This window comes from Heterocephalus glaber, unplaced genomic scaffold (genome assembly GCF_053883595.1).
Source record: "Heterocephalus glaber isolate CG9 unplaced genomic scaffold, H.glaber_assembly_v1.0 deba00000594, whole genome shotgun sequence".
NCBI classification, from domain to species: domain Eukaryota; kingdom Metazoa; phylum Chordata; class Mammalia; order Rodentia; family Bathyergidae; genus Heterocephalus; species Heterocephalus glaber.
This window is the reverse complement of record NW_028258151.1, coordinates 26,030,782-26,102,870: the sequence shown is the minus strand read 5'-3', so window position 1 is coordinate 26,102,870 and position 72,089 is coordinate 26,030,782. Positions and strand designations below refer to the sequence as shown.

The 72,089-nt window shown below is 34.7% G+C and overlaps 1 pseudogene; it reads right to left on the bottom strand.

Moving 5' to 3' along the window:
* Positions 1 to 36,897: 36,897 nt before the first annotated feature.
* On the bottom strand, positions 36,898 to 68,093 carry LOC101701515 (zinc transporter ZIP6-like; annotated as a pseudogene).
* Positions 68,094 to 72,089: the final 3,996 nt, after the last annotated feature.

The following is a 72,089-nucleotide window of genomic DNA, read 5'->3' as shown; positions in this document are numbered from 1 at the left end:
ATGACAGTAATTTCACATTTACTATCATGTGAAAGAAATATAGTGCTAAATTTATTTTATGGTGATTATTTGAATATTTAACAAGTATATCAAAATACATTGTTTTTTTAAATTTTGAGATTTGCACTTCTCGATCTCTTCCTATGAAATATGTTTTCACCTGATATAACTTCCTTGTTTGGCTTGAATTTAAGCTACTTCTCTGTTTTCACAGGGTTTTAAATACATGAAATTTTTAATCTTTTAAGATGCTAGTATAGTAGAACACAATATTATTTATGAAATTCTAGGTTAACTATTTAGTTCACAACACATTTTAATGTTGACTTTATCATATTCCCTAGATTACTCTCAGAATTTTTTATAGAAAAATCTGGATGAGTTTTCCTTGATATAAAATTGCATCATAATATAGACAGTTATGATAATCATAGACCTAAAAAGTTTCCAGTGTTTTTGTAAAGAATCTTTCATAATATTTAATCAAGTAGAGAATTTAGCATAAAGTTATATTTTAAAATAATATGAAATCTTTAAGCAGTTATGATATATTTCTAATTTGAAAATCACAGAAGGAATCTCTCAGTTGACATGGTAATTTTTGTTACTTGAGTTTTAAGTAGATAGTCTCAACTCACTTTAGATGGAATTAAGGTATTTAGTATTGACATATTTTTAAATTTAAGATAAGACTATTACTATCACTGTTGCTTTGAGAAGAAAATTTCTGTAAACTGCAGCTTATCTATAAAACTGGATAAGACATTTACCTTGTATCATTGTTATAAGAATGAAATTAAAATCCATGTCTATAATATACATAATCTTTCTTAGGTTCCATCCTATCACAGCATGAGTTTCATTTTTTCCTTTCAAAAGTGATGCATTATTGTTCATCCTGACGTGATCTTAAAGCCTGTCTGGAGCAAGCTTGGGTATTGTCTGGCACATAGAAAGCACACCAGATATATTTGCTAATTTTCCTTTTTTAGGGTTCGTAAATATATACTTTGGAATGACTTCTCATAGGTGATATCTTGAGGTGACACCTACATATTTAGCAGGTGATGTGGAAAGGGTGCTGATCGGGCTGCAAAGGCTCTGTGCCCTGACTGATGAGGTGTAAAGCAGCCGAGTGTGCATTCTAGCTGATCCCAAAGATGCTGGATACTTTTATTCAAATTCTTTTCAGGTCTGAGGCAAAGCCAGTATCAATACAGTTAGCTGTTGATATATTAAAATCATCAGGATCAAACTCAGGATTTAAAAAGCAGAGCCTGTTTAAAGATAATTGACTTACCTGGGCTTTGAAGAGAACACTCCTGCCTATAGTAGTTCATCAATCTTTACTAAACCCATCTAACCTTGGAAAAACTATTTAAAAGAACAAAATAATGGAAGACCCAACTTAAATATTTTGTCTTGGGCATAAGACCAAATAAATTGTGTTGTTGGTTTTTCCTATGACCTTAGTGTTGAAGTAGATATCACCAACAACTATTACTTTTAGAATAGCCTGTGGCCAAAATAATACATTGCTTTTCCCGTTTTCATCTGTTAAAACATTGACCATTGTTAAATAGTAATTTGATAAAACATTTTAGTACAATTTTATCCATTTTAATAAATTATTTCTTCTTAATAATAAACTACCTGTGGTAGTAAATTCACTTTTCTGAAAAATATTCTAAATGTAGATCTACTAATCTAATTTCTAAAACATTAGGTAATTGTGTCCAAGTCATCTATATGACATGGAGTATGCCCGATGTAGACATTTTCAATGGATTTACTTTTTCAAAATATCTGTTTAACAGTTTGAAGAAACACATAATTGTATTATTAAAACCAATTTATTGACAAAAAAAAAAGAAATCAACCAATAACAAATGTTGGTGGGGGTGTGGGGAGAAAGGAACCTTTCTCCATTTTGGCTGGGAGTTCAGACTGGTGGAACCACTGTGGAAATCAGTATGGAGATACCTCAAAGAACTAGGACTGGAAGTCCTATTTGACCCAGCTATTTCCCTGCTGGGTGTCTTCCCCAAAGAATTAAAAGAGTCATACCACAGTGATATATGTGCACCCATGTTCATAGCAGTGCAGTTTGTAATAGCTAAAACTTGGAAGCAGCCCAAGCGCCCTTCAAAAGGAGACTGGATGAAGAAAATGTGGGATTTTTTATAAATGGAGCACTACTCAGGCATAAAAAATGAGAAATTAGAGACATTTATTGCTAAATGGATGGACATTGAGGCAATATTCTTAAGTGAAATAAATAGGACACACGTTTGTAAATACTGAATAGTTTCTCTAGTGTGAGAAACTGAAATCTTAAATAAGGACTAAAAGGTATAATAGATAATATGAAATATGAAGAAACCTGGGAAAAGGGAAGGGGAAGTGGGAGGGATAGGGGAAAGGAAAGAAGGGAATGGGATTAATATGAGAAAATGAAAAAATGGAAACAAAGTGTTTTTAAATAGGGAGGGATGGAGGGGTTGAAGGGAGGGCAGGAGAAGGGGGAAAATGGATAGTTAAAAATAACTTTATGTTTCAAACAATTTCAAAAATGACTACTGTAGCTGGCACATTGAAAGACATATCACTGTTGTACGCTTTCTGTGGTGTGAGCTTGTCAATCAAACACAAACTGCCTCTTAAGCTAACGATTAAATGGAAGATAGCTAGTATTTCCCCACTTTACAGATGAGTAAAATAAGAGCCAGCAAGTATAAGTAATTTAGCTAAAGCTCTTCATTTATTCAATTATTGAACTTAGAGTTTGATCCCAAGTTTTCTTTGTTTGTAAGCTCTAATTTTCAATGCTGGTTTATTTCCTGCAGCTGTTGTGACAAAATACAGCAAAATGAATGCCTTAACACAATTTATTGTCTCACAGTTATGTGAGTCTGATTTTGGCAGAGCCATACTGTCCTTGCAGACTTGAGGGTGGTTGTCATGTGATGGTGGTAATCTTTGTTTCTTCAAGCTTCTGGTTTTATTTGGCATTCCTTGGCTGAGGATCACACTTCTCTGCTCCACATGCACATTATCTTCTCCTTAGTGTTAACCCCACCACTACCACTTTCTCTTTTATATGGGTGCATGAGACTGAGGTTAGGGTCCACTGGACAATGTGGGGAAACAGCTACTCAAGAGCTTTAATTTAATCGTGTTTTTGTGATGTAAAGTAATATTTATTCTTCTGCCATATAGAGAAACACTTGGAGGTTCTAGAGACTACCATCTTGGCACATCTGTGAATCTACCTTTCAGCTCACTAGTCACAGTACCCTGAAAACCTGATAAAACTTGACAAATTGGGGATATAACTCAGTGGTAGAATCCTTGTCTAGGAAGCACAATACAGAGCAATGAGAGGGAAAGGACATTTCTTTGCAATGAAATTCTTTTATTTCATCTCGTATATGAAAAGCAATTCCCAGTAAATTACACATTGAAATGTGAAAGACAAAATTCTTTCAGAAGACAAGGAAATATTTTAATTCCACTAAATAGGAAAACATCTTTAAAATAAGAATGACAGAAGGCACAGGTATCTCTGAATTTAATAACACTGTTCACCAAAAGTTACTGTAAAGAAAACCAAAGGAGGTCCTAAATATGACAAAAGATTAGTATTCTTCATATATAAAAAATTCCAACACTTCAGTAGAAAACTACCAAACTATATGGAAAGTGGACATTTTACAGAAAAAAAGGTTTTGTCAATAGTCATAAAAAAATTGATTGACTTTGTTAGTAATCCAGGAAAATTATTTAAAAATCAAAATTTCTTGTTATTCTACTTTTTATCCAACAGGTTGACGTAAAGTTTTAAAAACATACAGAAGTACCAATCATTGATGCATAGGAACTTGTACACATTCTTCTGACTGAAAAATCCTAGTACTACAAGAAACAGCAATACCATTCCTAAGTAATAGAATCTAGAAAAACTCATACAACTGCCCACAGTAGGCATATGTAAAAATGTTAATAGTAGCAGTCTTTGTAGTAACAAAACCATAGATCCAATATCTACTTGAAATAGAAAAGGCCTATACTATAGCTCATGGTCTATTCAAATGATAGATTAGCTGTGTAGCATGGCAGGATGAATTACAAGGCACAATACTGAGTGGAAAAAATAAGTATCAGAAATTCCCTGTGTAAATGCATACACTGTATTTCTATTTTCTTCTTCTTCTTTTTTTTTTTTTTGGTACTGGGGGATCAAATTCGGGACCTTGTGCTTGCGAAGCAGGTGAAGGAACCACTGAGCTAAATCCCCGGCCCCTATACACTCTATTTCTAAGAGGCCAAAAGCAGTCAGCTACATGTCCTTTTAAGGGTACACATGTAGGTATTTTGAAGGCAGTAAAGAAAACCATGGGAACAATGAGTGAAGCTTTTTGAATACTGACTACCTCTGACAGGGACACAAGGAGATATGATAAGGTATTTGATTTGACAGGTATCAGCACAAGGTATTTGATTTTTTTATGTTTTATTTAAAGATATTTAACATACAAAGAAGGTACACAAATGCAGATTGCATTATGGTGACCAAGGCAGTATTCTACATGACAAAAATCAAAACAATTTATAAAGCAAATGTACCACCACTGAACTAGTATAGTACTTGATATTTAATTGAGGCTGCATATACATAAAATGATCTAACCACAGGTTTATGCAAAATAAATTATTTCCCCAAACACCAAAATGACAGCCATTCTGACTATAAACTACTTTATTCCTCTGGTAAATATTTTGAGAGAACATCTATATCATATGAAAGGAACTAGCATGACACCGAAAGACTGCAAAAAATGTAACAATATTAAAAACTTATTTGTAATGTAATTCTGTATAAAATATACAAGTAAATCTCACTACTTAAAAAATTAAAAACAAAAGACCACCCTGAATAAAGGTTAAAACTTCATGAAAGACAAATGCTCACCATTTTTACATCATTGGTAGAAAACTGCTAAGACTTTGTTGAGAACAGGGACTATATCTAATGAAGTCATTCATTTGAATGAATGTTCATAAATGAATGTTCAAAAATGTTCATAAGGTTGTAACTGGCTGCTTACACCATCTTAAAACATTTTACCATGAACATAGATCTTACTGGTTTTGAAAATGAGATCCAAATGCCCAAGAGACTTCTAATGTGGGCCCAGCAATATACATCATAAATAACTCCCTATGTGATTCTGAAATGTCATATGGGAAAGAGCAACACTTGAAAGAAACATCATGGATATAAACATATTTCTGACATGTCAGGATTCTCTGTAAGTTTATGATGTCAATACTGCTTTTTGTTTTAAAGCAAGTTCCAGGCATTAAGAGAAACATAAATAACTTTCAAATAAACATCTGAATGTACATAAACATTTTCTTTTGAGGTTTTCATTATTTTCAAATTTAGTTATTTAAAGAAAAGACAATATATGACTACAAAATTTGGAAAAGTTACATTTCTAATGAAATGGGGCTTCCAAAAAAAGATAGAGATAATTTATTAAATGTCTACAAAATTTTAAATCATTCTAAATTTCAAACTTAGATAGCTTACCTAAAATTAAAATTTACTAAGACTGTAACATTGTAACTTATTTAGATGATCACAGTTATTTTAGAAGTCCTTTGCAAAAACTGGTGCTAAAATAAACAGAAGAATGCTTCATCTTGAAACTGTTTAAATAAATTGCTAACTACTAATTATAATAAAAATAGTCAGTAGCACTATGTTCCTAAAATGAATTCTACTGTTTCATGTGTTACCCTACTAAAGAAAAGACTTAAGGATTTAGAACTATAATTTATGTGTTTTCTACAGACGTATTCAAAATTGTTATTATTTTTTGGATTTCCTTAATAACTACAAAAACTGGGGCCTAAAAGTACAGGTAATGTGGTTTGGAGAAAAGCAAGGATAGTTAAGACATTCTATTTAAAAGACAAATTATTTTTCTGTATGGTAAAAAGCAAGAAAAAATGTTAGGCATTCTGTCTCCAATCAACAAATGGAATGTGTTTACATGGTTGGCTAACAAGCAATTGCCTCATTTTATTTAAGTCAAATGACAAAAAGCAACTCTATCTCAATATTCTCTATTTTAAAAAAATCTCAATATTCTCTATTATAGATTATAAGAATCAAGAATTACATCTAAATATAACTTTAAAACAACAAAGTAAAATTAGCCTCCAGGCAATTATGAAACGGTTAATTCTATCCAGGCTGGTAACAAGTTTTTCCAAGCATTAAATGGCAATGGAAGGAGAATGCACACTTGAAAAATGAGGATCAGACCTATTCTTCATACATGGATAGGCGATTGATATACTCAAAACCTGCAAATTCATATCCATCAATCTTCCTCACGGTGTCATTATCAACTGGGATGAGCCAAACAGGCTCATTAATAAATTTAGGATCAAAGTTGTCCAAGCCGAATCCCCCCGAAATATTTGGTTTAAAGGGTGGTATGCCCTGCTTTTGCTCCATCATATCTCAGTCCACATTTCAAAAGAATGGATGCTTCTGAACATCAGCAAAACCCCTTTGAGGATGACACTCCAAACTTTCCTTTGGGTCTTTGTTTAGAAAACTCTCCAGGACACTTCCAGCTTTTGCAGACAGACAATGAGGTATGAAAATATCTCTTTCCAAAATTACTTGCAAGAGACAATCAACTGAGTTTTCATAAGGCCTCTCATCAAGATGGAATGGAGACTCTCCAATCATCATCTCATACATCAGTACTCAGAGACTCCACCAGTCCACACTGAAACCATAATCTTCTCCTCTTATAACTTCTGGAGCCAGGTAATTAGGAGTGCCACAGAAAGTGCTGGTCATATCTCCTGGCTGTGAGCCTTCCTTACACACGCAGTAATTGGTGAGTTTAATGTGCCCTTCTCAGTTCAGTAATAAGTTGTCTAATTTCAAATTTCTGTAAAGTATCCCTCACTGATGAAGACAGTTGAATGCTAAACTGATTTCTGCAGAGTAAAACCTGGCATGTTCTTCAGGAAAGACTCTCTGTTATCGCATATGAAACATCAGATCTCTGCCATTTACATAGTCTAGAACAAAGAAGAATCTGCTTTCTGTCTGGAAGCAAGAATGCAGTCCAACGAGAAAAGGACAATTGGATGCCTGCTCCAAAACGTGCTTCTCTGTCTGTAACCAATCAATGTTGACATGCTCTTTTTTCACTGCTTTCATTGCATACATACGATCTGATTTTTTCAGCTGGACTAACAATACTTTCCCATAACTTCCTCTGGCAATCACACGGAGCAAATCAAAGTCCTGAAGACCTACACCAGATGAAGCTTTGCTACTTTCCCTGTTGTTCACTATCTCATTCTCTTCGTCAACTTGTTCTAAAGCCTCAAGAGTTGAAAGGTTATGTCGGATTGCAGGGTCTGAAGCCACGGATGATGGATCCACTGGCACAAGGGTCTCTGATGGTAAGGAATGCTGCTCACATTCAATTGTGACAAGTTTGTGGCACTTCTTCTGAACCAAGAGTTTACAGTTGGTGCACTTATATACCTGGAGGCCCAGTCCCCCTACACAGTCTGTGCAGACAGCACAGTGAGCTCGCCTGATGAAGCGTTTGGCCTGAAAAGCATGGCCATTCATGTAATACAGCTTTCTCCAGCAGCCTGCAGCTCTGTAGTGGATGGATTTCTCTTCTCCTGGACAAGGCACTTTAGGATGTTCTGATATAGGAGGCGATGAATGAATTAAGAGCTCAGAATCTTTCTTTATCTCAGAAAGCCTAATGGCTTCTTCTAAGTACAGCTGAGGTGACACAGAATGTGGGTCTCCTTCCTCCTCTACCCAGGGTGTGGTGAAAAGCTGTTTATTGTCCAAACACCACACATCTGGATCTTTATCACACAGGCCCTCAGAGGGAATGGAATTCTCAAGAGGCCTTGTCATGATGTCTCTTTCCAAAGTCAGGGAAGATCAGGTAGAGGTGTGGGTGGTGGAGGTGCCTTGGAAGAAGGGACCGTAGATGGGTTGGCTGCCCAAGGAAACAGGCAGGCAGGGCTCAGAAAATGAGAGCTGCCTAACTGACTGCAGGGACCACACTGACTGGAATTCTGCAAGGCTCTCTGTGAAGATGTCTCCAGTAGTGGTGGCCAGGCCTGGATGGATGTACACCAGGCTTCTCAGTGTCTCTTGGGGGCCAGTGGATGTGTCTTTGGTCTCCCTCCCTGGACTTTGACTCTCTAGGTTTTTTTGTGCCCGGGTCTGGGAGACCTGCCCAGAGCTGGGTGTTTCTGGGCATGGTGATACTTGCCCTGGGCTTTCCCAGTTTCTGTGCCATTGGTGTTTGGGCTTAGGGAGACTTCCCTGGGGTACCTTGATTTCGGTAGGTCACTGATGGTCACTCCCGGGGCGATGGTCCCTGGGGTGTCTGTGACAATCGTGTGGCTGCTGCAGTGTGGCCTGTGGTGTCAGGATGGAGTCAGCTGTCTTCTTAATCTTTCACAGATACTTTCTCTGCCTGGGGTCCTGAGGCTGTGGCCTCTCAAAGAGGAGAAGCAGCTCAGCATGTTCGCTGTTGACTATCTCTGGCCAGGTGAACTCGGGAGATGGCTGTTAGTAGATTGTGATGCCCATTCATGAAGGTTCCAAGTTCTGTTTGGAGATGTTGCCAAGGAAGTGAGGTCATGTCGCCAAGGAAGTGAGGTCGTGTCTTGGGGTTCCACAACTGGAGTCTCCTCTTCGTTAGGAAGACTCTATGGCCCATCTTTTTCTTTATACTTAAATAAATCAGTGGCCACTTATTTTTATCTCTCTAAATATCTATGTATCTTTTTTATCTAATGTATCATCTATCTGTCTACTGAGTTTTTTACTATTGCAATATTTGGCCTTGATCCTTGGGTCTTCACGTGGAACTATATTCTCCCATAATTTTTTCAGATACCCCTTAGTTCATGGTGATTATAATGATTGATAATATATTTGGGAAAATTGCTGAATGAGAAAATTTTATGTTCCTACCATGAAAAAATGAGAAGTAATGAGGTTATATACATTTTAATTAAGTTGATTGAACCAATCCACAATGTATACATATTCTAAAATATGTTGTATATGGTAAACATATATATATAATTTGTATTTTTCAAATAAATAAATAAATAACAGGAAATAAAAGAATCAAAATTAGAAGATGTTATTCCACACCAGATGTGCAACAGGTGCTGTTTCTTTATCTGTATTAGCATTATCCAAGAGTATCATCAAATTTTTTACATTAAATTTCTAAGACTATCACTGTAAATTTGGAGGAAATTTCAAGCTTTCTAACACACAAATTAGAAGTTTATAAAGACAGGAGTTGGGCTGGTTCATTTCCAAATTATCTATTTATTAGCTGTTAAACATCAGGTAATTTATTTAACTTCTCGGTTCCTCAGTTTCTTTACCTTCAAACTACAGATGGAAAAAATACCTTTCTCATAGTTATACTACAAAATACTGATCAGTACAGCAATGCCTCAGTTCATGAATGCTTCTGTTCATGAACAATTCAGTTTGCAAACAGCAGGATTCATTCTGCAAAATTTTGCTTCCATCCACAAACTCTGCCTCGATTGAGGAACATGACTGTTACCATCTTCCCTGCACTAACATGAATGTGGCCATCTTCTCCAGAATCATGGAACAAATTAAGTTTGTGAACCGAGGTACCACTCATTATTATCATTTAATAATTAAAGGTATCTTAAAGATCCTAATTTTACTCTTGAAATATTTGCTCAAATACTCCATCCTACCAAGCATCACACAAATCATGTTCAAGTTTTATAAACATCTAAGAGGCCACTGAGATCTTCTGCCTGTTGCCCATGAGTCCATAATTTATTTCTAGCTTCATGCTTTTCTTTTTCACAGCTCTTATCTAGATCAGAAGCTAGCAAATTATAATCAGTGGTCAAAAACTAACCCAATGGCTGTTTGAGGAAATAAACTTTTGTTAAAATATAAAATAAAATTTATAAAAATATTGGGAATTATTCTTAATTTTTTAAAATTTGTCAACCATATCTTTAGTAACATAATTGTATTTCTTCTTTACTTCTCTTGATATGGTGAAAATAAGTACTGATTTCAAATTTTAATTCCCTTCCCCTAAGTCACTAATTTAGGCGTTATAATCTGAATCAAGACAATATTCTGCTAACTGGTCTGTCAGTTTCCAAGCTATTTCTAAACTCTGTAAAATGTTGCAGAGTGATCTTTTGGAAATAAAAATGTATCTCATTGATCCTCTGTTTAAAATTCCTCATTACCTTTTTATCTCTTTAGTAAAGATTTAGTCTTTATAGCCCAGAGTTGAAGATCCCAAATTATATGACTTTCACTTTTTGTTTCCCCCATTATCCAAACCCAAATTCCTTAAATGCTCTTAGTGGTAGATTGCTAGACTGATATACCCAGTTTTCCCTACTTTTGTCTGCTAATATGGTTATTAATGCAGTCCCACACTGACTTTGTATTTAGTCATCTGACTTTCTTCAGCCCATGGACCATATCAATTTTTATGCAAACAGTACACAAAGAAAAGTGTTTGCACATTTCTTTTCTCAGTTTTAGAACTTTGTGAATATGTTCAGGTCTAACAACTGTAGGATGAAAAGACATAGATTGAGATGTTTGCTCTAGAAACAGTTTATCAGCCAACAGCAAGAGAAATCACCACATATATGATTGCATCCTAAGGAAAGATCCAACGAAATTACCAGATAGCAATACCAACATCATTTATGTACACATGAGCATTGGAAAAATCATTATCGTTTAAGGATCTGAGTTGGACAGGAAGAATTATTGTATAGGAGGTAACTGACACTGAAATTGGCACTGGATATAGTGTTTCCACAGCAACAAATGAAAATAGGTTGCATTAGATTTGAGAATGGGCATTGCACAGTGACTAGCAAAGCAGTGAAGATTTGCTAAAACTTACATTCTGGCTAAACAAATGGTGTAATTTTCAACTGCTGCACACTGGAAGGGGTACTATTTAACTAATAAAATTTTAGAATTTCCAGTCAGAAAGAGAAAAGGATCATATGGCTTTTATATATTTTATGTGGGACAGGCAAGCCAGTAGTTTCTAAGATGTATCATACAACTGCCTCTCATCTCCAAATTTCCAGTAAGATAATAACTCTCAAAGTAAAATACATTATAGGAAATAACAAACCAAACCAACAAGGATTTCCTAATAAGTCAAAAGGATTGCCCAGATTATATATTCTTGAGTTAGTCTACAGAAAAAAATCATGTCTCAAAACCAAATTTTTCCCTTAACCATAGAATGAACTCATGTTTAATTAATAGGGAACACAACAAATTTTGAGGACAGTATTGGTGAAAGTTATATAAATGTCATAAAAGAAATATATATATATATATTTCAAATGAATTAAGACTTTACAACCCTCCCTTTATATGCATAGGAAAAAGGTTAAGAAAGTCCAAAAAAGGAATATTTTCTAATGACATTTTATAAGTGAAAATACAATGAAGACATTGGACCAGGGAGTATATCCTAGAATACAGAGGCGTGAACTGTAAAAAAAATTGGAATATGTACTCTACTTTTATGCAACATTGAAAAACAATGGTCTAGAGGGACCCAATATAAAAGAGCAGAAACTTGACATTATGATATAGATAAAAAATGACCACCAAAATTTTCATCTTCTCAGAGTGGGACTTCTGGAAAATGATTGGATCATGGGTACTCTAAAGCTAAATGTGATGTCAGGACATGGACCTGCTTGCAAGAGTTAGTCAGTGGGGTGTAACATGAAAAGATAAATCTTTCTTCAGCTCCTCCTTTCTCTATCTGCTTCTGGTTGGCATGGTCCAAGCAGCTTTCCTCAGCCCAGGAAAGCTGTTTCTGCCCATGCTATTTCTGCTTTCGAGCTGGCTAACCATGGACTGAAACTTCTGAAATTGTAAGCCAAAATAGACCTTTCCTCTTTTAAAATGTAGGTGTTGAGTATTTTGTGTTAGAGATAAAAAAGTGACGAAGATAGATTTTAGTAGTAAGAGAGGGGTTGTTGTCACAACTGTACCTTGCCATGTTGTTTAAAAGTTTTTAGAATGGGTTGAAAAGTGGAGTTTGATAAGGTTTTGGTATGGTGGCTAGAGAAATTCTAGAGTGATGTATGTCAAACTGGATGGCAGATTTTGCTCAGGGCTCAGAAGACCAAATGCTCATAGAAATGCAGATAGTAAAGACTGAGCTCAAAAAATTTCAGTTGAGATCAAGGACTCCATTGGCAGTCAAACTCAAATCCATGTGTTTTACATTCTGGTAGAAAGTCTGTCTTCATTTTGCTCACGTCCTGAGACTTTCCAGGAAATTGACATTAAGGGTGAACAAGCCCAGACTATCAGTCATGAGTAGGGCCAATGCAAAAGGTTATTTTTCATGGAATGGTGAGGTGTTTACCCTCACCATTAAGAAATATCTGACAACCAATTACCTGAAAGATGCCTTCTTATGATGAACAATGCCCCAGCATGGCCTCCAGCCTTGTTGGATGATATTTATCCTGAGTGTGATTTCATACAGGTGAAGTTCCTCCCTTCTAACAAGACATCTCTTCTGCAACTTCAAGAGGCTACACACAAAGCCACTCTTCCCGGGTGTTTTATTGTCACTGAAGAGACGTTCTTGACTCTGAAAGAGTTCTGGAAGAAACACTTCAATGTCCTCCACTGTCTCAATGTCATTAACAAAGCCTGGGAAGAGGTCTAGTACCAGACCTTAAACTCAGCCTGGAGGAAGCTGTGGCCAGAATGTCACTGAATGTGACTTTGAAGGGTCTGATAACAGGTAGTGGAGAAGATTGTGTCCATGGACAAGAGTATGGGTCTGGACATCGATGGTGCAGACATGGAGGAGCTTGTTGGGGACCATAAGGAGGAGCTGATGACAGAAGAACTTGCTGAACTCCAGAGTGACAGCAGAAGGTGCTTGTTGAGGAGCATTCCACTGAGGAAGAGAAAGACAGGGAAGAGGTTAGCAGTGATGTCATAAAATCCACTATGGAAAAATTAAATGAGTGCCAGGATTTCTTTGAGAAGCACCACCCCAACATACCTGTAATGAATAGAGTGTTGAATCTGATGAACAATAATGTGGTCTCTCATTTCCAGAAGGTTATGCAACACAGGAAAAAGCAAATAACATTACAAAGATCTTTCATGAAAATTGACCCTGCAGCTAAGAGACAAAGAAGGGAAGAAACCCTGAAGGAGATTTCTCCATGTCCTTATGGATGGGACTCTCCCTACAAACAATAACTTCCTCCCCACCCACTTTCCTGTCCTCCATGCCAGAAGTCACTCAAACAAGGTTAGTATTCTCCATATTCTACTGTACTGTGCTTTGTTTCATATTTTTTTTGGTTAAAAAATACATATGGTTCATAACAGATTAACTTTATTTGCACTGAACCTTATGGGAAAATTTGACTCCATTCATGCCCCAAATCAGTTCGAAATCACATCCATAGGGATCAGAACAAATTAACCTTATTTGCATCGAACCTTATGGGGAAATTTGATTCAGTTCTGACCAATTCAGTTCTCAACCAGAATCATGGACCAAATTAAGTTTGTGAACTGAGGTGCTACTGTATAAGTTTTCAAAAAGAGTTTGCAACTCTGAATGAAGTTGATTTTATTTGAGATGCTCTTGTCATAACCCAGTATGATGTGCAGCACCTGATATAAGAGATCTCAATGCTGACTTTGCCTTTGCTTTATTTTTATACTTACTCAACACAAGTCTCAAAACATACAAAACAAGAATTTCCTGTAAAGGAAATCTCCAACTGTATGTAATGGAATTTGCTTTACTTCATTAAGTATGCTATAGAAGCATTCATCCATCACTTGCTAAAGAAAAGACATCCATATTCAGGTATTCTTAAATAAATGTAATTAATACAGTTGGTAATGAGCTTAGCAATTAGGTGGCAATGTACTAGGAGGAAAATGAAGTAATGTCTTTATCAACGACAAAACATAAGGCAAGTTTTACCAATAAGAGATTTGCGTTGCTGAAAAACAAAAGTAAAAATACAAGTACAGGGACTTTAATACACATTGTTTCTAGGTATTTCTTTTAGATTACAGCCTTTAACTGAACATATACCTAGTGGTATTAGCTCTCACATCTGAAATCTCACTCTTCATTTTCTTTGTCTTGCATTTGGCATTGAGATTAGAGTTATATTTGGACACGTCTTGCATTTGGCATTGAGATTAGAGTTATATTTGGACACGTCTCATGTCTCAGACAATAGTCTGTGTTCTTTGAAGGACAGGTACATGTCTAAACAATTGTATTCTTTGTTATTCTAGTATCTCACACCTCTGCGACACTCAGTGAATGTCAGTTCATACAGTTATATGTATATAATTAGTTTTTCTCTGTTACTATAATTCAGATTTTCTTCAGGAAAAATAGTATAGGGCAATGATTTAGAATAATCATTGGTTTCAGACTTCACTTAATGTTATTTTCTTTAGGTTTTAGTTTAGGCTAAGCTGTTAACTTCTCTAAGCTTTACTTTTTTGTCATTAAAATGAACTTAATAAAGGAATTATTTTACAGGTATGGAAAAATCAAATGGGAAAATGCATGTAAAATATTTAAAACTAAGGAAATTTTAACTACAGTAAGTCCTTGACTTACAAACATTTGAGTTTTGAACTTTCACAGATACAAATGGACCTTATTTTATGAACATTCACAGATGAGCACAAGTTGTGGAAGTAGCTCACATGTCTCCTGGACATTGTCACAGTTGTGCTGCTGGGTGCTCACTGTGTAGTGCAGTAGTGTACAGTGGGAAGCAAGAAGAAAAGCAGCGGTGAAGTGGAAGGGACTGCTAGGAAGTGCAAAGCAAAAGTGAAAGTAATTGAGAGGTTGGAGTGAGTTGAAAAAATAGTACATTTTTTATCCTTATAACATGAATTGTTCAACCATTGGCACAATTCTAAGGAACAAGGACAAGATAGTGGAACATGTGAAGTTTTTTATGCTTTACATTGTATATTTGTGTCAAATGTTTATAAGACTTACTTTGTCAGATTTATGAACGAATCTAACTTACGAACGTTCTCTGAATGTAACTCCCTTGTAAGTTGGGGACTCACTGTATTATGTATAATTTAGTTTAGGTTAGATTTATTTTTAGCAACTTCCACCTAAAGGTAAAATAGTATTGGAGACCACAGTGATTAAGGATATTAATCATAATTGGCAATTCTTTGTCTTAATTTAAAAATTTATGATACAGAATATGGCAATACTTGATTCATAATATGTTAAAGCACTCTGTGATGGAAAAGATTTACTGTCAAATTGATGGAGTTAGGATCCACCTAAGATATTTGTAAAGAGGACTTCTGGGTGTGTCTGGTGGGTATGGAGGTATGATATCCAGGTCTCTATCTGATCTGTTCTCAAGCTCTACTTCCTAGAAGACATGAAGAAGTTTCCACCATGATATTTCTGCCAGCTAATCACAGACTTAATCCTTTGAAATCATAAGCCAAATAAAACTCTCTTCCTTAAGTTTGTGTGAAGGGTGTTGTTAACTAAAGCTGATGTGAGAGAGAGAGAGAGAGGAAGGAAAAAAGAAGAGGCCTAATGAATCATCATTAACAACTTGTTAAAGAAGACAGTACCTTGGATAACACAGCAGTTCTTCTTTGCAACTAGTTAAATATTCCAACAGCTGGCTTAGATGAGTTATTAATTCTGTTTCAATTATGGGTGATTATTTATAACTGGCAAAACATGTCTTCCACAGTTGCAGCATCAGCTTCACCAACCTGATGCTTATCACAAAGAAGCCAAATGAGTAATTGATAAACTGAGTTTTCCAAATTTCTTGCGATGAGCTCTGTAATTTGCTTACAGGTGAAACCTGCTGCCAATAATTAGCCTGGTTTGAATTTTGCAGCCCAGCATCTGCTGATAACATTCCTTCCTCCTAATTAGAACTATTAGAACTCTTTTTATGTAGTCAGTTTCTAATTCCAATCTGTTGGTTGTTCAAAGCTGTTTGTGTAATTATGATTGTTGTTCTCCCATCATGGATCAATTCTCTCAGGAATGAATTGGACAAAAATTGAATGATGCTATTAGGTCACCATAAAACTTGACAGAAGTTTAAAACATGAAATGAGTTTATATGTATTTTAAGGAGTATGCATAACCATACCTATATCAGAACATATATTAAATGTAAAAAGTAAATATGGTTGGGGTTGGGGATTTAGCTCAGTAGTTCTGGTGCCTGCCTCGCAAATGCAAGGTCCCAACTTTGATCCTCGGTACCAAGAAAAAAAAATTTTTTTAAATAAATAAATGTGGCATGTATACATTCATATATACATGCATTTAGTTGAATAAAGATTTATTCACAATCGTTATGTAATACACCAACTTCCTCCTGTAAAACAGAAAATATTCATGTACATGCTTTAATTTAAATTTGTTTTCCAAAATATTTTACTATTCTATTGCTTATATTTAAATGCTGGTTTGTGTTGTTATGCTTTTGTTTGGGGGAGGTTACTTTAAGTTTGTTTTCTTTCTTTTTTCCATTAAGTTTATTGGTACATTTTAGGTATACAATACAGTTACATTCGTCATTGGGGTCTTGTACCTTTACATGACGTACCTTGGTGCTTATTTTTTTCCCCATTCCCTTGCCCTTCCTTCACCCCTGCCACCCTTCCCTGTTTACAAAGACTTTGTTTCCATTTTTTTTTCCTTTTCTCATATTTTTTCTTTTTCCTTCTTTCCTTTCCCCTACCCCTCCCACTACCCCTACTCCTTTAGACCTTTTCTTCCTGTTTCACAGTATCAATTATACATTTTGATCCTTATTTACACTTTTAGTTTTTCACACCAGAGAAACTATTTGGTATTTATACATGTGTGTCCTATTTATTTCACTTAAGAGTATGGCCTCAATGTGCATCCACTTAGCTATAAATGTCTCTAGTTTCTCATTATTTATGGCTGAGCAGTACTCCATTTTATTTTAAAAAACCCCACTATTTTCTTTTAATTTAGTGAACACTTATTAAAGCAAAAGATTTCATTATCTTGGGTCCAATCCTATCTCTTGCACAGCCACAATCTGGCCTCAAGCACATGAGTCAAATTCCTCCAATGTGTTGTGATAGATTCATATCAATCATGACACTAATTACTTCTAATGAGAATGTGATAGAATCAATATGTTGGACTTTAGATAAACTAACTGGCTTCAAAATTGTTTCTCATAATGATCATCTATGTATCAGTTTTATTAATGAACAACTACCTCTGTAGAACTGTCTCATTGGAAGAGTTCTAGTTTTACATTGTGTAGTGTAGTAAATCTAAGGATTTGAGTCAAAATAAATCTATCAGAAATTCTTTTTCAATGATGTGATATTGACCTTCATAAATTAGACACTTGGTCCTCTTATGTGTAGTGTGGAATTACTAGAACAATCTTTGCACCATAATAAGAAATAGAGCTGGCACGTATAGGTACCTGCCAGGGAGGGCTCAGGAAAGGAAGAGTAGCTTTTCAAATGCTGAGTTGAAATCTAAGAAATAGTACAAGAAACTTCAGAAAATGTGTGGTTTTAAGACCTAGAAAATGGTTTGACTGACTTTTTTCATAAAATAACCCCAACGTTGAATACGCAAAAATCCTGTATAAAGTAAGCTGTACTATGTACAATGGAAGTCATCCTCCTATGATCTTAAAATTAGGTGCACTTCAGTGACTTGTCTTGTGCATTTAATTAACTCACTAATAATCACAACATTAATGCATGCTTGAAATCTGGTAAATGTATTATGTGCATAATATCAGTTATCCTTTGTAGCAATTCTGAGTTTAAAAAAATTATTATAGCTGTTTTTAAACTAATGTAATAGATACACAGGTAAGTTAAATAACTGGAATACTTTAATTATAAGCAGAGGTATGATTAAAATTCTAAAAATCCAACTCTGGAGTTATAAGATAGCAAAGGCAAAACAAAAAAGAGCAGAGATTCTACATACCCAAAAGAAGCATAATTCTGGGGCCTGGGATTTAACTCAGTGGTACTGTGCCTGCCTCACAAGTGTAAGGTCCTGAGTTGGATCCCTGGTCCTGGAAGAAAAAAAAAAGAAGAAGAAGAAGCATAATTTATAGAAACAGCATGAATGACATGGAACTGTCTTAGGGATTAGACCATAGAAGTTTCTAAAAATAAATAAATAAACAAATAAACATGTTCTGAAAACAGCAAATTGGATTTGTTTAATACTTAGGATTTGTGCAAGAAATAAAAAATTTAAGCTGGACCTGTAGGTTGGGTTTGAAACATGGAAGGTTTTATACCAGGAATATGAAATGTTTTGCACTGATTAACATTGATCTTCATCGAGTACTAAATGATTGCTCTGCTGTTGACTATAACAGTAGTGACATTGTTTTTTCTCAGTGTAGATGAATTAGTCATCTCAAAATTCTCCTGTTGATGCTATAACTAATGACTCAATGAACACATATGGATTGATGTTAGGGAGACAGAAGAACTAGAGAAGCTAATGCCTATGACTAAATCAGTGTGCTAGAAAGAAGAAGGAATTCCACACTAAACATTGGTAACAATCTGCTTAGCCTAGCAAAATACAATGCTGACCAATCAAATTCTAGATCATGTGCTACTGCAACCTCATCCCCTTCCATTTCCACAGTAATTATCACTGATCAGTCTTGACCCTTGTTTCCCGCCTAGTGCTTATAGTGATTTGGTTCCTTGGAGGCCAATGAAATGAGAAGCCATTACCAACAGATATAGTCTGATGTGGGTAAAATTTTATGATTGGCGTGAGTAGATAATATTTAATTTAATAAGTGTTTTTCAAAAACTACCATAATAATAACAATCCAATTTTGTATTAAAACTCACAAAATATGTTCTTTTTCAGATTACAGAGAATCCAAGAAAGGATAAAAATCAAATGTTAATTATCACAGAAAAGCACAATATTACTCTATTTTTTTAGAAAAGTTAATTTTATATTATGCTTGTAAACTATACAAACCACTCTTGGAAATAGAGGTGTTATAAAAATATGAAAATATAAAGAGATTGAGGGAAATTTATAAGCATAAATCTATGCACTTAAAGTTAATCATATTTAATATAAAATAGTAAAAGGAATAAGATTGTTTTGGACTATATCTGCTCACCCAATATTTTCTCCCATTGAGTATAAACAAGAAATCTCTAAAACTTTAGTACTCAATGATATGGTCAAATAACAGAAATCCATGGTACCACAGAATGCTATGACTGAAAGGAAATAGTAGTCCAGGTTAGTTATTGGAACTGTGGAGGGCCAGCAAGAGCTCATTTGGTGTCCTGGCAATAAAGACAAGACTGGATACTGTCTAGAGATCTATACCATTGAGTACACAACACACCTCTCAGAATGTCCATCAGAAAGAAAAATTCTAGAACAAAAGCAAGCCTTTAGAACTCTGGGCAATGTCACTGTCAAAAGAGCATGAGTGTTTGCTTTACCACTTGAAATATTTTGGTTTCGTACCATGAATGAAGCAGATGCCCAAATTAAAAAGCCAGAACCAAAATCAGAACTGGACCAGCAGCCAAACTGCTTTGATACTAAATCTTCTCAGTGTGGACATCGAGATATGAAAGAGCTAGAAACCTAAGCCCAAATTCTGGCTGTGATTACTATAACATTGAAAAATTATTTGACCTTTTGAATTCAATTTTTCTGTCTACAAACTATTGTTAACATACTGATTCAGAATAGCTATGTTAAAGATTAAATAAGAAAACATATTTAAATTGTCTCATATTATTCCTAGCATATAAGTGAATGTCAGTGCACATTCAAATTTCCCATGGAATTGTACCTCTTTCTTCACAAAATGGTAGCAGAACTGGAACTAGAATTTAACATTAACTGGAGAGATAACTGCACTTCAAGTGGCTCCTAGACTGAGGGGAGATGTGTATCAAAGGGAAATGACAAAGGATAGAATTCTGATACAGAAACCTAGTGGAATTTATTCCTCAAAGAACTTTTAGTTTTATATTTAAATCAGCTCACTTCAATAAGAGAAAGGATAAAAACAAAATATGATTCGTAATAAGTTTTTCAGAGGAAAAAGCAATGTGATAACTTTTCTCTCCATGAGAAATACCCAATTTAAAATAAAGGAGATGTTTAGCTTCATTTCTGCACAGAAAAATCCAGCATTGTGCAGCTACCAGAACTAACTTCCCTCTCACCCATATTTGCTAACTAAAGCTCAGTGTTGTCACGTGAAAATGCTGTTAGAAGGAGGAGTCCTTTACATATGGTCAGCTTCACTACTGTCATATCTTCTTGTAGCCATTTCCACAAGGCTCAAACTGGAAAATATGGAAATGTTGGAAAATATGAAGGTCTGAGCTCAACTATGGAAAAGGAGAAGCGACATAAGGAATTGGCATGCTATATGTCCTTTCATATGCACTTAATGTTTGATATACTGTATGCTAGTAAAGAACTTCTTCACTGTTGTGAAGAATTTATAAAAAAAATTCATCAGCCTCTTGAAATAGGTAATAGTGTTTTATTCCCTTCCTGGAAAGCTGGGTAGGAAGATTTTAAATACATGGTTTCTACAGAATATTATATTTGTGTCCATGTGTGTTATATGGTCCATGTACATAGTGTAGCATTCTAAATATTACATGATATAAAGGAGATACTTAATTGTATTGGGCACTAGTGAAAGACATAAGAAACAAACAAGTCTTCTACCAGATAGTCCTTCATTATTGCAATAAGCCAAGTGTCCACTTTGTAGTACAAGATATCAATGTAAAAAACACTAACTTTGAACCTTTTGGACAAAACTACTGCACATTAAATCCATATAATTACTGGATTTATTCCAGATCATAGTTCTTTCTGCTTACCCAAACATATGTAGAGGAAAGCACAGACAAGCAAACCTATTGGATGGTTTTAAGACTTATGAAATTCTTTATTTTTAACTGCAATAACCACAATAATCACTCACACAAATCATACATTGTTGATTTATAATTAAGGACTCAAAAACTGATAAATATGATTTATCTTCTAAATGACCCCCCTCAATACAAAGTATACTGAATTTCCTATATGGATGTAACACATATTTTCCTAGAAAGATTTGTAGCTTATAAAGTATTCTTGGATATTTCATTCCCAATCAATATGAAACAAAGTACTGTGTATTCCCTGAGTGTATCTTAATATAAAATGTACGTCTTTAAAAAATGTGAACAATCAGAAGCACAACCGAATGTAGACTGGAGTTTAAGGTCTTCATTTTCTAGTTTTAGTAATGGTGATAACAAAAAATATATACTTGAGTATAAAAATATATTTTTTCCTGGTATTAATTTTGAACAAAACCCAGAAAATATTAATTCAAACAAAGAAATATAAAGAGTTATTGTACATGCATATTATATGCTAATTAATAATGCAAAAGTATTAACATATGGCTCAAAAATATATACAGTTACTCCAAACATCAGTACTCTACATTATGGATTTTACTTTTAGAAACAATCAACCTTCGTTTTAAGTGATGCTTCTCAAACTAAACTTTATTTTTTGTTATGTTGAATTTGATACATAATCTTGATTATATATATTGGAAAGATTCCATATAGCAAAAGACTTCCCTAAAAATTTGGGATATGTCTAATTATCTCCCATAGTGTATTTAGTACTGAGATGAAAAGTCTCAACCTTTGCATTTGTTCCACTTTCTCACTTTTCCTCCTGAGAACAAGAATAATTAAGTTCAGTAGCTTCATGATCCAAGTTGATAACATGTGGTTAGGGTCACACTTCATGAGCAATCTGGTTGTTGTCTCTGGCCCTCCTAGATTTGTCCATCCCTGGGCACACTGGGTTCATTCACATCCATTCTTCAAGTGTGTAATGAGTGGTCTGACTCAATAAATCCAGACCTACCCAGCTCGTACAAAATTTCTCCCTGCAATGGATTGAATAAATCAATAAAATGTTGTGTTTCAACATTGGAATTTGAGAAAGAGATACAAACCTTCCCATGTTCTCTAATCCAGTATAGCCAGCGATCTTATTGGCCCCATTAGAAACATTTTTTTTTTGAAATATACCCTTATCAACTACCACTATGCCATAGAAAAAGAATAATTGCTGGTCCTAACCAAATTTCCAACAAAAGCTTGAATCACTTGTTTACAGACTATTCATTCTGATATTTTGAAGGAAAAAAAACCAGCCTACTTAGCATGATCTTGACAGCCTAAATACTAGATCCTGGGTGCAAACCATGGTGGAATAATTGCAAATATATTTCCCCTACATTTCTAGAAAGTTTAGATATGGATCAAGCACTGAATTAGAACCACATCATTAATAAAAGGTCAGGACATATGGGCCATCAATATATCAGCAAGGCAACAGACCAACAGCTTCAGACAATGAAGTGGTGTTGAAAACAGTAAACAAAATTACCTGCAGTCCACAATCCTCATGTGGGGCTGGCCAGCCAGCTCTTTCAAATGATCTTAGAATTTAAATTAGTTACTACCCCACAGGACAAAGGTTTGAGCCACAGATAAGTCAATTTCTATACAATGTAGACTTAATGCTCAAGAAAAAATGTTGAACTCAAATATTCCTTGATTCAGGAAGGCTAGAAAGAATCGTTGAATTAGGAAAAAAAAGTGAATGAAAGATAAAATCGGTAAACCAGAAGAAAATTTTACCTCTTAAGTGAAATATAACTATAAAATCCATCTATTTTGAAGAAATTAATGACTCTGCTCATAAAAATTTGTTAAATAACTGATGCATATGAATGTTTCACAGCCCAATCACTAGCATCTATTATGTGGTGTTTAACATGAAACGTAAAGGAATATGACTAACAAGAGCCCCACAAACTGATATTTTGAAACAATTGAGTTGATTTCAAAAGATCAAACATTTATAGTACTGTAGGCCACAATACAAGCACAAAGCACATAATAGAGTTATTTTTGTTTATAGCATCAAAAATAACAAGCTCTAAATTTTAAAAAGGAAGAAAACCATATTCATATACTATTGAATTAAATTTTTGAGATATTGCAGGTAATTAATATATTTGAATCAAAGCAAATCAAATTGGTTAAAGTGGTTATGGTGAATCAGAACAAAACTTATCAGTTTCTGAACTGGATACCTTCTTTGAGGATGGTTAAGTGGGGTAAAAGGTACAGGAGAAAATTTTAAGGAAAATAATGAAGTCATGAATGGATATCAAGTGTCAGTGGAGGCCACTGGAATGGGGCATTGGATGTGGCTTTAGCAGACATCTAAAAGTATAATCAACTGAATCAAACCCATCAAGTAACTAATATGTTTATTGAGACATTGAGGAGGTGAAGTTTAGAAAAAAATATTTGCCTGAGTTTATCTGATAAAGATAACTACCTAAAGATTGTCTCAGGCCAATATATTGAAAGGAAATAGATGTCTGATTCAGTTTCCTCTCAGGTGATAGAGCTTGAATTGTAATTTGTAAAAGACAAATCAGAACGTGTCAGAGTAATTTAGGAGAGTCTACTCAATATCAAACTAACCTTGTAATTTCTTTTCTATTGTGGAGTCTTGCTTTTCTGATTTTACCTTAAATTTTATCATGGATACTCATATCTCTGGGTCATCTGGGTAGGAATTTGTATTCAAGGTTTAGCTGTTGAGGGAAAACTGCTCTATTTTTTGCTCAATTTTCACATTATTGTCCTCAAGAGCACTTACTGTGGCTACCAAAACTAATTATACAGCACCTAGTGTAGTGTTCAGATCTTTATTCCTTGGATTAGAATAAAATCCCCCTTTTGTTACTGACCTACTACACAGGATACAGTATTGACTTTCAATTTTTATTGCTGATCTTTCTCAGAGCCTACAATTTTTTTAGCAGGTAAAGCAAAATAGTTTTTAGATGAAGGGGAAAAATTAATCATTTTGCATAAGGACAGACTTCTCCACAAAAATAGACTCTCAAATCATATCAAAGCTCAATGAGATAGATTCTAACATCACACCCAAGTTCAATGAGAAATAGTATATTTGTAGAATAATACCAGCTAGCCATATGGTTGCAAAATATTTTGTCTACCAATGGGTGTGAACCAGCAGTGTACATGTAGCCCATTTTCTGCCCACCTTCCTTGGACTTGGAGGATCACCTCTATATGATTTATTATTTGGGTGAAGCTTCAGTCTTCATGCTATTAAACATAATACCCAATTTCCCCTCTAGCCTCATGTATGTCAACATGTTGTAAGCTTTCCAATGCTATTACCTAGCCGTCACTTTCATAATTCTTGCAATTGGTGAGCAAAGGAACCAGGCACAATCCTTTCCAAAAAAAGCTGTGAGATACTTAGGCGGGGGGAAGTATTCTGTTTTCCTTGTTATGTTGCTACGGCATGATCTATTTTTGGAGCTCCCTTTCCTACTCCATGAACTAAGACATTTTCAGTTGGGGAAAAAAGACCAACACACACACACACACATGCACACACACACACAGAAACATGCATGCACACGATTAAGGAGAGCAATTCTATAAAGTACAATTCCTTCCACTGAGGTATTTATTTATTTACACTCATTCATCTGATTAGCTTAACTAACTGCACCTAGTATTATCTCTAGTAAAATATTTAATAATTCACCTTTTGCTCATGCCATTTACTCAGTTATATTTTCAATAACATTGTTTTCTATAATTTATAAAGTCACAGCAACGATTTACAAAGTGAAATAAATAGGACACACATGTGTAAATATCGAATAGCTTTTATGTTATGGAAATATAGCTACAAACCAAGCAGGCCAGCCCCTTTGTATAACCCATGTTCTTGTAGAAAGATAGTAAATGAGCAAGATACATAAGGAATCATTTAAAATGTGCTACATAGTGAAATATGCCAGATACAGCAGGAATATGGGTGCTGTTAGTGTAGAGTTTAAATTCTAAGAAATGTAGCCAGGGAAAGAGCTTTGGGTTGTTTTTCTCATGTTACCACAAATAATTTATTGAAATCCTTGATGTAAGTAATATGATCTCATCATCCTCTTAATTTTATCAATCACCTTTTGAATTTAAACTTCAACATTCCTCTCATAGTGCCATTGAAAAGTACATCCTATAAGACAATAAACACAAGCACTTATTCCATTATTACATTGTTTAGGACTTATTACATTGTTTAGGACTTATTCCATTATTTTCATTTTATTTAATTTTTTAATTGTTTCAATTTTCCTGATTATTATTTTTATTAGGACACTTTAATCTTTTTAGTTTAGGTTCCTTCAAATGCTCAGATGCACATTCTTCATTTGAAGCCACAGTGACTATTTTACAGATGTTTAACAATGTCCACGATTGCTTATTAAATATTCATGCAGTAATCCCATGTAAAACAAATTTGAACTCAGAATCTAGAGGGCCTACAACAGACATTTAATTTTGTACTCTGAGGTTAGCAGGTTTTGAAAATATAATGGATCACAAGAGTTTGAGAGAGATAAATGACACCCTATCATTTCTTTCCAAATCCCACTGGCCAATGCAAGGGAACAAGGTCAAGCTCAACACAGTGGAGACTTATGTTACACTTATCATGAAATTTTTTTATTAAATGAAAAATTCTCCCACAGTCATTAGGAATAATTCTGCAAGCTGAGAACTATAATTTTAGGGAGAGGTCTCAATGTGTCTATACAGTGCACTTGTAGAAACACAGTTCTTTTCAAGTCATATAAAAGAAGTGCTAGAAGACAGACTTTTAAAAAATTTTGTAAAGGTGATGTGCCCACACACAAAATAGCTTCATACGGTTACCTGCACAGCATGAGGTTTTCCTCTTTGTCTTCTGCCTGAAATTCTTTCTTTTTCACCATTAAGATTCTCCTCATTAAGCACTATTTATTATTCCTTCCTCTCTGCATTTCGCATTGTTTCCTATATAATATTTTATCCTGTGTAACAGAAAATGCATATGATTATTTTACATTTATTGGTATTTATTAGAAATTTGCCATAATTCAGTGGTTTATCAATATCATTGATCCTCTGAAAGCTAGTGGTATATATTCACCTCTCCATACTGATATTTAGTTTAGTGCCTTGCTGTAGGGATATAAAAACATTAGACAACCCATTTATTCTAAATGACCTTGAACATATCTTCTGACTCTAATATTATTCAAAAAGCATAAGAAGTATGTTATCGTAAAGGTTTGGAATATTATTTTAATGACATAGCTGTGATTCTCTAGTCCCAGTGATGTTTTAAAATCTGTAATAACAACAATTGAGAAAGTTATTTGCTTGCTGTATTTAAATATTATTTGTTCCAATCTAAATCCCACTTTTGGATTTCTTATCCTTGAGATCTTTTCATTTAGTGCTCAGTGGTGCTCAGTCTTTGGATTGCTGTTCATTGTGCTGCCTCATTTTGTAGCAATGATTTTGGCAGACAATACAACTTCTATGCACACCCAGGTGTTCGGCTTGGCATCCTAACCCCTGGAAGGGTGGACTCTGATGTTTCCCACACCTGTGAATTGGCTGTCCAATCTTAGCAAGCTTCTCCAAACTTAATTATCATGCTCTATTTCAAAATTGAAATACAAAATAGTTGAAGAGAACATGCGTGTAAAACCAGATCCTCCAGTTACCTGTTAGCCAGCCCCTGCCATGTTCTCCTCAACAGAACACTATCATAAACAAAGTAGTGTTTCTCCACTATTATTTTATTTTGATCTGTGGGATATGAAAATGGAATACAACCTATTATGTCTGAAGAGCTGATTAATTCTAATGGCAAAACAGCTCTGTGTTTGTCCATCAGCTTGAGACTAACATGTTTAACCTATGATTCATAGGCAAATTGAGGATACATGAATAATTCTGAGATTTGATACATCTATTTTTGAAGCATATTATGTTTAGACATCAAGAGGTGGACTTTTATAAGAAAATAAAATTGTAAATAAAACAAAACTTTAAATATTTTCTCATAACTTTCCCTTTTCTAACATCTGGCCAGAGTTGCTTTATTTCCTCAAGGCAGAATGTATTTGACTACTCCAAAAGCCATTTGTTTACTTAACACCTTTCCTGAATTTTCATCAGTTCTATCTATTATACCAATTACTTGATCATAACTGCACAATTAAGCTCCATGATAATGATATGGGGACCTGGGGATTCATGCATAAGATCTAGGTGATCAAAAAATACTTATTCAACACCGTGCTGTTTACAGAAGAGACATTATAACACATTTCTATACTAATAATTGTAGTCAAATATTCATAAAAACTTTATTTGGACTAGCCCAAATTAAAAACACCTCACATGTCCTTGGAGAGATAAATGAGTCAAAGAATTATGGATTACCCATACAAAGGAAACTACCTATCAATAAAAAGGAATGATCCCTCAAGTTAACCAAACAATTTTTAAAAAGAGGGACATAGGTGGAAGACTCACACTTCTTAACTTATAATTCATTACAGAGATACAGCAGCCAAGACTTTGAAACTGGGCTAATTATAGGCAAATATATAGATCAATGGAATAGAATGGAGATTCCAGAAATGAATCCATATGTTCACAGTCAGATGAGTTTTGTTTGATAAAGACGGCAAGACAGTTTAAAGGAGAAACAATATCTTTTCAAAACATAGTGCCGAGACCCCTGGATATCTACGTGCAAACAAATTACGTTGGGCCTCTATTTGTCACCGTGTATATAATTAGCTCAACATAGAACAAAATATAATTATAAGGGAAAGGAAAAATTATGAGAAAAGAAAAAAATGGAAACAAAGTCTATGTAAATAGGGAAGGGTGGAGCGGGTAAGGGTGCATAGGTAATGGGGAAAAAATAAGAACCAAGATACATCATGTACAGGTACAAGCACCCAATGATAAATGTAAATGTACTGTATGCCTAAAATGTACCAATAAAAGAATTTAAGCAAAAAAAAGAAAAAACTTTAAAACTTTTAGAAGAAAAGAAAGGCAAATATTTGTGATCAAAAGTAGGCAATAGTGTCTTAAATATGAAAATTAAATCACCAGCAACTACAAAAGAATAAATAAGTTGAACTTCACCAAATTTAAAAATACTTTTCCTTCAGTGATAACTGTGAAGAAAGAAAAATGGTGACCCACAAAATAAGAAGACACTTAAGTAATTGATAAGCACCTACTGTCTAGAAAATGTAAAGAAAATTTATAGCTCTAAAAAAAAAGTTAACACCATTTAAAAATTGTTAAAAAGATTTGAATATACACACATACAAATGACCAATAAGCACATAAAAAAGGTTTTACATCAATAGTCATTAAAAAAATGCTAGTGCACACAATGAGATACCATCCATATCATTATAATGGTAATAATAAAAATGACAAATTTTAGAAAGGGTGTGAAAAATTTGAATCTTAATGCAGATGAGAATATGAATTAGCAAAAGAAATTGAAGCACAGATTGGAAGTTTATAGAAAAGTTCAACATAGAATTACTGTAAGACCCCATAATTTAATTCCTGATATAAACCCCCAAAGATAAAAATATATTGTCATGAAAATTCTTGTACAGGAATGTTCGCAGATAGATTATTCATAATAGCCTAAAAGTAGAAACAATTCTAGTGTTCATTAACTAATTAACAGGTGAACAAAATGCAATACAGTAAAACCTTGGATCTCAAGTAACTTGTTCCACAAGTATTCTGCTTTCAAGCAAATATTTCTATTAAATTTTAAGTTGATAAACAAGTGATGTCTTGCAATACAAGTAGTACATGATGCCAATGTCACATGATTAGAGCTGAGCCAATGGTGGCTCTCTCTACCCCCTCCCCACCAAGGACTGTAGGTGATTGTCTCTCAACAGCAAGAGATTATGGAGGACTACTCACCTGCAGAGGAGGAGGAGAAAAAGGCAGAGGAATCCCTCACTTCAAATGAGATTAGAAAGATGTGTAAAATGTGGGAAACAAGTGCAAAATTTTGGAGAAAACACCACCCAAATAAGGCTATAGCAGTGCAAGGGATGAATCTGTTTAACAACATTGCAATATCACATTTCTGTGAAATACTAAAAGGGAGGCAAAACCAAGTATCATTGGAGAAATTCCTTGTTAAAAATACAAGGAGTCCATGGAGCCAATAGATAGCAATGATTCCATTAGTGATAGTGAAAGTCATCCCACACAATATCCCTTCTTTCTCTTGTTTCCCTCACGACAGCCATGAAGGTTTTCAAAAGAAAATGCAGATTAATTTATTTTTCTTTATATTTTTATTGTATTACACTATTATAATTATTTATATATGAATATTTTTGTTTTGTGGAATGAATCATCTGAATTTACATTATTTCTTATGGGGAAATTCACTTTGAAGTACAAGTGCTTTGGAATACAAGTACGTTTCCAGGATGAACTATGCTTGCAAACCATGGTTTTATTGTACTTCATGATTCCACTTACATGTTCAAGAAAGCACAAAGTAATCTGTAGTGAGAGAGGCATATAGGTCAGTGATTAACTGAAAGGAGGAATAACAGGATGGAGGGATTACCAAGGGTCATGAGGAAACTTGTATGGTATAGTTGTTGGGTTATTTGTGGTGATGGTTACACAGATGTACACATATGCCAAAACTTTTCAAACTATGTGCCATATATATTTGATTTATTATGTGTCAGTTATATTATATAATAAGATGACTAAATAAAAAAATGAAATCCTCAATACTATACCTACAAATGTCTAGTAAATTATGAATTTGGAGGAGACAATCTCAAATAAAAGATCTTGACCTTTTATTGTATAAGCTGAGAGGAGGAAGCAGCCCATAGGAAACTGCAATTAATATTGGTGTTAATACAGTATTCATAAGGTGATTAATTGGACTTGAGTACTAGCAATCAGTTTGAGAAACTTGTCTGTATTACATCACTTCAAAATCAGATTTTCAATCTTAGAAAAATCTAGGAGGTTCCGTCCCTTCTCCCACACCTCTTCTGTTTTCATACAGATGGAATAGAGAAAGAAGCCGAGTAAAAATTGTATCTTATGGAAACCATTCAGGAGTCACAAGAAGTCATTCTGGACCTGTTTTCACTCAGGGTGATGAATCAACAAAATAAAGAGAGGGTGTAACTCAGCTTTCTTCATGTGATGGTACCCCTTAGAAAAATCAACATGCTAATATTGCAAAGTTAGAAGAACTTTGATTTATTTCCTCCTCCTCAGCAGTAACCATTCAGGTTCTGCAAATGGGCAATTACAAGAATGCTTGATCTAAAAAGCAGTGACAAGAAAACAAAGTCACAGGCACTTGTAAAGCCACCTAAAAATTATGCACTAGACAGCTCCAGGAGAAGCAACCCCTTATCTAGGTATTTCGCCAGTACATAGAACGGTGCGGGATATAAAGTGGCATTAAATTGCCTGAATTAAAAAATGACCGAATAAAGTAGTCTAGGCTTCCAATGACAAAATGACATGTTCTTATTCCAAGTTTTAAACTACTTTAAAAAATGATAGAGTGCTGTGTGCACATGCTCTCCTGTGTGTGTGTGCATGAGTGTGTGCGCTTTACATATATGCATTGCAAAGTGAACCAAAGGATAATGCATTTAAATAGAATCTTAGATGGGTGTCTGAACAAAATGTGGTGAAGAATTATGTTTTAAGATCCAGAAAGTAACTTTTTAAATGTTTCATTTGAGTCTGAGGAAAGAATGACTCTTGTCTCTCAGCTGGCCCCAATTTGAAGTTGTGATGTAAGAATTGGGATTTTAAAAGAACTCAGTTAAATTATCTAACATTTACTTACCAGATTCAAAAATCCTTTCTCCTCTTAGGTTCTTTTTTATCTGAAACGTTTTTCCTCTGCACTTCTGCATAGCAAAATTTATCTCAACTTTCAGCAAAGAGAAAGTTCTGATCATCTTATGTTAGTGTCTCTTCCAACCCGAATTACATTTTATGGCATGGCTATATGTTTTCTTCATAGCACTTAGCATATTCCAATAATAAATATATTGGATGTATGTAGGTTTATAAGTTGTGATCAAAATATACAGTGAATGCTTAAACTAAAAGTATTATTACAGTAAAAGACACACTGCCACTTATCTCCCTCAAAATACTCCCCTTGCTTCAAAGACACCTACCCCATTGTTATGCAAGTTCTTTTCCATGAGTGTTTTTATAAGATATGATCAAAAATACAGTGAATGCTGCTACTGAGTGTCATCCAATGGAAAAGCAAGTTCATAAAGAAATATGGTGTGTCATCATCCAGGCTATTCACCTGATATGGCAATGTATGATCTCATGAAAGGTAAATAATTTGAATCAATTCAAAATATCAAGACACCCATGGCAGTGCAACTGAAGCCCTGAAAGAAGAAAAGAGGAAGGCTTTTGATTATTGTCACTGTTTGGAAGACAAGGAATACGAAAAGAGATAAAAGTTGCATTAGAAAGTATCATTGCTAGGTGGTGCTTCCAATGAGCTTAGTGCAAGAGGAGACTGATGTAATGATTAAACTCAAATTTGGGAACAGTCTTGAATTTTAATTATCTCTCCCATCCCAGTTTCCTACTGCTATGGGTAATTGAGAGTTGACCATATTGCTAGGTAACGCTTCATTCCCTACATAACTTGTCACTTAGAAGACGTTTTGCAAGAGAAGCAATTACCCCAGTTGTCTTACCCTGGGGCTGGTGAAGGGTGGATGCAAACTGGATCGCCATGAAAATTTTGCCCTGTCAACATATTTGTAAGACAGAAACCTTCAAATTTGCTATACATTTTGCCTTTCATATCTGCAGCCTCTGCATTCACAGATTCAGCCAACCACAGATTGAAAATATTTGGGAAAAAATTGCTTCTGTACTAAATATGAAGACATTTAAAATTTCATTATTTTTTTAAAAATATGGTATAAGACCAATTTGCTTAGAATTTACACTGTATTAAGTATTATATGTAATATGCAATTAAGTAAAATGCAGTCATCTCTAAGTATTAGCAGGTGATTGATTTTTAGGCCTTCAGATATTAAATCCTCAGCTGCTCAAGTCTCTTATAAAAGATGGCATAGTATTTGCTTATGATCTATGCATATCTTTCCATACTCTTCAAATCATTTCTAGATGACTTATATTTTATATTCTATGCAGTTGTTATATTAGAGAAAAATGGTAATAAAAATGCCTGTATATATTCAGTGCACATGGCTTTTCAAAGATATTTTCATTTTTTCCCCTTTGCATTTTTTCCCTTTGTAGACTGAACCCAGATCTTTATGTATGCAAGTGCTCTACCACTGAGCTGCACCCTCAGCTCTCAAATATTCCAATTTTCAATTGGTTGAATCAGTAGATGTAGAAACTGGAGATATGAGGAACTGAGAGCACCCAGAAGGATGTGCAGTAGGTTACTCGCAAATTCTTCACATGTTACACTTGAGCATCTACACACTTAGATATAGAGGAGGATCCTGGAAACCAACCTCAGTGACTACCGAAGGATGATTACAGAACCGTAAGAAAAGAGAAGCCCATTGCCACAGGCATATATCATTTCCTGTAATGTCACTGTATGTGAATGTTCTGAGGAGTGACCCCCTACTGTCCCTTCACACCTCTACAGGGGAAGTTATGTTCCAATTAGCATCAATCATAGGTCTGAAGATGAAAATAAAGCAAATGATAGTGTTGGGAGAGTGTTAGAGGACCTGCTGGAATTTTTCTGTTTCCCCTGCAGAATTAGTGATTCAGTGGTGAAGACTTGTAGATTGAATTGTCCAAGCACCATTTTCTTCCTTTGTTCATTTCACTGATTTTCACCTACTGTGTCATTTCCTAAGTCAATGCTTTTATACTTTGACATCGTTGGTCAAAGCCTGGAGCGTGAGATATCCTCAGGTTTGACCCTGGATGGGACTGCCTGCCATGTTCATGGTTTCATTTCAGCCGCCATTGCCGCAGGCCCTGCAGGAAAGTAGCTACACAACTTCAGAAGCCCCCTGAGGCAGGCAGACAGAGGGCCAAGCAGGCAGCATCATCCTGGCCTAAGCAGAATCCATTTGTTGTTATCAGTACAATTGACAGTATCTCCTGAGTTGCCATTAGATGGAAAGGTTTCTGCTTTATATGAGTTATGATTCAGAAAGTATATATAACACAGGTGTCCAGAGCAAAACAGGCAATTCACTAACACCTGGAAAGACATCAGGGTTAACAGTGAAAAATTTCATTACCTCCAGCTAGGTTTTGTGCTGTTTTCAGTATTTTCCTTTGCTTTTTTCTGAGAATCCTTTCCTTGTGGTATTGGATTTCAGCGTATACTTTCATTCCTTTTCAAATTCCTTCACTTTCTATTGTTTTGTTAAAATTTAAAAAATACAATACTTTTTAAACATAAAATTCTTAAAACTTATGGTATTGGCATGATTTCTTGGTATTACCTCATGAGCTACTTTGAGACAAATGATTTCTATGAATTCATGTGATATTCTCAGGAAATTTCATAGAAACAAAAAACATTTCTAATGTAATTATTAAAATCATTTTTTCTCACCAGGAGTTTAGCTAAGTGCTGGGGATTTAGCTCAGTGGTTCCACCGCCTACCTTGAAACCCCAAGGACCCAAGTTCGATCCCCGGTACCAAAAAAAAAAAATGTAAAAAAAAAATCATTTTTTCTCACGATCATCAGAGATTTACAAATGTCTCCTAGTACACAAGATGATTGGTTGCAGTGCTGGTGTTGATGTTCCCCAGAACACTGGGGATCTTGCTGACCCTCCTGATTAGGGTCAGGCCTCATGTAACGTGCTTCCATTTCCATAGTGTCCTGTGCATTCCTTTGCAGGACTTTTGACAATGGCAGTTGGATGTTTATGTGTCTTTTGCTAACTAGGCCCTGTGCTAAGGCTTTGTAAAGTGTTATTTAATGCAATCTGAACAATAACCCTGTGAACGGACACATAAGCTTAAATATTATGTAGTTTATCTTATATTACAAACATACAAGATAAAGAGTGAAACAAAGACAGATAATGGGAAATAGGGAGATCTTTTATATAAGGGAAGGGAACAAAGAAATGCAGGGATAGGGGGCATAAAAAAGAATTCAGATATGTTAAGTACATAAAACAACTCATCATAAGGAAAGTTATTATTATGTACTTCAAACATATACCAATAAAAATAAAAAATTTAATAAAGTATAATAACTTCTGGATTTACATACTTTAAGTCAATGTAATAGAAATAAAATTGTGTCATAAATGTTATGTAATTTGCCCCATGTTCCATACTTTGTAATTGGCAGTATGATGATCAATAAAGGGTTACAATGGTCTCAATGAACATCATATTAACTACTATGCAAAACTGACTTTCCAGTTAATAACGCAGTAGGAGATTATTTCTTTTCAGTGCATTTCCAATTCCTCTTGAAAAATACTTAATTGAAGAATGTAAAGCAGCTGTTCACATCTTGGTATAGAGTATCCAAGGCTGATTAAGAAATAACTATAATACACAGCTATGGATCAGAGTATAAGATCCTCAAGATAGGAGTAATAGCAAAATGCTTAATGATGGCAGTGAGCCATCACAAGAGGGAGAAGATCTGGTTGAGCAAGAACTAAGACACAAAAGCTGTTTTTCAGAGATATCTTGAGTCCAGAGCCATTTATGGGATCACTGTTCAACTCTGATACTACTCTGGCTCTAATAATTGCCACTGAAAAGTTTAGACCTTAAAATTTCTAAGCTTAGGTGATGGGTGTCACAGATCAGCTGTTATTCTCTAGGTTGTAATATATATTACATGTTATATTAAATATTATGTATTATATGCATTAATAACGTGACTGCAGCTTGTCTGTTTTGTAGGCCCTAACCTAAGGTAAGATTTCTTCCTGATTTTCATGAAATTGAGCCACTCCACATGAGATAGGAGTGAAGGAGGAAACTCATTTGGAATGAGGTGGATATATTTATTCAAGGAAGCAAGGGAAAACCCTTTAATAGCACTCAGACTTCCTGTCTTATTTAAGGAACTGCATCACTCTTGTTCCATGTGGTTGTCAATTGGCTGTCAGTTCCAGGGACTCAGCCACCACCACCCCACCCCACCCACAGGTCCCAGTGATAGATAAGAAATCAGGATTTGGCCAATATCCTGCCTCCGTAGAATTAGTGACTCATAGTCCAAGCAGGGCCAGTCAGAGTCCTCCTCCAGATTGAAACAGGTAGTGAGAGCAGAGCTTTCATTCTGCTGTGGTTCTGAATCGGTGCACTAGGCTGCAGTCTCAGGAGCACTTTAACCCAATCACATGGAGAATGCTGGCTGTAGCACGAATGAAGGAAGGCATTACATAGAGAGGTGAGTATGAAGCTTATAAAAAAAAGTCTCAGTAGTATTATTTGAACATATAAATGTAGATTTCCTAAAGCTAGACCCATTCTTATACTATCCAGAAGTGTACACCATTTAATTCTTAACTTAATTGAATATCTGGCACTTTAAGGAAAAGATTTTTTTTTAATGTCTGATATGAAGCATTTATTCTGTAGGAAAGAAACATCTAGACAATGCCTCAGAAGCCCTAATATGTCTACAGTACCATATATAAAAGGACAATTGCTCACAATGATGACACTAAAGCACTGTAAGATACAAAGTACTTTCTGAATCAAAGAAGTCAAATATACTCAGAATGGGTGTTAATGTCCTCATACAGATCAAAATTTTAATACTCCAGTATTTGGTAAATGAGACAATCAGAACACCCAATCATATAACTTTTGGTGATATATAATTTGGTGATGAAGTCTTTTGGTGATACAAATACTATACCCATCTTGAGTATCTCCACACAAATACTTCTAAATTCCAATTTCTTGGCCAAGTGATATATTGCTTGAATTCATTAAATATACTTAGATTTTGCTATTGTACAAAAAAATGTACAACTAAATTAATACATATATGAAAAGTGCTATGTCTTTACAAGATCAGTAATACTCAACAAAGTATTTATGAATGCTTTCTATGCTGCCTATGCCTTTTAAAAGTTGTATCTAAATTTCCCCCTCTATATTATAATCAATTTTGTGATTTTTATAAGAAATCTACACCTCTTTGATTCTGATTCTTTTTTCCCCTCCTTATTCCTTAGCTTACACTGAGTAAACTTTATTGGTGTCTTAAGCTTTGTGCATGTTCTTGAGAACTAACAGTTCTTCAGAAGTCTAGATCCAGTATGAGAATTATTGTATGAACTTAGCAAACAAAAAGTATTAAAGACATTTTTCTGGAAATATACAGAACATGTCATGCCAAATACTTCTTTATACAATAAACTGGGAATACTGGTGAATTGCACACATAGCTTTCATTTCCAAAATAGAATAACTTAAATATTAAAATGTACCTTTATGTTATCAACATAACTGACCTTATCAGAATAACAAATGGCAATATTAATACAAAAATCACAAAATCCACTAACTATAAAAGTTGTATATCACAGCATACAAACTCATCTCCCTATGACCCATTTAAACTACAGACAGCAATTCTTTAAAGCTACTCTAGCCTTTATACCCTAATTAGAAATTTATATGAAACACAATTTTATGTTCAAATATGGGAATAAGTAACATAATCCCAAAACCCAAAAGTATTACAGCATTCTGTAAAAAGAAATATCCCCAACGTCTACATCCATGATCACTAGCATCATTATGTAACATCTCAGGTACCATATCAACCAGAGTGACATACATGAATAAGCCAGCAGTAGATGCAAATATCCACATGGAAACATTTTCAGCATAATGCCCAATGAAAATTCCTGTTGCCATTCCAAGATAGGCCAGCATGGCCGACAATGCATTATAAAGCATAGCCTGCTTAACAGTCATGCTAGCATTTAGTAAGACAGCAAAGTCACCTAATTCATGAGGCGACTCGTGACAGAACACAGGAGCAGATGATCCTCCAATGAAGGCAGCACCAATTGCTAGGCCATCGCTGAAGTTGTGCAGATCATTACCCATTATCACTACCTAAGCCAAAGTGGCAATGCCAGCATCTTTCAGCTCCTCCTGAGAGTAGTGCTGACTATGACTGTGCAGGTGATTGTTATGGTGGTGGTGGTGGTGATGGAGAATATGATGGTAGTCATGATGGTGGTGAATGAGGTCATCTGACTGGCCCAGTGTATCATGGAAATGTGAATGGCATTTGTTCTTGAACCCCCGGGGTACATATTTTTTGTAGACTTCTTGTGGATGAGCATGAGCTCTCATGACTTCTTCTTCCAAGATTGCTGGCTGCTGAGAATCCAAGTGGGAGGGCTCTTGTGAATCTGCCTGTAAATACCCTTCAGTTTGGTCATCTGCATCTACTTTCTCTTCATTTGCTGAAAGTTGAAACTCATACTTGTACAACTGCTTCTTAATCTCCATGTCATCATCATTTTCAGGCTTTTTTTGATTCTTTTTCTTCTTATCTTTAAATTGCTTGATCAATGTGATTTCGTGTTCACCAAGAAACATGAAATACAAGCCTCTTAGAGCTGTCAGACCATTTCACATGGAATTGGCACAGGCCATGGTCACAATCTCGCTGCTTGACACAGCTCCAGTGAAACCGAGACTATGGCTGAAACCACGACTCTGTCTTTTGCTTTCACTTTCTGTAGTAGTGATTACATCGGTGCTGTTAGGGGCCTCTTTGATGTTTACTTATCCCTTTCAAAATGTATGTTTGAAACATGAGTCTAAATTACAAAAAAATACTCCCCGGGAAATCACTGAAAGGATAAAAGTCATTATTTCAGAAATGGTTACTAGGCTGGGATTACAGGAAGAAATTGTAAATCCATTTACAGAAAAGCCCCTCACTCATATCTCCATGAGTAGTGGGGATGTGACAACCATATGCCCTGACTGTACAAAGGGAAACTGGGACATCAACAAATTCATGACGCAGTTATGGCTCTTGGAAGGTCACCCTTGGCCAACACCTATATAACCGCAGGGCACATAACAATGAGATCTGATGAAACTTGGCCTAATAAAGTAGCCTGACCTTTCTAAAATGCTTCTTGTTCCTCAAATATAAATCTGATAAGTTAGCAAGAGTTCACGTAGCACCTGGAAGAGTATTTAGAACTGGGTAGTCTAAAATAGTTTTTTAGATGATATCAGCTTTTCTTTAACTCTGTATGAAAACACACTGTGTATAGACCCACATGCTTACCAAAGCCTTGTGTAATCAAAACATATATAAGTAAAGTGATTTCAGTATAACTCAGACAGACAAGCTGAGCTACCGACCCTCCACTCAGTGTCTGTTTCATTCTCTCATCGCCAACTCCACACCTCCTCTCAGGACCTGAACCCTCTGGAGATGGACTCTGGCATGGAATCAAAATAGGAACTTTCTTCTATGTTTTGAGAAGACAGATGACTGAAAAGTGGGCCTCTTTTCATTTCTGTGGATTGCTCTGCTCTTAGTGGCTATGACTGTGGTGGTGATTTGCATGAGAATGTGGAAGAAGGTGTAATACAGCATCACCACTCAAAGTCCCAATGGCCAATGCCACAAGGAAACCTAGGAGAAATTTGAAAAACACCCGATTCATGAGAGGCACCAAGATAACCCCCAGCAAAGACAGGAAACTGATGATGGAAATGGCTATAAAGTCACCAACCCAGGCTATTTGTAAAGCATAGTTCTTCGGTGGGATTTCAGCCTTCTTCCCGCTCGTATGAATCAGACAAGATCTGGCATTAATTTGATTGATGATGGCTGGGCAGAGATAGCTGAACTTCGTTGCATTCAGGGAACCTGGATGCTCGTGCCATGAGACATAAGCAGCTTTGATGCATTGAAACACTCTTGAGTATTGTCATTTATGTTTCTCGGATACATGAAGCCCTTTCTGGGCTCACCCACAAACTTGTTGGTTTTCCTACCAACCAGCAGTCCCACCCAGCTCCTTTCTGTGATGGTGGGCGGGGTGTAACTGCTTACTGCTTTGGGGAGTTTTCCAGGTTTTGGAGCCTCTACTGTCTCTAGAAAGAGTTCCTTCAGAGACAGTGTTATATATGGTTGAGGTTACTTCAACAGCACTGACAACTTCTTTGCTGTTCTTTCTACCATTGGCCTTTGCAGGTGGCAAGATCCTTTCCCCTGGCTGTTTCTACGATCTTTACCTGAACCATCAGCGTCATGGTCTGGACAAAGAGCTTTCCAATTATTTTTACCAGAAGCAGCACGATTATGATGAGTGTGACGATCATGGTCAGAGTGATGCTCACGGTCATGGTGGGTATGGATTCTTCTAATCTTTTCTATGCCTATATTCTGAAGCAATTTTCTGAACCCTTCAATTGACAAGGAATTGTTCTCTCTATAGCGGTAGAAAAGCTGCTGTAGATGATGTTGCCGAGAGGTCCCTGCTGTGTCAACATTAATGCCAGATTCCCAATTCGGATTAATTTTCTCAGTGGTCTGAGAGAAACCAGCAGCCGATTCTAGCTCAGGAAGGGAATTTGTGACCAACAGGGCAAAGGTCAGGATCGAGATTACAGTCACCACTCAGCTAGCCACGCAAAGCTGGGGACCGCGGCGCACGCGCAGTACGGCTCTGGACCCCGACTCTGCAGATCCACTTTTCTGCGCCTTCCTAGAGGCCCCAGATTGCAGGGAGGTGCCTTCAGGGTCTGAGTGGACGGGAGATGCCGGGAGCTGGGCCTTGAGGGGCCGCCCTACCACTAGAGCACTGGTCTCTCTTTGGGGTGTCGAGGTGCTCCAGTGGGACTGACCTTGTGCGCTGGGCCGTGGCCTAAGAGATGCAAACTGGGAGGAAAAGATTCTGATCAATGACCACCAAATAAAAATGGAACAATTGGAACAAAGGGATGTTATTGTTATAGAACTAGTACATTATTGAACCATCATTTCTTAAATAATGTTCCAGAATCTCAATATTTATCCTCAAAAAAAAAAAAAGAAAAGAAAAAAAGAAAAGAAAAGAATAGATCATATGGTCCAGAAGATTAGGATTTAAGTCTAATTGTATTTGAATGCACAGACATATAGGTGCACAAACACATACAATCAAAATATTTAGCTTAGAAAGCAAATTGAAAATATTAATATAGCTGATTTTGAAACTACATACTGCAGTTTTACTTGCAAAGAACATGCTACATTAAATTTTAAACTGGTAAATTATGAGAGCAAAAATAATTACTACTTCCATGATAATTAAGTTAATTTTTTGAAAGTAGTAAAACTGATGTTTAAAAAGTATGCATAGAAAGACAAATGTAAGATATAAGAAAAAAAATCAATGATGTATAAAGGATTCATTTAGAAAAGCTTTTAATCTCTTGCTGTATTCTTAAGGATTTATATGAAAACAAGAATTGTAGAGTACATTTATGAATAAATCTTTGCAAATGATCATTTTAAAGGACAATAAATACCCTGGCCTTTGAACCTAACGTTGGCAAATCACCATGTACCTAATAGACAGATATTTTTCATTTTTTGTGGTTTTCCATACCAACACATTAATCCACCAACTGCAATTTCTGACCTAGTCAGAAATATAATATAAACTTTTATTTAATTTTATTGTCATTTCTAGATTTATAACAGTATGTTTCTATATTTTAAAAAGTAACCAAGACATAAAGTAACCAATAAATCACCCTAAATCATGTGCTTGAAAAAAAAAAGTGCCAAGATTTAGTTTATAGATGTACATAAAAATATATTATATATTAAAATATATCTGTATATTATATACTACTATATATGCATATTATAATTCCATGAGACTATATTATTATTTTTATAAATTATAATACATATAATACTTATATTCTTATGTTATATAGATAGAGATAAATATATAGAGAGAAATATCAGTTCAGTGATTCATAAGGTCATATTCATAAAGACATTATTGGTCGTGGACTGATATCTCCATATTTTGCAAGTAAAGCATATCAGTTTTTAGTTAAAAGTATCATAAATAATAAACAAATGGGCTTTTAGTTAAGTTAAAGTCGCTAAATTAAAAAATATTTCTTAACAGGAGAGTCATTACTAAAATATCTCAATATAATTAAAAATCACGATAGCACTGAGGTTGAAATAATGATTTTACTGTACATTACAAATTTAATCAAGCTAAACTGTTTCAAATTACCTTGTTACTAAAAATGAGGAAAAACTTTATTCACCTTTCACTTTAGTTAATTATATTGAGATTTTGAACTCCCATTATTTTTAACACATTCTCTTATGTAATCATTATTTTGAATTTGTTAAAAGCTGACTAAATACTCATGACTAGTTCTTCTCACATGATCCGTTCTCAGTTCTTTGGTTTGAATTTTTTCCCCTGTGTCCTAGATGTCACTATCAAGACTTTTTCCTGTAATTCCTGTGTTAGAGATATAATACAGCTATAATTGTTGGGAAATTTGGAAGTAAATTATTTGTAGTACTTTATTTAGGCCAAAGACAACATGTACTGCACTACAATTTCATGGTATTATATACCATTATATATTATTTTGGAACAAAACTTAGTTTTAATTTTTATCTGTGTCTGTAGCTTGAGGTGTTTTTGTTTGTTTATTTGTTTGTTGCCTAGATTCTGGATTTTCTCTTTGTCCTGAATAATACCATCCCAAATCATGGCTTGATTTTGGTCTTTCAGTTTTATTCACACACCACCCTATAACAGATTATATATCATTTTGAAATGGAGAATCTAGGTTTATTTCAAGAATGTAGATCTGCCATTATTAAATTAAAATACCACTTACTTAATTTTGAGCACTTGGCCAGTTCTATTCTTTTTTAAAAAAATATTTTTAAACTGACTTATGAAAATCTAAAACATGCACATATTTATGGGATACTATGTGATGTTTTGATACATGTATACATTTTGTAATGTTTAAGTCAAATTAAACATCTACCTTCTCAAATATTTATCATTTATGATCAAACTTTTCAAAATCCTTTCCTTCTAGCTTTTGAAATGCTCGGTACATTGTTATTTTCTATAGTCAACTTACCATGTAATAACACACCAGTATCTCTTGCTCCTACCTAACTGTAACTTATTACTCATCAATCAAAATTCCCCCCACCCTCTCCACTCTCCTCAGGCTCTGGAAACAACTGTTCTATTCTCAACTTTTGGGAGATCAACATTTTTAAGTATCCATATATGAGTTAGATCATGTGGTACTTGTCTTTCTGCGCCTACTGAGTTGTATTTTCAAAGGCCTGATGTAATTTGATTTTCATAAGTATTGTATTTGTGACATTGTCTTAAAATATCATCCTATTTTTACCTCATTTCCAGATTTCTTCTGAAGTATTTAATTCCATCATCAGTGACACCATCAGCTAAAAGATACATCATCTTTTTATGCACAATCAAGGGTGAAAACATGATGTTAAATTATAATAATGAAGTAACATTTATTGTTACATTTGCCCCAATTTAAAAGCAGTTAAATGTTTTAAAAATGTGGATCTTAGAGTTAATGAAATATGAAACTATTTCCACTTTAATGGTAAGGAAATCCAATCACATTTAGTAAGAAGGCTTAGTTACTTGGAAACTAACCTAGTCACTAACCATTCCAGAAGCCCCTTTCTCCACATCTTCTATTTCCTACCCTCATTTTTCTTCCACCAAAATAACTTCTTCCATTCTAAAACACATAGAAATCAGGGGTAGAGCTAAAAAACCTAAGCTCACAATAATAAAAAAATTGCCAAATAATATTCAAATAAAGAGGTCTACACACTGATTATTAGTAATGGATCATTTTAAATGACAGGTATACAACCTAAAATCAACATCTTCTCTGATCCTGATGTTGACCAGAAAATTTATGATCAATTACTTTATTTTCTTTCATTTATGAAGAAAACTGAGCTAATGATCTGTAGATTCTAATTCATGTTCACCATTTGGAATGTCCATTGGCATTGCAATTGAGCCTCCTTCATCTGGTATTTTACCTTATGATTGATGGAAATTCTATGATCTTTAAATAGTAGGTGCTCTTTGTTTGTTTATGGAAATGTTTAGATTACCAAAGAATAATAACATGTTGAATAAATATGAAAACTTCTGTTCACTGACTGTAGTTTTCATTTTGTTCATAAGTATTTGAAAGAAAAAAGTAGATAACAGGATCAGTTATGAATGAAATCCGTATCAAAAAGAAACTGTAACTAATTTTGAATGTAACATATCCCCAAAGGATGTTTTAGAAAATTATTTTAGTACCAAAATATTTCATTACAATTTGAGGATATGGCTTCATATCTCAACTACAGCAAAAAAGACATTGTGAGGTTTAACATATCTTTTAACCTTTGTAAGGATCAGTTTCATTACCCCTCAGACATACAAAGTAGATATAAAAAAATCACCCTCTATCTGGAGCAAGTGTAAGTTTGAGTAAGACTGAATCGATAATATTATTACCCCCCAAAAAAGTGACAAGAATGGATATTGGGGTATAAGTAACAGTGTCTGTCACAGGAAGTTTTTTAAAAATTTCTATTATCAAATATAATTAAAATTGATAAAGGTAAATAATTTTTTAAAATAACATCTTTTTGCCAAACTTTTATTTCAAATTAATATTTATAGGCAAGAAGTAATATCTTTTTTGGAGGGTTCTTACTTCAGAATCCTTATAGGTGAAAATCGAAGTTCAGTGAAATATTTGATCCAGCCAGAAGTGTTTCAGATGCTCCCTTTAAGCAACCTGTAATGCAATTTGTGGTACAGGTGAGGGAATTTAAGTGTATGCCAGTTTTTATCCTACCCCATTAAAATAAACAGTCATTTTGTTGAAGTGAGATGATTATCTCTAAGATATTGTTCTTTCATCAAATTACCCAATTTAATCTGCTTCTAAATTCTTACAGAGTTTGAGTAAAGAGTATGGTAATTGAATTCCTTTAGCTAATGATATCCCCTAATGGGGAAGCAGGAAAGCAGAGCAAAATTTTCAGCAGTTGAAGGTGCAATTTGACCTGGCATGAACCTCTTTTCTTGCAAGAGACAGAAGGGAAAACAAAACAAATCACAATAAGTAACTTATTGAACTAATGTGCTTTAAATATAGAAAAAAAATTTCTCTGATGACAAATTCCTTTACAATCCATTCCTCCATAGGATGGGGTATGACTTTGGACTTTTTGATATTTTAAATACATCTTACATTATGTTTGAATAAAGAGTTCAGAATAAATCAACTTTTTACCTAAAAATGTTGTATTTTGATAGCCTTGTGATATCAGCAAGTAGGGAGTCATGCAGTGTGGAAAAAGCTTTCTGATTCCAAAAGATATACCCTGACTCAGTCCATTTATTGGTCAGGACAAAGTCTTGTTTGTTGTTTTGGAAGTGGCTGATGAAATATATTGGTAAATCCTCCCTCCAAAATCAGACAAAAGACAAACAAATGGTCCAAAATGAAATAAAACAAGAAACATTTTTATGCTTTAAAAAATCAACCATGGCCAGACAATAATCTTAAAGGTATTTGTGTTTTTAAAATTTCTGAATATTGAATAATTTCTGCGTTTGGTCTGCATATCTTCCCATCTTCTTCCTTCCCATCTCAGCATGGTTCTAAAGGGTGGGTCAAACCAGGAAGACTGGCAGATTATCAGCAGTGGGGAATGGGAGTACTTCATTGGGATTGGCTGGTGTCACCCCTACTCAGCAACATTATCAGTGGATGTGCTTTCTCAGCCCTGAGGGAGTGGAAAGGGCAGCAGTCAAATGTGCTAGACTGTGTGGTTGGGGAAAATGTATATTCATTCATCAGTCTGAGCATATGTGCAGAAGTTCCTTGAGGAAGTGAACCTATTTACAACTAGTCAGCACTGAGGTCAAGCTTGTATGTAGGAGATTTGAAAGGGTTTTGAGGAGACTTAAAAATGCCTTGAGCTTTGAATACACTCTCCTACTTAATCACAAACCTATCTGCAGAGGTTGGAGTCTTTATCACTAAGCTAAGGGCAACCACCAGGTAGTGAGTCCCCTAACTATCAAACCAAGAGGGTGTTTGGAATATAGACATGAGTGGCCACATATTCCATTGAGTACAGACTTCAGAGATCTCACTGAGGTAATTTATTAAGCAAAGAATTGAATAAACCAATAAAAAAAGAAATGACAACCTCTAGCTGGATGTGTTGGCACACATTTGTAATCCTATCACTGGGGAGGATGAGGCAGGAAGATTGTCGTGAGTTCCAGGCCAGCCTGGGCTACATAGCAAGACCTTGTCTCAAAAAAAAAAAAAAAAAAAAAAAAAAAAAGAAATGACAACTTCTAGAGGAAAAATATTACAGTTAGGACAATATAATTTTTATGTTTCCAGGAAAGGTTAACTAGCATACAAAGAAAGAAAAAAATGATGGCACGTACTCAAGGAAAACAGTTAATAAAATTTATCTTTTAATATTGTCAGATTTTGGATTTAGTAGATAAAAGCTTTGAAGCCATTATTCTAAAAATGCTCAGATGACTAAAATAAAATATGTGGAAAGACTTAAAGGGAATTTTCAAATGAATCACCAAAGATAATACATAGAAATTATTATAAAAAGTCAATAATTTAGAGTTTTCCAGTACACAAACTATAATGACAACAATATTAAAGTAGTTCAAATTTTCTTTTTGTTTGTTTTTTCGAGACAGGGTCTTGCTGTTCAGTTCAGGTTGGCCTCAATCTTGTGGCAATCCTCCTGCTTCAGCCTCCCAAGTGCTGAGACTACAGGTGTGTACCACCATGCCTGGCTTAAAGTAGTTTAAATTACAGGAAATAATTGAATTTGGAGACAGAGTAATAGAAATTGTCTAGTGTAGAGAATAAAGGAAGAAAAAGACTGAAGGAAAATAAACAGAGACATCTATAACATCAAGCACCCTGTTGCAGAATGGGAGAATAAAAAAGGAATAGGCAAAATCACATGAATTTGAAGAAATTGTAATTACAAACTCCCAAACTTGAGAAAAACAATAATTTACCTTACAAAGAAGCTCAAAAATCTAAGCAGCATAAACACAAAGAGATCCACATTTAGACACACCATGTTCAAAATGTTGACAGAAAAAAATTGTGAAATCTTGGAATCAGCAAGTAAAAATAGTTCATCACAGATAGGGGAGCATCATTAAGATTAATTGTTCTCTCCAGAAACAATGGAAATCAGAAGGCAGTGGGATGGCCTAAGGAGCAAAGGCAAAAGCAAAAAAAAAAAAAAGGTCAATCAAGAAACAGTCTCACAAAAGTAAGGGTGAAACGACTAAACATTTTCTGACAAAACTGCCTTAGAAGAAATTAATCAAAGAAAGATACTTAGTCTGACAAAAAATGATGCCATAATATAAGTTGAAATCTTCAGGCATAAAATAAAAGCATAGGATATAGTAAATATATGACTTATAATAATAATGTGATGTATTTCTCTAGATTTCTATTAATATTTGAGTACATTTTTCTTATTTTTTCTTATTTTCTTTCTTAATTTCTATAGAAGACATAAGGGCTAAGTATAACTCCATTTAATTTTACAGCACATATACATATAGGGAAATAAGTAAATAAAAGGAGATAAGGGATGAATATGATGAGTATTTAGGAACAATGCTGGATTATTTAATCACATGAATTTATTAATAATATGATACAGATTTTTGTGGTATTTAGCTTTTCACCATTGTAACAAAATATCTGACCCAAACAACTTAAAGGAGAAAGGATGTGATTTGGATCATGGTTTCAGTCCATGGTTGGCTGGCTCCGTGGTCGTGGTCTGGGCCTGTGGGGAGGCAGATGATCACAGGAGAAGGGCGTGAGAGAGTGAAACTCCTCCCCTCATGGAGATGGAGGCTGGAAGCAGAAAAAGAGAGAATGAGTCAAAGAAAGGGGCTGGGGTTAAGGTATATCCTTTAAAGGCAAGCCCCAATCATTTACTTTCTCCAACTGGCCTCACTTCCTGCTAGTGAATTCAGCTATGTCCTCATCAGACCATTAATCCCTTATGATCCAATTGCCTCTCTCAGGCCCACCTCTGAACATAGCTACATTAAGAATCAAACTCTCTGCTGGGGATTTAGCTCAGTGGTGCCAAGCCTGCCTCTAAAGCACAAGGTCCTGAGTTTGATCCTGAATACCAAAAAACAAACAAACAAAGACTCAAACTCTCTCTCTCTCTCTCTCTCTCTCTCTCTCTCTCTCTCTATATATATATATATATATATACACACACACACATATATACATATATCTCCTTGGGGGATACTTAATATTTAAATCATAGCAATTATGATAAAGGTACATATTAGAACATTTAAAAGTATTCAACAAATCCACAATACACGCATAAAATATCAATAAAGAGTAGAAATTCTATGGTAAAATATGCTCAGTCCCCAAAAATATAGTTGAGTGTGGGAAATTGTAGAATTCAGCTATCTAGTTTTAAGAATTGATCACAAGAAGTTTGTTAACTGACAAAATTATGTAGTTTCTGGGAAATTCCACAAGTCTGTTTGTTAAAAGAATGCCAGAAAACTTTAAGAGACGTTGTGAAAGTTTCACAGGAGAAAAACAGGTTTTCCTAGTTTTCTTATTTACCATTTCCTGGGATCAGAGGACCGCAACCCAAAGACTCTACACGTGGTAAGAGAGATAGAACTCACTATGCACATCTGTGCTGTTTGTGGTGGGCCGGTGGGCTTGATTTCTGCTGAAGTCGTCCTGCTCTCTTGGTACCATCTGATAAGAAGAGGGCTGTGGTGTGCTCTTTGATGTACGGGATTGGTGAATGGAAATGGGAGACTTGTAAATTCACCTGTAGCTTTTATGAGTCACTTACAGTAACTTGTCACCAGAGGTTAAAATCAGAAAGACGATAGCCAGAATAAGCTGCTTTCCTACATGTATAAAAGCCTTGCTTCTTTCCTTTGTGATTGTCGAACAGTGTCAGAGGAGTAAACTTCTGTGCGTCCCCCAGGCTGTCTCCTTTTCTTTCTTTAAAAGTTGGTGCTTTCCGGGGTCTCAGGTCTCCCTTTAGAGAGACTACCAACAGTTGAGGAAGAATAAATAAGACAGAAGGCACCTAGAAAACAGATTATAAAATAATAAAAATAAATCTGACCATATCAATATGTACATTGTATGTAAACTGTCTAAATAATCATAGGCATAAAATATCAGATTGAGTTTTTAAACACTTAGATCAAATTGTCCACAAATTGATTGTCCTCCATTGATTGAAAGATAAAAATTGTTTTAAATGTCAACAGACATAATGCAAACAGCAGTCATAAGAGAACAAAAGCATTTTATATCACAGAAAATAGCCAGGCATGATGGTACATGCAATCCTTGGGAGGCTGAGGGAATGGAACAGCCCTGAGTTCGAGGCCAACCTGGCCCACATAGTTCAAGACCACTCTGAACTACAGAGTGAGATGCTCTCTTACAACTCCTTCTAAAGAAAAATCAAACAAAATAGACTTTAAGTCAAGATATAGTATTAGTGAAAAGCAGGGAATTTCATAAAAATAAATAGGTCAATGCATTAGGAAAATATAACAAATATAGTAATACAGGCATCTCATAAGTACAAAATATATGAGAAAATATGGACAAAATTCAAGGAAGACAAAAAATTGAAAAATTATGGCTAAAATCTGTGCTCAATATATGATAGAACAACTAAATGAAAAATCAGAAATAATACAGAAAACTTGATTAGCTGGAATTTGTCTCTCTGAATAATTAATCATGGCTTCCTGTGAATGCTCCACAGACCATATTCCCATAGCTGTATCTCCCCTTCCTTTCAAAGTGCCTTATTTTGTGATTTAACTGTTTGCATCCTGACTTCTCTATTACATTTTATATGAGCTTTGTAACTACAGGGAAGTCTTTCCATAAAACTGTGTGTGACTCAAGAATTCAGTTTCATAAAACACTATTGGAACCTGAGAGCAAGGCAAATGAAGTGACCACAGAAACATGGACCCTACTTTATAGAAATCCTGGTCCTGGCTACAAGATTTAAATATTTTGACGACACAGTAGATTTTGGAACCGTTTAGTGAATACCAGGGTTCAAATTCCAGTTTCTAATGTTAGTGGAGATCACCGGGAAGGTGGTCATTTTTCTTGGCTTCGTACCCTGTTAATTAGCTTGGGGAATATCCAGCCACTGAGGCCCATGCACTAACTCTGTGTCTCCTTAGATTGGGCTATTTTTCTGATCCTGTCTGAGCAGTAGAATAGCCATGAATGTGAGGCCATCCTGGGCTAATGCAGTGAGTCCAAACAACATAGTGAGATGCTGTCTCAAAACTCCTCCTCTTTTAAGGAAAGGAAGGACTATCAATCACTATTAAACTATGTCTGAATTTATACTAAATAGGGTTTTCCTTAAATATTTTCAATCTAATTAAGTGTTTTTGGAGGCAGACTAAGTGGGAGGAAAAGTTAAATAAATAATTTTTATCTCTATCTATCATTTTACTTTTCACCATCAAGTACTTCTACACCAAATTGAGATAGAAGACACACACACACACACACACACACACACACATCTCCTCGTGAAAGTGTAAACATAGTCATGATCTTTTCTTTTTTTTTTTTTTTTTTTTTTTTGGTACCGGGAATCGAACTCTTGTCCTTGTGCTTGCGAGGCAAGCAGCGGAACCACTGAGCTAAATCCCCGGCCCTCGTGATCTTAATAGTGGTCTACATAAAGCATGAGGAAAGTGTGTCACATCCCCAGCTCAGCACTATTGCTCCCAGAGGAACAAAGCCAAAAAGGTCATGCAAGAATAACAATAATATATGCTATAGCACAGAAATGAAAAAAAGATCAAAACAAAAAAAGAAATAATTCCCAGCTTCTCCCATGTTGGTTTGTGTTTCCTCTTTCGTAAAATGTGAGGGATGAACTTATACTCTAGGGTCACTTATTGCTGTAAAATTTACTTAATTCAGCATGAAAACATCTGTCACACCCAGATGCCCCAGACTGAATATTAGAAATCCAAAAATAGATTGGAGGAAAGCCTCCTTCATCTGTCCAGGAATTCATCAACTTCTTTGCGTCTCTGGATGAATGTAAATGCTTAGATCTCCATTTCAGACTCCATATTATGCATCTCTAAGGAATGGCATTAAAAAAGAAGTGATCCCAACTGGTAGCTCAACACCAAGGAGGAAGACCGCATTTCGGCTTTGGTTTACAAATGGATATGCTAGAAAAACTACAATCAATTCCTCCTATTTATTTTCACCATATGTGTTGCCAGAGGTATTTTACAGAAAACGAGGAGCTTCTGCTTGGTCTAGGACTGAGGGTATATTCTTGGTAACAGAATAACAAGCAATCACACCAGACTGAAACAGTTTTACTACCTAGCAATGTACCTAGTAGATCCAAAACAGTGTGACCTGATATGGTATTTGCCCTAAAAATTATCACTGAATGACCCTGGGACCATATTATCTTTTGTTTGTATGTTTTCTGAAAAAGAAATTATTAAAGTGCAAGAAAATCTTGGGGGCTGGTGATTTAGTTCAGTGGTTTCACCTGCTACGCAAGCTCATGGACCAGAGTTTGATCCCCTGTAACAAAAAAAAAAAAAGAGAAAGAAAGAAAATGTTATGACAGTCTCAACGTGCCACCCACAGAGAGATGTCTATAGCTGTAAAAATGGACCTATGAGATAACACAGCATAGGGAAAAAGACTTTGGGCTTCAGGCTCTAACAGATTTGTGATTGACCTTGATTTTTACCATCTAAATTTCTCTGATACTTAAAATTCTTTAAGCCTCAGTCTTCTCATCTGAGATGAGATTACATAATTTACCACAAATTACTATTGAAAGAATAAATTAGACAGGAGAGACTAGGCATTCTATCTTTCATATAAAGAGAAAATCCATGATAATATCACCATTGTTGTCATTTTCATCCTTGCCTTTATGTTTATATTAATTAGCACCTCGGTACATTTAACGAAGCTCTATACTTTGGCTCTCAAGTTCCCATATATAGGAATTCTATTTTGTTGCCTTACCAATATTTATTCTGTTCTGTAGGAATCAACTCAAGTTAACTGAAGCCCATGAAAGATTGATGCACAAGCCTAAATGGCAGTTGGTTTATTTTAAATAATAATTATGATCCTTATGCAAAGAATCGTTAGCACATTATCACTCTACGGGAATAGAGCCATGGAAAGTCACCTTATCCTACAGTAGATAAACTTGGCATCAGATCACTAACATAGCTCTTGAAGATAGTGGCAATAAAATAGTCATGGTATGTGTCCACTCCTGCAGGATGCATAGTTTTGCCCAAGGATTAGTCTGTTAAAAAAAAAAAGCAGAATTTTCATCTCCTGGACCTTAACATCTATTGACAAGATTCTGGTTCTTGAGGCCTCTTTTCCTGCTCTGTCTGTTGACAATATTTACATATCCTTTCTCTGTCTGGCACATAATAATATAAATAGGTAATTTTCCATTTCCTATGTTACTATAAAATTCCTAGCTTTATTCAGGCATTTAACCCCAGATTACAATGATTAGAGTATTGCATATTCCAAATTTCTTGTCCTAGATATCAGGTATTTTGTTTTTTGCAAGAAAGGAAAATTGCACATGAAAATTACTAATTTGCACATGCAAATATTTTTCTTAGAGAATGATGCTATTGAAAATTTCTAGGTAAATATCACATAGCTAAAATATTGCCCTGGTAATTTATCTCATAAATTAGTTTTTATATGACATGAGCATTTTTCATCGAAGTATTTACTAATGTTCCACAACATTATCATCCATGAATCTGCCATTATTTAAAAGTTGAAGATAAAATAGTAAAAAAGATCCAATCCTTGTCCTTTTAGATTATTATTTAAGAGTAAGACTGAAAACTAATGATGGGAGGGCTGGGAATTTAGTTCAGTGGTTCTGCCACCTGCCTTGCAAGTGCAAAGTCCTGAGTTCGATCCCCAGCAACAAAAAAACCAAAAAAAAAAAAAAAAAAAAAAAACAACTAATGATGGGAAAGTTTCATTGGACTTGTGGTAGAGGAAGATTAATGTGCAAGGAGTCTTTGGTGCAGGAAGGCCTAGACCACAAGTAATATTCAACACTAACCATTCCGATGGGAGAATATCAACCATACATAATCATTTTCAGCAACCCAGAGGATACTAGCAATATATCCTAGCTGAGTCTGAAATTGAAGGAAATCTTCCTAGGAGAAGAGTTCTGTAGCCTAAAGATGACACCTAAAGGGTTTTATTCCTCAGAAAGTGCACACTGTGTTACTTTATTATAAATATAGGAAACACATGTCAAGCATTCCAGATAGTTCTGTGTCAGACTTAATCATTAGAATTGAGCCTGGGATGCAAGTGTCCCTCTTTTACTTTCTGGCAAGAGAGATTTACAGCACACATGCAGCTTCCTCTAAAGAAAGAACCTCCACTATCCTCTCTCAGTCTTCTCTTTAGTGATACATACAGAGGCTTCCAATAATCCTGAGTGTGCTTTCAAATATTAATTTCACAAACTTCATTTTGTTCTGACACATCACTTTGGAATTTTACATTCAGTTTGGTTTCATTTATCCATGATTTAAAATAAATTGACCTGATATTATATTCCTATCATTTAAAATTGTTGAATCTAGAATATAACCTGGGTCGCTTTCATCCAAATCTCCTGTCCTATTAAAGGTTGAAGGCAGGGCCAGGGATTTAGCTCAGTGGTTCCAGCGCCTGCCTAACAAGCGCAAGGTCCAGAGTTTGATCCCTGGTGCCAAAAAAAAAGTTGAAGCAAAGTTTAAAAAACGGTATTCTGAAGTTGGCCCAAGATGTCCTTCAGCACATCAACTGTGTCCCACCCCTCTCAATGTCCACGTATACCATTTCACCTCTTTAATCACCTCAGATACTCTAACAAAGTCATTGATATTCTTGCCCTTCTGATATTCTTGTACATCGTTGCAATGCTCAAGAAGATAATTTTCTGAAGCAGAATCTAGTTCAGCTCAACCCACCTCTTCCATATTAACTTCGAAAAAAACAAGTAACATTGTATTTCTTCTCTTTTGCTTTCAGGTTTTTTGTCCAGGAAATTTCCTGGTAGGAACATCCACAACCCCTCTTGGAATAGAACAACAGTCGTTTGCCCACTTACACAGACCTTGTATAATCAACAACTATATGAAGTGTTCACCAGAGCATTCTACACATCTTTTTATTTTCTTTCAGTAAATAGATGTAAGCATGGAGTAGTAGAAATTCTTCTATCTTCTCATTAAAATAGATTTAATCACAAAATGGGAAGTCAGTGGGGCTTTACAGATAGTCTGATAAATGATAATTCTAAATATTTGAGAAGTAATACCCTAGTATATGTCAGACATTTTAATCTGGAAATGAGAAAGCTCACAATACATCTCAGACACCTACTCAAATAATCAATAAATGTTTACAATAGCACTTCGAAAAACATAAAGGGATTATAATATCATTGCCCGCTTTCACTTCTTCCTTCATACTATACAGAAAACACTGGTTACATTCAACAAGAAAGCACATACTCCAAAGATACATCGTTGAAATAACATTTTGTTCTTAAAACTTCTTCATTTATCAGTGTTAAAATTTGTTTTTAAAATCAGCAAGAGTATCTTATAGGAGAATAGTGCAGTTATTCAAATTCGCTAAGTTATTTAAATTCGCTAAGTTATTTGTAAACTATAAAATATTCTGAAAACGTTTTTTCAATTTGTTTGTAAAATATTCAAAACATGATGCATATTGAAAAAGCAAAAGATGCAGATATCATCTTTGAATTTTATCTTTGTGTTTGTCAATTTTATTTATCTTTAATTTCCTCATAGTTCACTTGATTTATTCTATTCAAATAATGTACAATGAGATCCATCCACAAGAAATCCACAAGCTCAGTGTATGTCTACCAGGAGGTGAACAGGGTCTCTTTCTACTTCATTTAATTAATAAGTACTGAATGTTATTGTGCTGAATGGATAGTAAAATACAAAGATTGCTCTTTATCTAAATCACTCCTCCACACACATTTCAGGCAAGCCTTCATCTCTAAATCATTCTTTTGAAATTACTGAATAAAACACAGTTTTCAACTTCATGAAAGAGAAATCATATAACTTGATTGAGTGTTAAGTCAATAATTGATTCAATTAAAAATGTGCCAGACACAGAAATAGCCTCTGGAGTGTTGATACCTTACAATAAGAAAATAAAGAGAAAAAGCACTTTGATTAAAAAAAAGCCCAAGTAAGCTAAAAATAGATAAGTATCTAAGATAATTGAAATATTATTTTACCTACAATATCATTATTCAAATTTTCAAAGATCCAGCTCTTTGAAAGCAAATATAGCTTTTTTATAAAGCAGATTAAGAAAGTTGCCTTTTTCCTGGGAACTGTACCACACATAGATCGCAAACTGCAACCTCCCACTTACTGTGTATGATAGGCACACAAATGTACACACAGGTGCATTTTGTTTTAATGCACTTCACATTACTGCACTTCATAGTTAGGGATTTTTACAAACTGAAGGCTTTTGACCACTTTGTATTGAAGCTATCTATAGGACCACTTTTCTAACGGCATGTACTCACTTTATTTTTCAATGATCTATTTCATGGTAATTCTCACCGTATTTCAACCTTTTTCTTTATATCTCTTATTATTACCTGTGATCAGTGTTCTTTGTTGTTACTACTGCACTTGTTTTGAGATATCCCATGTTTGTTCATAGAAGAGGTTGAGTTTAATCCGTAAATAGGAATGTTCTGACTCTCCACTGACCGACCATTTCCTGTAACTTTACATCTCCTTAGACTTCCTTGTCCCTGGCACACAATAATACTGAAATTAGTTCAGTCAAAAACTCTACAATGGCCTCTACGTTTTCAAGTGAAAAGTTACATTCTTTCACTTTAAACCCAAAGTTAGCAATGATTTAGTAAAGAAAGCATGTCAAAACCCAATAGACCAACAGTTATGACTCTTGCTCCAAATAATTATCAAAGTTATGAATTCAAAGGAAGAATTTTTGGAGAAAATTAATATGTTATTCTAGTAAAGATACAATTAACAAAATGAAAGAATAGTTTTATTGCTGATATGAGAAGTTTTAATTATCTCCACAGGAGGATCGATCCAGCTACAATATTCCCTCAAGCCAAAGCCTAACCCAGAGTAAGGTAGTTCTTTTCTTCAACTCTAAAATGGCTGAGAGAGATGAAGAGGCTGCAGAAGAAAAGTTTTCTGCTAGCAGCAACTGGTTCCTGAGTTTAAAGGGAAGAGGCCATCTAGCTTACACAAAAGTGCAAGATAAAACACAAATGTAGATTCTGCAGTAAATTATCCAGAAGAAAGGTGGGTACACAAAAAAACAGGTTTTCAGCAAAACAGTTTTATATTGAGAAGATACTATCTAAGACTTTTCATAGCTAGATAGGAGAAGTCAATGTTTGGCTTCAAGGTTTCAAAGGACAGGATATAGGAGCAGCCTCCAGGATATAGCTATTGTGAATTGTGCTGCTATAAATTGGGTATGCACCTATCATTGTAATATGATGACTTTAACTCTTTCAGGAAGATACTTAAAAGGTGAATTGCTGAGTTGAATGGAATTTCTATCTTAAGTATTTAAGGAGTCCCCATACTGATTTTCATAGTGGGTGTAAAAGATTGCTTTCCCTCTAACAATGTAGGAGGGTTCCTTTTTCCCATGCAGCCTCACCAGCATTTGTTATTATTTGATTTCTTGATGATAGTCAGACATTCTGGAATAAGACAAAATCTCAGTTTTCTTTTAATTTGCATTTCAAAAATGGCCAGTGATATTGAGAATTTTTTCGGGTATTTATTGGTATTCAAACTTCTGAGAATTTTCTATTTATTTCAGTTGCCCATTTTTTGATTGGGTCTTTTACTGTGGGGTGCCTACTTTTTTTCAGTTCTTTATATATTCTGTATATTGGTCTTCATTCTGAGGTATAACTGGCAAAATATTTTTCACATTCTGTAGATTGTCTCTTCTTTCTGATGGTTGTTTCCTTTACTCTACAGAAGCTTTTCCATTTGATATAATTACACTTGCTGATGTTCATGTTATTCTCATGGAATTGGGGTTCTACAGATGAATAGATGAAGAAATGTGGCACTTATACACAATGGAATACTACTCGGTTCAAATGAAGGATAGATTTGAGTCTTTTATAGAAAATGGATGCACCTTGAATCCATAAGCAATCAGACACTTAAGCTGAAATGCCATATGGTTTCTCTCACATGAAAACCTCAAAGTATGAATAAATCAAAACAGCAAAATAAAAGATAGACAATAGGAAATAGAGAACTACATCTTTTGCAAATAAGAACAGGAACAAGAGATGTTAGGAGGGTGAATGGAGGAAGAGGATATAAAAATAATTAAGATGTGTCATTTTCATGTATCAACTACCCAGAATGAATGTCTTCATGATGTACTACAAACAGGTACTAATTAAAAAATGGACAGCCTAACTCATTTGTCAGAACTAATGAAGTAACTTTAAGTTGAAGGCAATGCCCATTACCATTCTGAGAAAATTTTGCATCTTAAATATGCTGAATCTACTCTGCCATGCTCTATGTATGGAAACAAAAAGTCTAAATGATATCACTATTTACAACGTGGTTTACTGAATATTATAAGCCCACTATTGAGAACTCTTGGTCAGGAAAAAATCATTTAAAAATATTACTGTTTATTAAAAATGCACTGGATCACTCAGTAACTCAGATGAAGATGTGTATGATTGATGAGAATTTCATACCTGCTAACATCATAACCATTCTGCAGCATGTGAGTTTAAAGTCTTATTATTAAGAAACAGATTTTTAAAACTATAGTTCATGTAGATACCAGTTTGATCCTCTGATGGATATGAGCAAAGTAATTCAAAATCTTCCGAAAAGGATTCACTGCTGTAGATTTCATTAAGAACATCTGTGAATTTAGGAGATCAAAATATCACACATTAAAAGATGTATGGAAGAAGATGACTCTAACCTCATAGATGACATCAAAGAGTTCAAGATTTCACTGGAAAAAAATAACTGGAGCTATAATGGAGATCGCAAAAATCTAGAAACAAGTGGCACCAAAATGTGACTGAATTGTTGTAATCTCCCGATGGAACTTCGGTGGATAAGAAGTTGCCTTTAGGATGAGCAATGGACATTGTTTTCTTGAGATAGAATGTATTCCTGTTGAAGGTGCTGTGAACACTTCAGAAATGACAATGTAGTTAGAATTTTGCATAAAAGGCAGTAGCCAGGTTTGAGAGAATTGACTTCCATTTTGAAGCAAGTTGCTCTGTGATGTAATGTGCCATAATTAAGAAACTATCATGGAATCTGGAGTGCAGCTAGTGAAAAAGCGTTTGCCTAGCATACACAAAGCCTTGGATTCAATTCCCAGCACTACACAAAGGAGAGAGAAAGAGAAAGAAGTCACAAATTGCTCTCGCTGCTTCAACTTTCACCAATCACTACCTTTACCATTCAGCAGCCATAAACATCAAGACAAGATCTTCCACCAGAAATAAGATCAAGATTCAAGCTCAAGCAATCAATAATATTTTTAGCAATAAAGTGTCATAAAATTAGGACATATAAATTGTTTTTGCATACATATAATGTTGTCCCCTTAATAGACTGCATTACAGTATAAAAATGTATGTGAATTTTTCTATGCACAGTGAAACTAGAATATTCATGTGACTCATTTTAATGTGGCAGTGTGGAAACTGTGGTCAATATACCTGAATTGTCCCTCTACTATACTACTTTTCATTTGATTTTTGTTTGTATTCCTCCTATTTGATTGTAAACTCTTTTTGTATTTATTAAGTTTATTGGTACATTTTAGGTATACAGTATGATGACATTCATCATTCGGAATTTGTATCTTTACATGATATATATTGGTTCTTATTTTTTCCCCATTCCCCTGCCCTTCCTTCAACCCCTTCATCCCTCCCTATGTACAAAGACTTTGTTTCCATTTTTTCCTTTTCTCACATTTTTTCCTTTCCCTTCTATCCTTTCCCCTACCCCTCACACTTCCTTCCCCTTTGGACCTTTTCTTCCTATTTCACATTATCTATTATACATTTTGATCCTTATTTACACTTTCAGTTTCTCACACCAGAGAAATTATTCAGAATTTACACATGTGTGTCCTATTCATTTCACTTAAGAGTATGGCCTCAAACTTTTTGAAGACCAAGAAAACAAATTATCAACACACATATACTGAGTTATTTGCAATAAACCTGTGAACACACTCAACATTTAATAAATGGCAAATGAAATAATTTGAAAAGCTTATTGATAAGGAAATTCTCGCATTTTAATTCTTGTTTCAAAACATCAAAGATTTATGATATATGAAATATATAAGACATGTAAAATATGAGATTATATCAAATTACCTCCATATAAAGTCATACAAAATATCAAACTATTATTAAAATTTTTTTACTAAGACTTTGATTATCAGTGTACATTCCAGAAGTTTCGTAATGACTCTAATCACATTAAAACAATTATCACTGAATAAAATCTCTATATATAAAGGGAAAAAAGGAATGAACAAGTATATCCATACATATGCATAGGGATAAATGTAATTGAACAAATTGCAAATTTCCCCAGATTATCTTGAGCTGGGATCAGTTTCTAATTGTTCTTGAGAATATAAAGTTTGACAAGTGCCAGGAAGTTCACCAAAATATAGGAGCTAAGGTTTCTAGACTGCAAGGGAATTTTCTTGGCTATGTCGGTAGAATCCTTCCTCAAAATGCCTGTCCATCTTTGTGGATTTCATACTATAAATCCTCAATTATTTCCATTCATATCTATGAACCTCAGATAAACATAACTGATTTTATCTTATTATTCCTATAATTGCATGATACCTTCATGAGATACTTTCATTTTTGACACTCAATTTCACAAATAGCCAATCATATGAACTGAATACATTTTCCACCTCCCATGTACTTGTCAATGCGTAAGTATACGTGAGGAACTATTACATGTGCCAGATATTAAGTGAATTTAAAAACTTTATTACATTACTTCTGAGGACTTCTATAATATCAGGTTCTGTAAAATAATTTCATATTACCAATAACTTATAGGGGAAATATTAGTTTCCATCTCAAACTTAGCTACAAATAATTATGACAATCCTTATGGAGAAGTTGGTAAAAAGGAGAAGGAAAATTATTTTTTTGTAGAATAAGACACTGTCTAGGTACAGAGCTTCACTAAATTTAATATTAAACTTTATGGAAGCATATAGATTTGCAAATTTATGTTAAATTTAATTTCTAGGATATACAGATATATTAAGACCTAAACATAAACAGTGAAAATACAAAGTTAACAGAGAACATAAGTGAATAACTTTATGACTGTAGGATGTGAAAGTTTTATTAGACATGATAATACCTCATACTTTGTAAAAATTTTGAAGACTTGACTAAATTAAAAATGTTTTATTTATATTCAGAGGAGGACACAATAGAAAGGTTAACAGGGAGAAGATGATACTTGCAATGTTTATAAAAACATTAACATTGTAAAACATCAGGAAGTGTTTTAGATCAGAAATAAGATAATTCTTTAGAAATGAAAAGCAGATATGACTAGACATGTTGAGATGATTCATTTGGTAGTAATTAGAAATCCCCCATTAATATAGCATGTTATACATTAGACTACAATGTAAAAACTAGACAACTGAAATTATCAGGGAAAAGTTTGGAATTAAGGATCCTGAATCAATATTATCAGGGATATGAATGGATACAACCATTCCGGTGAATCTTTCAATTGCTAGTGAAAATAAATGCACATGCATCTTGAGATGTATTTGTGTATGCCCTAGGGATAAGCAGGAGAACATTTCTTTTTCATTGTGATGAAATACACAGAACACAAAATTTATCGTTTTAAACACTAATGTTTTTATAGATCAGCAGCGTTTAGTACAGTCACGTGGTTGCGCAACCGTCACCGTTGTCGTCTGGTCTCCAGGAATACATTCATCTTCTCTGACTGAAGTTCTGTGTTTATTAGTTCTCCGCTGTCCTGTCCCCTACTCCTTGATAAGGACCACTCTATTTCCCTTCTCTATGACTTTGACTATTCTAAGTACCTTGTGTAAGTAGAATCTTACAATATATCTTTTTGAAACTGATTTATTTTATTTAGCATGATATCTTCAGGGTCTGTCCACATTGTGGCATGTATCAGGAATAAAGTTGAATTATTTAAACCTGTATCTATGTATCTATATGTATATCTATTTATCTATGCTATCTATCTATATATCTGTGTTTATTCATCATCTGTTTATGGACATGGTTGTATCAACCTTTTCATAATTAATGTTGATACAAACATGTAGTTTTGGTGTGGTTTTTTTTGGTTTTGTTTTGTTTTTTTGAGACAAGGTCTCCCTATATAGTTCATCCTGGCCTTGAACTCACAACAATCCTCCTGCCTCAGCCTCCCAAATACTGAGATGACAGGTGTGCCCTAAGTGGTTTTTCCCCATAAGTGTTCTTGGGAACCTTGCTGAAAATAATTTGAACAAATCTCATGGTTTACTCATGTTGTCTTTATTCTGTTCCATTAATCTAATATCTGTCTTTATGTCAATATCACACTACTAACCATGGTTTTGTTGTAAATTTTGAAATCAGAATGTGTGAGACTTACAACTGTATTTTCTGTTTTGATGATTGGGCTATTAAAGTCTTAAAGTAAGACTCCATATGAACCTTATAATGCATCATAAACTTTTGCAATAGTTGATAGAAAGAAAGATCAAATGCTGTCACCATAGCATGGTTTGTAGAAAAAAACATTATTGTTGGCAGCTTCAATGTCTAAATAGAGCAACAGGTAAGTAAATACACTAGGCACACTTATAGAATACCTTATAGCAGCAAGAAGCAATCAATAGAATACATATCTAGTAACATGGGTAGTTCTTAAAATTAGTTTTTAAGTTAAATAGTAAAACACTACACTCTCTGCATCTGTCTCTTTCTCTAATCTTAGATAAAAATATTTTATTGTGTATCAGCAGTTCTAGATAGAGTTATGTACAGTTAAGGTTTAGATCTGGGATGTCCCCAAAGAGTCTTATGTGTTCAGAGGCTGGGCTTTTAGATGGTGATTGGATCCAGAGAGTAATATACCGACTGCTGGATTCATCCACTAATGAGTTCTGCTGGGTGTACTATTAGGAGCTGGGGCCTGGGTAGGGCCAGTCACTGGGGGCGTGACTCAGAAGAGTACCTCTCCCTCTCCTGCTCCTCCTTTCTCTAACTGATTCCCGCTGCTTCTCTGCTGTGCCCTATGCACTGAAACCTCTACAAACCAAGCAAGAGCAAACCTACCTCTCATTCTTTCACTTGTAGGTGTTGAGTAATTTGTCCCAGTAATGAGAAAGTGAATGAGACAAATAACGATCTCTTTCTCTGTCAATATCCAATCTCCCCCCCCCTTCTGTCATGTGTGTGTAAGGGGCACAAATAAAAATATAGAGACTAAATTAAAGTATTTTCTTCACATTAGATAAATGCATACCTAAGGCTTGGCATAAATTTTTTTAAATGCTCTGCCTAAAACACTTTCAGAGGAATCTAGTTACTTTGGCTTGAAATTTTTTGTCAGATATTTCAAAAAGGGGCCCCTATGTTGACAAATATCTGACATTGCAGGTACACTGACAGAGTTAGAATAGAGTTGTTTCAGAAATTACAAGAACAAAGATCATAGATGTTCTTCAACATTTGTCTCTTATTCTGTACTTAGGCATTTAGATAAATAGAAGTTCCTTTGAAACTAAACTACATAAGAAGTTAAGACAATTTTTTTCTGACAGTATCATAAAGGAGTCTTTTCATAATATTATATGTATAACTTGCTATTTATAGGATATATATACCCTAAACAAACAAAATCCTAAAAATGATATGTTATTTATACAAGATAATAGGTGTTTGGTTAAATTAATTCTATCAGTGGTTTTTCAATTGAATCTGAAGAAGCCTTGAACAAAAGAGGTGTTAGAGAATATTTCTGAGCTGATACCATAATAAAATATATTTAGACTGTCACTCCTTCACCAAACCTGTTAGAAATAACAAAATGTGAAAGCAATTTAGTCTACTCTATTAATCTTACACTGAGAAGAAATAAGCCTCATAAAATACTTGGCTGTTGTCATTGCTGTTTCACAGATGAGAAAACTGAGGCTCATTAGTGTTGAGTAACATTTCCTGAAATCTTATGTAGTGAGAAGACCTAAGATTTGTATTTATCTTCATCTGAATCTTTCAAAATGCCTGCTTCATCCACTAAAACTAGAGTCTGCAGAGTTTTTCTCTAAGAATTGGATATTAAATATTTCTCATTCTGCAGACCGCATTCATTGTGGCAACTATTCAACAGTGCTATCATAGCACAAAAGCAGTCTTGGACAACATGTAAATAAATATCTGTTGCATTAAAACTTTATTTACAGCCACATTTTGAATTTCATAAAATGTTCACATCATGAAATATTATTCTTCCTTCAATTTTGTTCAATCATTTGAAATATAACAAATATTATTTGCAAGCTGTATAGAAATAGGTGGCAGGTGGGATTTGTCCTATGACATAATTTTTCAACTTCTGTACTACAATATGCTAAGTTAGCCAGTTGGAAAGGGGGTGAAGTTGTTATGGCAATAGTGAGATGAAACCATGAGAAAAGCATGAAAGCATGAAAAAAGTAAGCTGAGATGATTTTATAGCATCAAATATGTACCTTGCGGACACTAGTCCAGAGCCAGAATTCAAGGTAAGAGCAATAAATATTTGAGAGTCAACTCCATAAGGACAGAGCTCAAGCTGAGAGAGTAGTTAAAAATATGACTTTGGAAATAGCCAGAGGTATGTGGTGGAAGGTAAGAGAAAAGGATATGTGTACACTGGATGTGAATAAAATGGATAGAATCAGGGTTAATTAATTCATGGCAGAAGTGGAAGGAGATTATTTCTTGATACAGAAGGAGGAGCACTAATAAAAAATCCAAGGGGACAAAGGAAAATCTATAGCTCCATAAACAATGAAGATGGTCAACAATGATGTTTGAAAGGATAGTTACTATAGAAAGGTTAGTGTGAGAGACAGGTTACGGGTGCTTAACCATGAGGCAGAATTTGAGATTAAACATTCTATTAGAAACAAAGGTTTGGAAGTTAGACAATGTGTTCATGTTATTTAAAGTTTGTTGCTTAACAAAGGCTTATTTCATAGAAAACTTTGTATTTCAAAATAAGTGTTGACATTAATAAATAATTCAAAATGATACAATGCTATTTACACACAGGCTTGAAATGTATGCAAAGATTTAGAAACTACCGAGATTGTTGCTGTATTCTGGAATTTTCGTGAGATTTTTACCTATTCATCAGATTTTTTTTAGGTAACTGCAGTTTTTATTTCAGTTTATTTTAATATATATAACATATATATAATTTGGAGCTTGTGGTAAATCTATGCTTCTGATAGGTGACTCAGTGATTCAAATGCTGGCTTTTATATGACTTAATATAAGAGCTACAATGGGATGATAAGTATCTCCAGGGTTGCACCATCAGGAAGAGACAACTGAGAGACTGAAATCAATAAATGTGGAATAGAGAATGGGAAAACTTCTTAAACAGGAAATATCATGTATGAATGGATGTGGGAAAATATTTCAAATTCAGGGTCTCAGAAAGAAAATTAAAGCACACATTGAGAAGATATTCCCTTATGAAATATTATGGACAAGCTCAGAGAAGTAGCACAACACATATGGCAATATTGGCAAAAGCAAGAAGCCACTTTTAGAGTGAAGGCTAAAGGGCCAGTTAGACAATATAATTGCAAGTTATTAAGACTTTTGACTGTGAAGAAGTTCAGAGTCTGCAAGTTTCAAATATAGAGGAATATTGTAACCACTACAAATTCAACCTTGTAAGAAAAGCCTTTCTACTCTGAGATTTACCAGTTACTAGGTGTTTGACAAAAGCAACACCTTTTTTAAAAAACATTGACTAATGCTGCATTTTCCCAATAGCTAAATATAATTTTAGACCAATACTTGGCTTGATTAGAGTTCATCTGAACATATTGTGGTAAGTATTTTCTGCATTAAAATACATTCTGGATATTTTTATCAGGTATTTAATGTCTCCTTGTATAGTAATCAATATGAAAAATTCTGTGCCAGCCATATTACACATTTATAGCCAATTTTAATACCTTAATTGGGTCCATTTAAATTGTCAGCCAACATTTTGATATACTGTCTGTAAAGAAAAAATAAAACCTCACTCTATTAACTAGTTTATATTTCTTTCTTTATGTATGTATTGTCTCCATTTAACTACTGTGGATAAGATCAATTTGTTACAATCATAAGGGCCTTTTTGTAGTGCCTTTGTATATATCTGTGCCATTTTGCTAGCCACCATGGTGTATGTAAATTGCAAAGCAACACACCTGGCACCTGCTGCCTATGATCATTTTATATGGAATGAAATCATCTCTTAACAAACAGAATTTAAAACAGAAAAAGACTGAAGGAAAAGTGACCAAATGTTAATTTCTTGAAGTATGTGACATCTAAGCTCTGTGTTCAAATGAGAAACATTTGGATACACAGAGTGACAATACATTTTCTAATTATAAGAAGCAGAGAGTATGCCTACCTCAAATTATGATAAATGGAAATAAGCAGGCCTTGGGTACAACCAGCACCACTGTAAATGTAAATAAACCAGCAATGAGGCAGTCTCCAGGATGGATTCCTCTCTGGGGAAATGCCATTTTATCTACAAGAGTCTATAGTAATGAGCAAGGTGACAATATCAAACTTTTAATAGTGCTGAATAAGCACTTTGCCCCAATATGCTGTAACCACAGAATTTATAGCAAATCATAAAATACAGTGTGATCATCTCCCCAATAAATCCCTTCTAAACCTTTTGAACTCCACATATTTTTATTCTGTTTGGAACAGCAGCAGTATGTTTTATCCTCCTAGGGTCTTCAGAGAGATGGAATGAGTGAATTTATAACAAAAATGGAGATTCGAGTTCTTCCAAACTGCTGTCAGTTCTTAAATTATTAAAAAGAGGACTGGTGTCTTAAGAAAATAAAACAAAAAAGGAGTTAAAAAAAAGACATATATCATACACTTAGTGAAATGATGTCTATTTCTAGGAATTAAGCTAACATTTTCTCACCAATGTTGAGGTAAAGGGTTTTAGAATGCCTACAAATGTATACTGTACTCAGCACCTAGTGGTTCTAATTTGTATTATTTTGTTTTGTCTTTATTATTCTGACTGCTTCACCATTTTTGTTTTTGTAACATTGTGTAACTAGCATTATGTAGTTCCTATTCATAGGCAAGATATGAATAATTGTTTTAGCCCCAGAGCTGCCCTGTGTCACAGATGTATCATTGGTCAACTTTTTTCTTTGCCCGGACCTGATTCTCTACCTTTGGATGATCATTATTCTCAAGAGCACTCACCAGTTAACTACATGAGTACAAATTTTAGTCTCATCTTGTATTACAGAGAAGCCAAACTGAGACAGATGTTCATTCTCTCCAAGTTGATCTGTGAGTCTGTGTCATCCTAATTAAATCCAAGCTGATTTCTTTGTTGAAATTGACAAATTAATTCTAAAAATTTGGAAGAAAGTGTATGGGATTTAGAATAGCCAATCTGGAAAAAAATTGGAAAATTTACACTACCTGATTTCAAGTATTACTCATCAAAATAAGGTAATAGTGTTGTAAAGATAGACATACAGACCTACTGGATAGAATTGAGAGACTGGAAATAGAGCACATATAACTGAACTGGTTTTTGAGAAAAACAATTCAAGGAAAAAAAGAGAGTCTTTTTGATGAAAAGTCTAGACTCATTCTGCAGCCATTTCACATTAAAAAATGTGAAGTACAAATTCTTCAAACAGGTCATTAACTGTGACAAGCAGGGTTACTACCACTTTTAGCCTCTTATTGTTGAACCCATGTATTCTACCTACTTGGGAATCACCGTCGTGCAGTGGCACTGAATTAAGATACATACTGCATCCTGGTTGGCTGGAGTCCCTTCATGAAGCACAAGATCTCTAGGTGGGAAGCTCCAATAGGCTTTCACAACACCATTGCTTTACTCTATCAGTGGAGGTCTATACTTCCATGGAGTATAACAAGGAACATAGTGGATCTCATGATGAGAAACCCACTGCATCACCATTTTGGGTCATGTAAAATTCAGCATCCAAAACCATGCCCATTAATATTTATTCCTATTTATTCATGACTTTGTACTGTCTCCTCTAACACTAAATGGAGACAACCTGTGGAATCAATAAGAGATGGTAGAAATGATAGTGTGTGAATCCCAGAGCTAATTCATAGAATGTGTTTTTCACTTTGCTCCATGTGAGGTGATTTTCCCTGATAAATGTAGTTGTTAAGTCCTAATGAAGATTAAACAGGCCTTTTCAGGGTCCATGTGGCATAGAATTGAGATCCTTAGACACAACTACCATTGACTCGCTATGAATGTCTTGGAAATAAGAGTCTCTAGATTCAATCAGTCTTTCTTTCAAATATCTCCAGCTCTGGTACACATATTGAATACAACTTTGGCTGGCATAACATTCCATCTAAGCCATTCCTGTTTTCTTGACCCAAAGAAAGTAATATAAAAAATTAAATGTTTACATTTTAAAGCTACTGAATTTTGGAAGCACAGTTATGCTACAAAAGATAACTTTTATTTTTTGGTACTGGGAATTGAACTCAGGACCTTGTACTTGCCAGGCAAACACGGTGCCAGTGAGCTACATCCTTAGCCCTGCAATAGATAACTAATCTATATCTAAAGTACACCCTTTAGTCTAATGCAGTTTTAAGTGTAACCCACATGTAGACAAAACCCTTTGTAAATTCTGAGAAAATGATATTGGAGAACACCTCTAAAGAGATAAGAAAATTTCTATCCCAGAATAAATGTTGGTTCCAATCAAGGGGAATCACTCTCCTTTCCAAATCAATCGAATGGCCATCTCTTAGAGGATGGTACCCTACTGGAACTTTGTAGACGCTTCTGCTGTTGGCAGTTGTACCTGTGGCAAAAACCAGCTTGGGAGTAGATATAGCATTTGTCTTAGTCACTTCCTTGTTGCTGGAACACAATACCCAATACCCACAGCTTAAAGGAAGAGAGGTTTATTTTGCCTTAGGTTTGTTTATTTTGCCCTTGCTGTCTCCAAAGCATAAGTAGCATGGTGGATGGGGCTGGTGAAGGAGAGCCGATATCATGTCAGCTAGGAAGTAGAGAGAGAAGGGATGAGCTAGTGAGGGAGATTTACCCTTCCAGGTCACGGACCTGGTGACCCACTTCTTCCAACAAGGCCTGACCTCCTAACAGCACATTCAGCAATGGCTTCATCTGTGGATTAATTTGCAGTGAGTAGAGTGCCCCCATGTTACCCTCTATGATACCATTCATTTCTGCCTTCATTGCAACACTGAAGTGATCTATGGAAGAAACTGTCTGATGCCAACTGATCAATACCCTCTTGATGACCTAGGAACATAGCCTTACTCAGTGGTACACATTTTCTGGAGTGTACCTGCAATACAAAGATCTTCACTCTTTTTGCTATTCCTATAGACCTTCCCACATGCTGCTTTCCCATATCTTCTGTCCCTACTCTTCCAGTCCAAACGCACCCTTCACAGTAGGCCAACTCCTTTGCAATTCCACTTGAGGATGAATTATAAACTCAGACATATGCTCTTCTGAAACAAAATGGATGATTAAGTGTACTTACCTGAATATCTGCCCATTGGAAGAATATCCTCTTACCCCTGTCTTTCAGAGTCACTCTGAGTGAGGCTATAATGCAGCAGCAGTCTGTGCCCTCTGTGGCCACAGAGTCACTTGATAACAAGGGCTCCCTTTTTCCCATGACCCAATACCATGACCATAGTTGATTTTGGATTAATGTATTTGTTGTAGATGGTATAGCTTGGTCCCAGTTTCCTGGGACTCCAGCTGTCTCTGACGGTGCATTGCTGCTTTAAAGTTTGTTGATTTTCAACACAGATACCTCTGATATCTTAGGGTCAGTTGGATCTCATAATGGAAGAAGAGCAGCTTCAACCTCATACAAAGGCCTTTATTCTTCTGGGTCCTATTCAAAGCCTACAGTCTTCCTTGTTACTCAGTAAACAGAACAAAAGGATATTCCAAAGAGGAGAATATAATGTCTCCATAAACTAAAGAAGTATAACTTTATACTTCTTTACAGACAGCAAATGAAAAGCCCACTTTTACTTTAGAGATGTCCCAGCATATTCCATACCACTGGATCCCTAAAAAAGAATAAAAAGCTCTGAAATGGTAAAATCTTCAGTCTTCATGGTGATTGTTTGCTATTAGTTTTACAAAAGGCCTTCGACTTACTTGCCACTCGCTGGTCATTCAGTCAGATCCACCTGATATATTTTAATATTGGGCTAATATGATATTCACAGAAATATCCAGGCAGACTTCATATCCTTACACTATATTTTAACTCATGTTTTGTTCCAGCATAGTATCTATCCTGATGTACACTGCATGTGGACTTGAAAGTCACATTCATTTTATAATTGCTTGGCTTAATGTTTAAAAGTCAATTTTAATCAAATTATATGATTACTTGTTTGATATATTTATATTTTCATTGGTCTTTTTTGGTTGATATTTTTGTCTAGGCACTCTGTCTATTCATTACAGACAATGAAATATCAGCTGGGCATAGTGTACATGTTCTAATCCCAGCAGTAAGGAGGCTGAAGCAGCAATATCACCTTGGGTTTAAGACCAGTCTGGGATACATAGTGAGTTCAAGGCCAGCCTGAAATACATAGTGAGACCCTGTCTCCAAAAAAGAAAAAAAAGAAGAAGAAGAAAAAAGAGTGTTAAAATCTTTGATCATAAATGTGGATGTTTTTCTACTTTTCTCTTTAATTTGTCAATTCACTTTTTCTTTTTTTAATTAATTTTATTGGCACATTTTAGGTATACAATATAATGACATTCATCATTGAAAATTTCTACCTTTACATAATTTATGAGGCGATACTCTTAAGTGAATTAAATAGGACATATGGGTAAATGCTGAACAGTTTTTCTGGTGTGAGAAACTGAAAATGTAAATAAGGACTAAAAGGTATAATAGATAATGTGAACTAGGAAGAAAAGGGGCAAAGGGGAAGGGGAAGTGGAAGGGGTAGGGGAAAGGAAAGAAGGGAATTCCTTTTTTCAGCTCTTTTATTAGGCTTATTGACATTGAAGATTTGAATTTACATATGTTTTTGAAGATTAACTATTTCCTAATTCTTCATATTTCTTACTTACCTCTTCGAATACTCTATTTTAAGTCAACTTTATCTGATCAATGCAAGCATATTTCATATGTTTCATGTTTGCTTAGTATTTATTTCCACCTTTTCACATCCAAAATCTGTGTGTCTTTCTATTTAATGTTCTGATACTTGAGACCACAAAATATTTGGATCTTGCTTTCTTATCTGGTCTGACTGTCTCTGCATCTTAATTGGATTGTTAATCCACTTTCATTTAACATTATTATTCATGTAGCTAGAGTTAAAAGTTTTGCAATATATAATGTAGTGGTACTGATTTCAGTTTTCTCTTTCTTTCCTGAGTTCTTTGGCTTTAACTATATTTAATTATCTTGTCTTCTTTAGAGAGTTTTTAAGCTTCATCTCTTTGTATTATCCTATCTTATCAAAGGTGATGATAGATAGATAATAAATAGATATAAATTTAATAAGTTTGACTGAATTAAATATTACACAAATAAAGGGAAATGTTAGAATGATGTAAATTCCATTTGTCTTTTGTCTTTGGTGATATCATTTTCAAATATTTTATGTCTTCCTATGAAATATAACCTATTATACATCAATATATTTTCTGCTTCAGTCCCTTGTTTTAAAAAAAAATTAAAGAAGAAATCCTTGGTATATGTATCAAGCTATTATTTCCTGTGCTCCTCATTCTTTCTAGAAAATATATTTCCATTTGCTATCATTTCTCTCAGTTTTACAAGCTCCAACAATTTCTAAAATGCTAGTGTGCTAGTGACAATGTTTCTCAGCTCTTTAAGGGTTTTTGCATTGCTTATTGATTCTAGATTGACAGCTGTTTTACACCAGGCACTTCAAAGATGTGAGGTCATCTTCTAACTCTCTCTTTTCTTTAAGAAGTCAGAGATCCTTCTAAATATTATTCCTCTATATCTCTGTACTTTTAAGATTTTCTCCTTATTTGTAGTTTTCAGCAGTTTAACTATGGTATGCCAGGGTATGATTTTTCTTTGTATTTATCTTTCTTGAGATTAGCAATCCATAACCTTTAGTTATAGGCTGACATTTCTTTTAAATTCATAGAAACTTCAGTGATTATATTTTGAAACATTTCAATTGATATTGTCTCTCCTGTGGTTCAGGTACGTGGCTTAGGCTAGGTTGCACTTTTGCCATTAATCACAGGTCAGTAGTCTCTGCTACCGTGTGTGTGTTTCTACCACTGTTCTTCAAATTCAATTTCTTTTTTTTTCCATTAAGTTTATTGATACACTTTAGGTATACAATACTGTTACATTCATCATTGGAATCTTGTACCTTTACATGATGTAGCTTAGTTCTTATTTTTTCCCCATTTCCCTGCCCTCCCTTCACCCCCTCCACACTTCCCTATTTACAGATTTTGTTTCCATTTTTTCCTTTGATATCTAATGAATCTGCCTCACATTTAATATGTTTCTTTTCCTGATTTTGGTTCCAATAAATGCATTTTGTAATCTTTTCTTATTGTATTTGTCAATTTTAGGATTTCTAATTAGTTCTGTGGTAATTAAAACTAATTACCATTCTGAGATCTCTTATGTGTACATTCTCCTTGATCAACCACTTTTTATATTTCTTCAAGCCTTTGAACACATTAAAAAGAATTGCTTTAAAGTCTTTCTGTGACAATTCTAGCCTTTATTTTTATAATCTTTTACAAATTGGGCAATGAATCATATTTTTCTATCTCTTTAGTTATTTACTAATTTTAAAAATTTTGTATGATTTATGTATCATCAAATATTGAAGGAGCCTCATGATATTGTGAGAAATGGCTCTACCATTTTTGTTTCTCATTTATATTTTTAAAATTTTTTCTAACCTCTTAATACATCAAATCCCAAGTTAGTAAAAAGTATGTGAAAGTAACAAATTATCTTACATGTGAAGCTGCAATTATAATAACATGAGATAATATACATGAATTAAATTTTAACCAATAAATTATCCCTAAAAGTGTCAGCTATTGTGGATTGCCATTCTTTTCACAAGCATTATTATCTTTAATGGCTTGTGGTTACTCTGTATGCTAACATTTTTAGCTTGCTTTTTTGTT